Source organism: Macrotis lagotis, chromosome X (assembly GCF_037893015.1).
Source record: "Macrotis lagotis isolate mMagLag1 chromosome X, bilby.v1.9.chrom.fasta, whole genome shotgun sequence".
NCBI classification, from domain to species: domain Eukaryota; kingdom Metazoa; phylum Chordata; class Mammalia; order Peramelemorphia; family Peramelidae; genus Macrotis; species Macrotis lagotis.
The window spans coordinates 46,192,162-46,264,250 of NC_133666.1; positions in this window are offsets into that span (position 1 = coordinate 46,192,162).

Here is a 72,089-nt window from a genome sequence, read left to right on the forward strand (position 1 = left end):
AGACCCGCGGGTCAGATATTCCCCTCACCTATCTTAATACCAGGGCAAAGTAAGGTCCACAGATTGTGCCGTACTCAGGTTCAAGGTAGCAGAGTATAAAGAAAACCCAGGGCCTAGGTCTTTACTATACACAGGGTCTGCCCCAGAGCCCAGGTGATGAAGACAAGCACCCACCTCTTGATAGACAGTTTCCAGTCCTGGATGATGGCCAGTCTCTTCCCTGGCTGGACTCTGCTATGCCACAGCATAGAAAAATCTCAAAGATAGAGAGATGGTGAGAATCCACGTCCTCCACATCTGTCATAGCCTCAGGGAGGTGGTCCAGCATTAAATCTCCATTTTTACCCTAAGGATGAGGAATAAACAGTAGACCATGTTCACTTAGCAATGTGGTCATCAGTAGCTCCTGGAACTTCAGCTTCTGTGAAACATCACCCTGGGAGACAAAGGAATCTCTCAGGCATCAAGAAGAAAGTTGCTTAACATACCTCTAGAGGTGCAACCCAGAAAGAGGAATTCTTTCCCAAAAATTCATGATATCCCCAAAACGTCGGCAGTGATGTCATCTTAAGGGAGATACCATCAAAATCCTTTGAAAAAAATCATGGTCTTGACCTTAATCACATGTGCTACTCTGCTGCTGTGACCTAAGGCAAGTCACTCAACTCCTCTAGGCCTCAGTTTCCTCATCTGTAAAATTAAGAGGGTTGAACTAGATAATTATTAAAGTTCCTTCCAGGTCCCAGTCATATGAGTCTTCTTCTTTTTCATGCCAAGATATCTCTTACTTCTGACTTCACTTGCATCACCATTTGGCCTTGTCTGCCATTTTGGCAAATTTAGAATATCTCTAACTCTTTTCTCTTTCTGACCCCTCATCTCTAATCATTTACCAAAGTCCATAGATTCCCCTGTGCCATCGTTCTTACTTACATCTTCTTCCATCTTCTTCCTTCTACTCCTACTACCACTACCCATAAAGGAAGTAAGGAAAGGATAAGAGAGAAGGATTCTGAGTCCAAGAGAAGACCTAGGAGTACTCAGAGAATTCAGGTCTATGGGTCCAGGCAGACTCCAGCCCAAGGCTTCAGAAGAACATTGCTGAGCCACTGTCTGTGAAACTTTGGTCACAGAAAATGTGAGACAATGCAGGACAAGAGAAGGGCAAATATTATCCCAACTCTCAAATATTGGAGGATGGAATGTGTATACTATAGGTCAGGGAGTTTGATTTGTATTCCTGAGGAAACTTTAGAGCCTAATATTAAAAGAATAATCATGAACCTTTAGAAAGAAGAGCAGCAATCTCTAAAAGTTGATTCAGCTTCATCAAGAATAGATCCTGGCAGACAAGATAACAAGACTGGAAAATTAGGGAAATGAGACAAATAGACTGTACTCCATTTCAGCAAAACATTTCCTCAAATCTTTTGACCTCTTCTTTTCTTAAATTAATTTTTTTCAATTATAGGAAAAGGTAGTTTTCTCTATTCATCATTTGACAAATTTTTGAGTTGTACATTTTTCTACCACCCTCTCTTCTCTCCCGCCTCCCCATGACAACAAAGAATCTGATGTTTCTTGTACTATTCTTTTAGACAAGTTAGAGAGAAGTGGGCTGGGTGACTTTACAGTTAGGTTCATTTAGAACTCATAGAATGCCTTGGACTCAAAGACTAATCACTAATGGTTTGATCTGAGCTTGGAGAGAGGTCTCCAGTGTAGTGCTTCAGGGATCTGCCCTTAGACCTATGCTATTCAACATATCTGTCAGTGATTTTGCTGAAGCTATAGAAAACACACTTGTTTGCTACTTGGGGGATAGCTAGCACATTGGATGACACAGCCGGCATGTGAAAAGGACTTGGCAGGCTAGAATGCTAAAATGATGAGCCAGATCCAATAAGATGACATTTAATAATGGAACACAGACAAATAGGGCAGCATTGGAACTACTGTGTTAAATCTGAAATAAATTTTTCATATATGGTTTCATACAGTCTTCTCTTTAGGAAGAATGAAGATGAGCTGCCTTATTCCCTGAAAACAATAGGAACCAGAGACCATACTGCTCAGCACCAGGAACCAGAACCAGGAATCAGGAACCAGGAACCAGGTGCCAGGAACCAGGCCAAGACCATAGTTTCAGCCAGTCAGCAAGACTGCATTATCCCCTACCTGTGACAAAGGCAGGAGTGTGAAATGTGAGTTCTGTCTGGCTACTGAGGCCTGATCCCCTGATATATACTAACCTAGCAGTATGCCCTAATCTCTCTTCTTCAGAATCTGGTCAGAAAGTGGGATCAGTTTGTTTTCTATGTCATCCCAGAAGTCTCAAAAATGGAAGGTCCAATCAAGTGATTCTTGCCTATCCTATGAGCAACTCCCACCTTGCCTTCTCAACCTCATCAATTTAATGTCCAAAGCTGTCTAAACAAAACCTTCCATTGCCTACTAGGGCAAGATTGCACTTAACTCCTTCAAACTCACTAGAGTCAATTGTTGAATTTCTCAGTGTATTGACAAAAGCCACAAATCAGGGTTTGGCTTATTGTCTTGTTAAGAAAGTGATAGAAGAAATATTAATACAGTTAAAAGCAAAAGTATATTATTATACATACATTTTCCTCCAGAGAGGCAGTCATTAAACATTTATCATCACACCCCTGCCTACCACATGGTCATCCACTTCAGTCCTCCCCTGCTCCCTGTATTGTCTGACATATTCCATCACTAACAAATGTCCCATCTAAACCACTTTTTCTCCCATTTCTTCCATCTCTTGACCCTGATGGAACTCTGGTTCTCCACTGAAAGCACCACATCTCTAGCTACCCTCTGTGGTACCAGCTGCACCTTTCCTCATGCCCCCAACATATAGGAAGAAGCTTCTTTGCCCCCCCCCAGCTGATTCCAGACCATTTCTGGCAGCCTCTTGTCCTTTGAGATTCACTCCATGTCAAAGTTACATAAAAACCTCCAGGTTTTCCACTCACCCTATCTTAAGGAGATCAGCTCTTTGCCCAGGCTTTCTCCATCCCAACTCCTCACTGTCCTAACACTCGGGGACTTCACTTTGGATGATCATTTGAATGATGCTTTAGCCCACTCCAGTCTCCCAATTTATCAACCTCCTCAAAGACCATGATCTTTACCCTCACTCTACCTTAGCCACACACAGGAATGATTATATCCTATATCTTACTATCACCAGTAATTACCCTACCTCTGTGATTCATGACAGCAATTCTTCTATTCTTCAGCCTCACTTCAGAATTACAAAAACCACACCAACTGTGCCAGCTACAAATGCATTATAGAATTTCAACCAGTTGCTAACTGTAGCATGGCAAGCCTTTGCTCTTCCCTGGTGGATTCTCCACAACCCTGCCTACATCTTTTCTTCTGAATCTTTTCTTCTCTCCTGGAGCCCCTTCTATCATCCTCTTTCCTCTCCCTCTCAGCAAGGAGTCTCTCCTCATGTTTGACTGAGAAAACTCTTATCCCTTCTCGGTCTCAAAGCTCTTCTGCTTTATTCCCCACTTCTCCTCCTTTGTTCTAGGATTTTATGAAGAGGTGGCCCTTCTCTTTGTAAGGTCACACCTTCTAGTCAGTTAACAAGAATTTATCAGTTGATTACTATGTACTAGGTTTGGTGCTAATGCTGAGAATGCAAAGAAAGGAAAAAGTAGTGCCTGCCCTCATGGAGCTTCCATTATGCTGGAGTGTCTTTGCACTCCAATCTCATTTCCTGGTCTTTTCTAGGAGTTTGCTTCTTCAGTTATCTTCCTCCCCCTTCTCTTTAACCTACCTTATCTACTGTCTCCTTTGCTGCCTACATACATCACAGGTCTCCTTCATCCTTAAAAGAAATCCTTCCCTTGGCCTTCCATATCCTCAGGTTATTGTGTGTTATTTTTTCCTTTCCCAACTGAACTTACAAGAAAAGTCATTTAGGCACATTGCCTCAACTTCATCACCCTTCATTCCCTGTTCAACCCCTTATAATCTGGGTTCTGGCTTCAGCATTCAACTGAAATCCCTCTCTTCAAGGTTACCAGCAATCTCCATGCTAAATCCAGTCCCTCCTCAGTTCTCATCCTTCCTGACCTCTCTGCATTTTATTTGATACAATGGACCCCACCCCTCACCCTGGATAATCTCTCTCAATTTCTAGGACACTGTTATTTCTGGTTCTCTCAACTGTATGATCACTTCATTTTTAGCATCATTAACTGGATTGTTGCCTATCTACTGCTCTCAGCCCATGGAGGTTCCTCAAGATTCTGTCCTAGGTCTTCTTCACCTCTTTCTCTATATCATCTCTTGGTCATCTCCTCAGCTCCCATGGATTCAATTATCATCTGATGCATGCAGGTAATTGTGACATCCCTATATGCAGTCCCAACCTTTCTCCTGAACACCACTCCTACACCAGGAATTTCATACTTCACCTTTCCACCTGCTGACACTGTATTCAGCTCAAATTCAATATGTTCAGTTTAGAATTCATTGTCCTGCCTCTAAATATATCCTTTTTCCAGGGGCAGCTAGATGGTGCAGTGGATAGAGCACCACTAGAGTCAGGCAGACCTGAATTCAAATCCATCCTTAGTCATTTGACATTTACTACCTGTGTTAGCTTGGACAAGTCACTTAACACTGATTGTCTCATCACCAAGACCATCTCCAATTGTCCTCATTCATATCTGGTACCTGGATCCAGATGACTCTGGAGGAGAAAAGGAAACTGGTAACTTAGGACAGCACCCCCTCATTCACTACCAATTCATTTGCTTGTCATGACATCACCTCCCCGAAGTCATGGTCTTTTTCGAGAATGAAAGACCAGCAGCAGCAGCAGCAGCAGCAGCAGCATCAGCATCAACAACTTCCAAATGTTCTTGTTTCTGTTAAGGGTACCACTATCCTTCCAGTCGCCAGAGTTCTCAAGCTCATCATCATCTTCAACTGTCTCCCTTATCTTCCATATTCAGTTGATTCTATTGCTACTTTCTCAGGTTCATCCTTTTTTGACTCACATGCTCATTACTCTAGTCCTGGCCTTCATCACCTCCTCCAGGATCCTTGCACTAGCTTTCTGCTAGGGCTTCCTGCTTCTAATCTCTCCCCTCTTCAATTCATCCTCCACACAATTGCCAAAATAATCTTATTACAACACAGATCACACTTCCAGGCTCCCTGTTGTTTCTAGGCTAAAAGACAAAATCCTCAGGCTGGCATTTAAAGTCCTTCACAATCTGGCTCTAGCCTATCTTTCCAGATTTATTTCACCTTCTTTCCTTTCATGCATTCTAAATTCTAATGAAAATAAACTATTCTTATCCAAACTTGAAGGACTTTCATGTGGAAGAAAGATTAGACCCAGAAGTCAGAAAATCCGATTTAATCTAACAATGGGAGTTGTCCTAAAGTGGAATGGGCTGCTGCTCGAGGAGATGGTAAATGTCTCTTTACTAGACGTTTTTGATCACAACCAGATAGATACTGGTCACTGAGGTTATAAAAGGATTGTTTACTTCCTAATGCCCCTTCCGCCTATAAATCCATGATCCTCTGAACCTATGAAATGCCCACAAACCCTGCCAGGCAAGAAAGCAGAAGCAACTGGAAGATCCTAAGGGCTGCTCTGACCAGGTGCTGGGCCCACCATTCCACCATTTCACACACACATACACACACACACACACACACACACACACACACACACACACACCAGGGTTTGCCACAGTGACCCTCCTTCCCTACTCTGCCCATGTTCCTTACCCATCAATTACTCAGTATTCTGAATTAGTTCTGCCAAGTGGCTCTTGTGACCACTGACCCTTCTCTCCCAAGGACTTTCCTCGACACCCAAACCCCAGGATCTTTGTAGTGTTCTAGATCTCTCTAGGCAGCATCTCCATTTACTCTCTTTTCCTACCAACTATCTACCAACAAGGGGTTACAGGCCAATTGCATAGTCCAGAGGGAGTGGACAATGAAGAATGTCAGTTCATGGAAGGAGGTCACATTTACTCATTTCTCCACCCACAGATAATCTCATCCAATGAGCTTCTCTGTTGCTAATCCACTAGGAACTGAGTCACAACTATGATATCTGAATGTCTCTAATAGGTAATTCTCTAATTACTTTGTCCATATTCTTCAGACCCCACATCTTCTCATTTATAATCTTTCTATTAGCTTTCAATATTTCAACCCTCTGTGTTTCCTCTATCTTTCCTCCCACTTCCATTTCAAACTTATCTTCTTAGCCAAACACCCCTTGGGTGACCACGGATTTCATCTAGAGGCAAAGAAGGGAAGGGACAGAGCTAGGAGTATCCAAGGGCCAAAGGGTTGAATTCAGCTAAAACTTCCCATTGGGCAAAATGTCCTGGGATGAAAAGGCTGAAAGACTGAAGGAAAGGAGCTATGCTGAGCTACTGTCACATGACTTTGGTATTGTTGGGCAACTTCTCTGTCGGTGCTGTGGGCACTCAGAGCAGCTTTTTTCATTTCATCTGGAGGGACATAGAAAGACTCAAATGCATTGTAACAGTCAAAGGTCCTCTCATCTCAGGGATGGGGAGCATAGTTTCTTCAAATTTGTGAATTGGAAGAAAACTAGCACACTATCTAGTTCAAGCCCTGCATTTTACAGAAGAGGAAACTAAGGCTCAGAGAAGGGAAGAAATCTATCAAAGCTCATAAAGCAAGTAAATAACAGAGCTCGGATTTTCTGCCTCCATTTGAGTGTCCCCTATACCATATTGTCTTCCTTATACCCCAGAGGGTTTCAATGAGCTCAAGGAATACTAGTGGTAGAAGCTCTTAGTGGGACTTTTCTATAGTAGTAAAAGCTATTTAAAGTATTCTTTGACTGCACTGATAGGAATATCCTTCTAATAACCCACAAGAGCCTAGGGACACAAAAAGAGGAAGTGCACAGCAGAGAATAAAAGAAAACTAAAAGGAAGCACAGAAAAGCAGGATAGCTTTGAAAATGTTATCTAACATTTATTACATAGTTTTCCAAAAAAAAAGTAAACAGTATGAAATGGAAATTCATAGTTTTATATAGAATCCTCTTTTATGTTGTGTTGTGGACATGGAAATATTCTTTTTTGTCTTTTTGTGTTTCAGTTCAAAATGAATAAAAAATTTAAGAGCCTGTGGACAACTCATCCATTCAACAACCATTTATTAAGTGCCAGACACTGGTGATACAGAGACAAAAAATCAATGTCTCTGCCCTCCAGAAGCTTACCTACAGCTGGGAATAGGGAACAGCATAGGATCCGAACTCTAGAGTTAGAAGGGACCTCAGAGGCCATCAGACCAACCTACTAATGTGTTTTTGGAGGGTAAAAAGGAGCAGAGAAAAAGAAGTGACTCAGTCAAGATCATACAAGGAATAAACGACAGAAGTGGGATTTGCCTCGAAGTCCTCTAAACTCTCAGTTTCCTATGTACAATTCCACTCTAAAGGCTCTAGTAGTTAGGAGAAAGAGAATGATTGGGAAAGGCCTCATTTCCAAGGCAGAGTTTGTACAGGAGCTGGAATGAAACTATGACTTCTCAATATTGGCACTTCTACCAATGGCGCAGATTACAGCTCATCCATATCTCATCCCATGTGACATTCATATCCTCCCATTGAACTTCACTGAATGGAAAGGGGAGAGTCTGTGCCAGGTGTCTCTTGATAGTTCCAGTTAGCCACTCCCACTGTAGACCCAGGCCACTTCTTTTTCTGGTCTGCTATCTCTCTAATTAGTCTCTCCATGCTCCCTATCCCACACAACTCAGAATCACAAGATTGGAGATTTGAAAGGGAACCCAGTGGCCAACTTATCCCTCAAAACAATCCCCACTATAACATCTCTGAGTAGTAGCCTTCAAGTCTCTGCTTGAAGGTCTCTATGGAGGAGCACCCACCACCTTAACAGGCATCCCCTTCCACTTTGGGAATATATTTTTGCTATTATCAAGCCTTAATTTGTTCCCATGACTTCAAAGCACTGCTCTTAGCTCTACCTTCTAGGATCACAAAGAACATGTCTTCCACATGAAAGCAGTTCAAAATACTTCAGCCCTGCCCTGGCCCCCCAGTCTTCCCTTTTCCTGGCTAAAAATACTCAGTTCTTTAAACTGATCCTCATATGACAGACTGACATAGATTCAAGACTCAAGGTCCTTCACTGTGTTGATTATTGTCTTCTGGACAGCCTAGAAGTGGCCTTCTTAAACCATGGTGTTTAGACCTAAGCACAGTACTCCAGATGAGGACTGAGGGGGGCAGAGCATGGAGAGCATGGGGAGCACTATCACCTCACTAGTCCTGGAAGCCATCCCTCTTCTGATGGAGCCTGCTATAGTATTATTTTTTTGGCTTCCTATATTCCACTGATAATATTTTGAGGCTGGAGTCCATTAAAAAAAAAACTCCCAGATCCATTTCAGAATAATTACTCTCCATCCATCCCTCCCTATCTTATATTTGCTGTATTTATTTTTCCCCAAGAGCAAGATTTATCATTTATCCTTGATGAGTTTCATCTTATCAGAGTTAGTTCAATGCTGGAGCCTTTTGGATCCTGACAGAGTTAGTTATTCACAAGCCCCCCACCCCAAGTCTTGCATCATACGCAAATTTGATGAGCATAACCTCTATTGTCATTAATAAAAACATGCCAAACATCACAGGGCTAAGCATAGATCCTTTGGACACTCTCCCAAAGATTTTTTGTCACACTGACAATTAACAGCTTCTTTTATAGTTCAGCCTTCCAACTTGCTCTTGATTCATCTGACTGTGGTATTCAGACTATTCCCATATTCCCTTCTCTCTATTTCTCCCTCTTCTTCACAAGAATAGTATCAGATATTTTTTTTCAAAAGTTTTGTTAAAGTCTAGTCCCTTCAGCATCCCCCTCATCTACCTTAGTAATCCTGTCAAAAAAAAAAAGGAAATGCCATTAGTTGACATGATCTATTCTTGCTGAAGTCATACTATCTTGCTCTTGGTAATTACTACTTCCCTACTTCCCTTTCCAGATACTCACCAACCATCTCACTAATGATATTTTCTAGAATTTTCCAGAAATCAAAGTCAAGCTCGCTGACCTTATGGCTTCAAGAATGTATTCTCTTCCATTTTGGGGAAAGTCAAACTAACATTTGCCTTTCTCCAATCATTTGCTACCTCTCCCATTTTCTGTGATCTTCCCAATATTATGGAATGGCAGTTTTGCCTTCATTTTGCTATCATTTATTATATTCCTAACCACAATCTACCTTTGACAGTCTCAGCTTGTTTTGAGTTTTTGCTTTCTATGCCACTCTCCTATTCAAATTTCATTACCAGACCTTCCTTTTATATTCTGTGTATTGCTTTTAAATCTAAGTTTGTTGGTGAGTTCCATGTGCATCCACATTCTGTTTCTTCAGACAGATTCCATTGGTTGCTCCCTTTGGGTCTCCTGAGCTGATTTCTCCTGAAAGATTTTCTTCTTCATTTCTTCTTCAGAAACTAATTCTTTATTACAGAGAGTCACTTATTATGTGTCAGACCCTAGTGATAAACAGAAAGGCAAAAACATGATCCCCACCCCCAAGGAGTTGATATTCTAATGGGGAAGGCAATGTGCAAATACTGCTTATTCAAGATATACATTATATAAATGAAAGATAATCTAGGGTGGAAGGCATAAGCAGTGGAGGAAGGACAGGGAAAGGCTTCCTGGCAATTGATGGGATTTCACTTGAGTCCTTAAACAAGTCAAAAAGCAGAAGTGAGGAAGAAGAGCCAATGAAAAGTCCCAAAGCCAGTAAATGGAGTGATGTGTATGAGGAACAGCAAGGTGGCCTCCACTGATAGATTCAAGAGTGAGTGGAAGGGAATAAAATCTGAGAAGAATGGAAAATTAGGAAGGGGATAGATTGTGAAGGACTTTAAATAACAAATATAGGGATTTCTATTTGAAGGAACTAAGAAGCCAATGGGGGAGGGGTAACATAGTCATGTCTATATTTTAGGAAAATTACTTTAACAGCTAAATCGAAAATGGAATGGAGTGGAGAGAAACTTGAGGCAAGGAAACCAACTGAATTACTACTACCATAGTCCATGGGACATATCCAGGAGATGTCGTAAGATTAAAAAATAACAGGAATTGATACATTATATATCTGGGTTAGGAAGAGTCAAGAATTACAGTGAGTTTGCTGCCCAGATGACTGAGAGGATGGTGGCACCCTCAATAGTAATAGAGAAGCTGGGAAAAGGGAAGAGTTGGGGAAAAAGAAAATGAGACCAGTTTTGTACATGTTGGGTTTGAGGTGTTAATGGGACATTCAGATCAAGATATATGAAAGATGTGGTGAGACTGGAGTGCAAACAAAGATAGGGCTGGGCGCATAGATCTAAAAATCAGCCACATAGAGATAACTGAACCGAGGAAGCTGGTGAGATTGCTAAGCTACATGGTGAAGAGGGAGAAGTGAAGAGGGGAAGGGACAGAGCCTTGGTGTAGTCCAGAGTTAGTGGCACATCTGGATGAAGATACAGCAAAGGAGACCAAAGAATACTCAAACAGGTAAGAGAGAAACTAAAAGAGTTCAGTGTAATTCTGGAAACCTAGAGGAAAGAGTGTCTAGAAAATAAGGGTGATTGCTAATGTCAAAGGCTAAAGAGACATCAAGAATCAAGATTAAGAAAAGGTCATTAGATTTGTCAATGAAGAGATCATTGATAGCTCTCTTTAGAGCAGGCAGTTTCAGTTGAATTCTGAAGGCAGCAGCCAGATTTCTGGGGGTCTAGAATCAAGGGAGAGATGAGGAAGTGGGAGGGTTTATCCAAGAAGGGGAGTAAATCTCTCTCATACTAGTTAGTATCTCCTAAAGAAATGGTTGAATCAAGTGAATTTTTTTAAGTATAGGGTAGACATGGGCATGTTTGTAAGCCCTAGAGAAGCAACCAGTAGATATTGAGAGATTAAAGATTAAGGAAAGAATGGGAATGACAGGCGCAATTTCTGAAATAGAAGAAAGGGGGTGAAGTCAAGTGTGTTTTGGCGAGGTATGCCTTGGCAAAGAAAATGGCCACTTCTTCATATGGAACAAAAGTGAACAAACAATATGGGAGAAAGAAGACCCAGTGATATGAAATGAGGCAGAGGGGGAAAGAGGTAGCTCTCAATAAATGACCTCAGTTGAATAAGAAATAATTAGCTGCTCTACCTTTGGAAAAAAGAGCTCTAGCAAAACCTATATAGTCAGTCCTGACCTCTTCTGGGTACTGCATCTCCAGTTGTCTACATGATATCTCCATCGGGCTATCCCAAAAACATTCTAAACTCAACATGTACAAAACAGCGTCATTATTTCTGTCCCTATAATTGCTCATCCTTCTTACTTCACTATTTTTGCTGCTGATAGGACTATTCACATGGCCTCCAAAATTCATGACCTAGGTCATGAATTTCACCATTTCACCATTCCCTCTACTTCCTGATCTCATTTCCAATTAGTCAATCCTGTGCATTCTATCTCTGCAAGATGCATTGAGTTCATTGTCTTCTCTCTTCTCCTGCTGGCAAAATCCTAGTTTGAGCCTCCATTACCACCTGCCTCAATTATTGCAACAGTCTCCTTACAGGTCTTCCCTACTCTACTTTCTCCCCATTCCAATCCATTCCTCATATCACTTTCAGGACAATCTTTCTTGTACATAGATTTGATCAGGTCACTCTTTTCTTCAAAAACTCCCAGGTGACTCTCTATAACCTCCCAAGAAAAGTCTAAACTATGTTGCCTGATACTCAGTGTCCTCTGTAACCTGATACCATCCTACCTTTCTAGATTTATATTCTATTCCTCCTGCTCCAACCAAATTTGGTAGTTCTCTACCGTCCAGGCAAAATTATGCATGCTCATATCTTACCTGTGTAATGTCCTCCGTCTTCTTCATCTGTTGACCTTCTACCCAACCTTTAGCATGCAACTAAAACTACCTCCTCCAGAAAACTTTCCTTCATCTTCATGCCCACTGTAGACTGTAACAACATCCCCCCTCACACCTCCTAACTTATTTCGTAACTCCATGTAATGAATTATTATGTATTTATAGTCATTCAAGCTATCTAGGTCTTATCTGCTTTCTAGACAGAGAACTCCTTAAGGAAAGGGACCATGTTTTAACTGTGTCTCTCCTAGCACCCAGTTTAGCCCTTTGTACACAATAAAAACTTTAAATATTGGCTGTGTTGGGTGCTGTATTATTGTACCAGTAAAAGACTTTTGTAAAATTTAATGTTCTATATATAAAAGGGTTTTTTATTGTTGTTATTCTGTCTGGTTCTTCAGACCCCCCACTTGGGGAATTCTTGGAAAAGATACTGTAGTGGTTTTCCATTTCCTTCTCCAGCTCATTTTTACCAATGGGGAAACTGATGTAAACAGGGTTAAGTGAATTGCCCAGCTAGTAAGTGTCTGAGACCAGATTTGAATTCAGGAAGATTTCAGGCCTCGTACTCTATTCACTGCATCATCTAGCTGCCCCTGGTACTATTGGTTCCTGAGTATAAATTAGTTTGCCAGATCCTTTCCAATGGAGAGTTGGTGTCAACAATAGAGATTGTGAAAATAAAGTTTTGGAGTAAAAGCACTTACCCAGCAAGGCTAATCCTGGGAGGCAGCAAAAGGAGACTAATCACTCATGAGTGATCACACCAAAAAAAAAATAAAGTGGGCTCCACGGCTTCCTAATGGGTTGGTCTTTGGCGAGTCACAACCTCTGGAATCACAATTTTTACACCTACAAAAATGGGAAAATAATCCTTCCTTGCCTAATGTAAGGGATTGTTATGATAATCAGGGCATATTTTATTGGGGAAAAGCAGATGAGATAGAAGGAGTAATCATGTGAGGAAATGTAAGACCCAAAGAGGGGAAGCATATTTACCTGAGAGTAAATGTGGAGAGAAACAAAAGCAATGTCATGATAAATATATAAATGTATTATGTATATCTATATCTATATCTATATCTATATCTATATCTATATCTATATCTATATCTATATCTATATGTTACAGTTCACCCAGCCAGAAGGAGGAAATGGATGGTGATTTCCAAAAGCAAAACATCAGAATGGAAAAGAGCAATCACGTAATAATGATAGGATTGAGAGGAAAGACTTCAACAATCTGGATATATGCTAAAGCTTTCTGTCTCTGCCTCTGTCTCTGTCTCTCTCTGTTTCTTTCTGTCTTTCTGTGTCTCTCTCACTTTTTACTTTTCCCTCTCTCTCTCTCTCTCCCCGAAAAGTAGGACAACCAGTAGATTTTTTTTTGATGGCCTTAATAATAATTTCATTCTTCAAAAGATGGAGGAAGCAATGAGTAAAAGTGCTATTCTGGACCAGATTCAGACCTATGAGAAGGAATTGTTTGCCAAAGTAGAAATAATGGGAAGCTTGGGAGGAAGTGACAATGCCATCTTATAATTCATAAAAGTTAATGAAATTAAGAGCTATGCACAATGACACTCACTCTAGATTGGGGAGAATGGATTTCAATGGTTCAGGGAAAGGTTAGATAAGATCCTTTCACCTATAATTTTGCAAGGGAAATTGTCTTGAGGGGGGAATGGGAAGCTCTCATGATGCCAATACAAATTAATCAGTGAGGAAGAACTAGGGGAAAGTATCTAAAGAAACCAATATAGATGCATAAAGACAGCTCAGGTTTCAAAACATGCCCCAGTGGATGAAAATAGGCACTGGTTGCTGATGATGAATTTAAAAGAGAGGCAGGAATAGTTCTAAAAGAAAAGGGTAAGGATGCTAAAAAACTAAGCAATCTGAGGTTTGTGATGAAGGCTTGAAACAAGAAAAAGGGCTTTTTAAACTACTGTGGGGCAAGCAGAAGATCAGAGGAGGATCAGTACTACTGCTTGGGATGGATGGAATGAAAATGGTAGATGATGGGAAGAAGGCAGAACAATTAATTGTTCTGCTTCCTTGGGAAGTACAACAAAGCACAGTTGAAAGAGTCAAAGGACCAGGGTTCAATTACAGGTTCTGCCTCTTACTACTTTTCTGACTTTGGGCAAATCATTTAACATTTGGGAAGGGGGGAGGTTTGGGGAGAAAGGAAATGAGTTCTATTTTGGATGTATTGGGTTTGAGATGTCTCTAGAACATTCTATTTGAAATGTCCAAAAGGTAGTAGGTGATGGGACACTGGAGCTCAGGAAAGAGGTTAGGACTGGAAATGCAAGTGATAGATTAGCTAGGCCAACCCAATTTAATGGGAGCAGGTTTAGGAGGAAAGTATTTATTGAGGCTTTAACATAGTGATCAAGTGGAGATTCCTACAAGCAAACAAAAGCTTTCATCCAAACACACACTAATTATCTTTATGTAAACCCAGGAAACTGGAAGTATTGAACCACATATACTAAGACATTCAAATGGATCCTGCAATCTCACCAGCAAAAGTCCTAGGAGCATGCTCTGATTGCAACCTTGATATCTAAACTGAATTATAACCTCAAATAGAATGTTTAATGAATATCAGTTAGAGGAAGAGCTAGTAACAAGACTGCTAAGCATAAACCTGATGCAGACACTTGGCTCAGTACAGGATCTCTAAGCACTGTAAGCATGGTAGGCTTTGAGGTTGAACATAGAGGTGTATGTGTGTGTGTGTGTGTGTGTGTGTGAGAGAGTGAGGGAGAGAGTGAGAGAGAGAGAGAGAGAGAGAGAGAGAGAGAGAGAGAGAGAGAGAGAGAGAGAGAGAATTTATATGAGTGTGTCAGTGTGGGGGGTGTCAGTGTATAGGGGTTGTATGAGTGTGTGTGTGTGTGTGTGTGTGTGTGTGTGAGTGTGCCCATAAGTACTTGTAATTATAGATAAAATGGGGAAATATGTATCAGTGATGCAATTAGTCAAGTCCTACCAGGAAGCAGAGACCAAATGAAATGTTTGATGAACAATTGTCCTTCTGTCCCAGTCACATGTGAAGGTAGGGATAGCTGGGGGGGGGGGGGGCGCCTTAGGGAATTGGAAAGGCTTTGCCTGGGATTGCTGCAAGATTAAGATGGCTACAACCTGGCCAAATTAAGAGAATCAGATGGGTTTCAGAGCCAGAGGATGACCTAGGGGAGTCTTCATGGCTGAAGGGTATAATGGAAGAGGCCTCATCTGAGTTTCTTGAGCAGTTTCCTCAACCTGGGATTATCTCTGTGGCTTAGACCCCATTTGCTGAGCAAAGGATCTGCTGCATATCCTTGTCCTGGCATCTATTCTTAGTTCTGTGACCAAATTTGCTAGTTTCCCTCATGAAGGGAGGATGTGGTTTTCTGGTTAGGACTGAGTCTAAAATGATAAGATCATTTGGCCTATAGCTGTAGGCAGTCTGGCCTCTGGGTTGCTTCTACCTCCCTTTCTTTTTCTCTCATGTTACTTCTGGTATCTCATTTGTACATGCTATACATACATACATACACATAGGCATGTGTAAACACACACACACACACACACACACACAAGGACACACCTCAGAACCCCTCACTCCAGGCTTAGTGGGTTGGATCATTCTCTCCTCTCTCTACCCATCCCCAGGGAAAACCTGTTCTGACTAGCTGTTAGACATTAAGATGTGAATCACTGATAATGACTTACAATCCCCCAGTCACCAACCCCCTCCTAAGAGTAATGCATTTTAACTAAGGACCAAGCTGAAACCCAAAGAATAGCTCTGGAATGTTAACATTCTAGGCATCTGGAAGAAACCAGTGGAGACATTTGGGGTGCCAAAGGCCTTCCTGTTCCCCCTCCAATCCCATCCCTTTTCTGTTAGTCTCCTTGTCCTGTCCCTCTAAAAGTGAGTCAATTCCTCTAAGGAGCTGATGCTTGTGGCTTAGTGACTCTCTTTCTTCTTGCAGGATCAGCTCATGGACCCTCTACTTCCTGATAAACTGAAGAACAAGATTGACAGGCTTTTGAAATGAATATTCCACCTGTTTCTTTCCTCTCTTTTCATCAGTCATATCACTCCATATTTCAAAGTAAAATTGAAAGATTCCCAGGAGGCTAATACCCACAATAACAATAAAAAGTATTTCTATAGAGTTTTAAGGTCTACAAAGTGTGTTACATATGCAAATTCATTTGCTCTTTACAAAACCTCTGTGAGGAAGGCACCATAATTATCCCCATTTTGTAATGCAGGAAACTGAGTCACAGAGAGGCCCCATGTTCTATTCATTGTGCTAACTGGTTGATGGTGCAAGTCGAAAAGTCATAATGACCAAGAGAGTGTGAATAGTATGAGGAGGAATTTGGGATCTCTTTAATGATACCACCCCCTCCATGAGACTGGAAACTCCTAGAAGGAAGAAGCATGTTCTAGTGGAAAGATCACTAATCCTAAAGTCAGAGGTCCTGATTTTAAGCTTGCCATCAGTGTCTGCTTTGCCACGATCTTAATCAAGGCACTCAGATTATTTGAAATTCCATTCCCTCACTTGGAAAATGAAGGATTTGAACTAGATGGCTCATCTAGCTCTATGAGCCTAGGAAGACTATAAGGGGAGGATTGTGTCTGGTTTTAACTCTATCATCTAAAATACTTAATTCATTGCTATTGGTGTAGATAATTATGAATGTAACAGAAACAAATTCTGCGATCTTAAAGGCTGTTAAATCTTGTTCAATGGGTGGAGGGTCTTTGCTCTTGAGATGTAAATCCACTCCTATTATTTCACTGTTTAATGTAAAATGTGTATCCTGTCACCTCATTTCCAACCTCCAGTCTTCAGCCCTCTACCTGGTTCCAGTCAGGTAAAGAGGGAGGGATTTCCCTCTCATCTCACCTTCCCATAGATGCTGGTTTGACCAGATATGACATGTTGAACTTAGAGGCCACACACCTTAGGACAGGAATGATAAATTCATAGCTTGCCATTGGAAGATACCTGGCCCAAGGTGCAAGACCATTCCCCAAGGGCCACCCCTTGCCCAACCTACCATAGAAGGGCATAATATCCATTGTTCTTATTTATACCAATTGGGACTACCAAAAGACTTCTACCTAACTACGCTTCAAATATTGAAGACATGTGCTATGTTCCTCACCTTAAATCTTTTCTACTCCAAGTTAACAGGAAGCACCAGCCCTTCTGATGTCTTCCTCTTCTTTTCGATTGTACCTTCTGATCCTGTAGGGTGTCTACATCTCTGTTCCTTCCTAGGCCATGTGCTCCCACGCTAGGCCCTGGTGGTTCACCATTGGCCCCCATGCCACTGAATGGGATCTCTCTCTCTCTCTCTCTCTCTCTCTCTCTCTCTCTCTCTCTCTCTCTCTCTCTCTCCCTCTCCCTCTCCCTCTCCCTCTCCCTCTCCCTCTCCCTCTCCCTCTCTCCCTCTCTCCCTTTCTCTCTTCTCTCTCCCTCTCACTCAAACGTCACCTAGCCTATTCTTAAAGTGGTTACTGACTTTCTAGGAGTTTTAACCTGTATATTTGTAATAATTTTCTATAATAAAACCCTGAGCAGTTGTAACATCCCAGAGAGCATGTAAATTCTTTTACTTTTCAGTGGACCCCAAATTCCTATGCCAGATCCCATCAGCAACACTATGAAAGCCTATAAATACTCAAAATTACTTGCTTACTATTTGTAGTAGGGGTCCTTAACTTGAAATCTATGGACTTGATTTATTCCTCAATAATTTGATAACTGATTTTCAACAAATTTTTTCCCCTTTGGACTCTGTATTGTCCATCTTCCATGGCTCATGATGATGATGATGGCGATGATGATGATGATGATTCTAGAAATGACAGAGTTCAATTAGACTCACAAAGTATTTTCTAACCTCATTCACTCATCACAGTGGCCCTCTGAGTTTGACAGTACAGGTACCATGCTCCCATATTTTCTGATATTGAATAACATGATTTTGAGAAAGGTTCTCCACCAGGACTGCCAAAAGGGTTCAGGATACAAGAAGGCAAAGAAATTCTTATTTTCAGAATCTTCTTCTGAATCCCTTCTCTTTTCTCCTCAGAAGAGGCTTCCTGAGCTACCATGGAAGGTTAAGATCATATCATAGAAGTCAGTATATTGCAAAGCCAATAGATAAAATAGGAAGTGTGAGCAGGAGCTGGACCAGGTTACAGATCCAAGATTGGGAACACCAGTCAAAGAAACCAGAGGAAAGAAAGACCGCCATCAGGGAGGAAGCTTCCTTGGGAACCTTTCATAGACTTTAGGTCCAAAAATACTCAAAATGCTGAGAGAAGGGAGCAGAACCACAATAACAGCAACACTGTGATTGGCTATGATAGACTTAGCTACTCTCAGAAAAACAATGATCCAATACAATTCCCAAAGACTCATGGTAAAAAATGCTATTCATAGCCAGATACAGAACTATGGAGTCTGAATACAGATTAAAGCATACTACTTTCGCTTTTTTGGTTTGGGGTTTTTTCATAGTTTTCCCCTTTTGTTCTGTTTCTTTCACAACATGACCAATATACAAATGTGCTTAATATGATTGCATATGATTAAAATGTATCAGATTGCTTCCCAGTGGTGGGTAGAAGGAGGGAAGGAGAGAGAAAAATTTGGAACTCAGACTCTCATAAAATTCATTTTAAAAATTATATATGTGAATGAAAAAATAAAATGCTTTATTTACCAAAAATACCCCAAATATCTAGTCACATCATGAATTCTATATTCTTTAGCCACATCATGAATCCCATATTTAATGTCCTCAACAAGTAGTCATCCAGGGCCCAATTGAAAACTCTTAGTAATGGAGAACCTACTACCCACTAGGGAGTCAATTCCATTTTGGAGTAATGGCAGAAGGTTTTGCCTATGTTGAACAGAAATTTGTCTCTCACCTTCCTGTAATAACCATTGTTCTTATTTATACCAATCGGGACTACCAAAAGACTTTTGCCTAACTACCCTTCAAATATTGAAGACATGTGCTATGTTCCTCACCCTAAATCTTTTCTATTCCAAGTTAAACATTCTTTCATATGACATGATGACCAGTCCCCTTAGTATCCTGGTTGCCCTCCTGCCATTTGTCCTTGTTCTCCCTAGGGACTAGGGACAAAATACTTTGAGTTTTCTTCATATTTTCAGTCATTATCCCTGTGTCCGGCATACAGCAAACATTTAGTAAATCATATATATTGCTTGATTAATTGATTGAGGTGGTCTCACCAGGACAAAGTACAATATGATTGTTATTCCCCTCCTGCTGGACACTATGACATTCATGATGAATCCTAAGTTTGGAAAAACTTCTTTGGCTGCCAGGTCTCACTGCTGACTCATCTTGAGCCTGCAGTTCCCTAAAACCCACAGGTTTTTTTTTCACATGATCTACTTTCTATGTCTCCTCTACCCTGAATTTTTGAACTTGACTTTTGAACCCAAATACAAGACTTTCAAGGTATGACATCTAGTCCTTCAATATCTAGGTATGATCCCTCCTCTAAATCCTGGCTTATAGATTAACCCTTTCATGGTCAGTCAGCTTGCTTCCTTGCAAGCATTTCTTAGGGATGGAGAGTTGCTATTATTTTTTCTAAAAGACCAGAGTCATAAAAGGCATATGGAGGTGAAGACTACCAAAAAATAAATTTTGTCATGAGAGCTAAACTGAGCATAAGAAGGACGATTTGCGATTGTGATTCTGTTAAAGAGCCAGATCCCATAAAACAAACAAACAAAAATATAGATCATAGTATCAGCAACCATAGTCACTACTTTGAGGGAATTTTACAGTGGGGATGAGAGGGTGATCAACCAACCTTATGACTTCCTTGCTGGGGCCTTTTAATTATGGCTGCACAGTGTTGCTGTGGGCAGCAAAGACGACTGGCTTGCCTAAACCGCCTGGAGCTGGTATGCTGCACTACTATTTATTTAGTCGTTGATAACATGTGGGCTTTCAGAACTTGGACAGCAGTTCATGTGGCCTGGGTGGTTCAGTACCACAGACAGCGCTTGTTTACTGTCTGAGAGGAATCAGGTAGAAGTAGAGGCAGTAAGTGCTAACCTATAGCCCTCCCCTCTCCCCTCTCCCCTCTCCCCTCTCCCCCTCTCCCCTCTCCCCTCTCCCCTCTCCCCTCTCCCCTCTCCCCTCTCCCCTCTCCCCTCTCTGAACAATAACAAGCAAATAGCTTCAGTTTTCATTTAACCCTATTTATGCCCCCTCCTTTGATGTCTCATTGTCATGTACAGATGACCTTTGATTTTTAAAGACTGCCAGTGGAGCTCAAGCTCTGGCAGATTCTATCAATTGGAAAATTGTCAATGAACCTTGTATCTGTCATCCTAGAACAAGCCTAGCTAAATTTCAAGAGGCTAATCACCACAGGGATGTGAACCACAGCAACATCCATTGTGGGATGAAGGAGATACAATCTCTGTCAAAGAAAGGAGAACTTACATTAAAAAAAAAACATATTTTTTTAAATTTTTATATGTACCTCAGCAAGATACAATATGGCTCACTTAAGGAAGCCCTTGTTGGATGTCTCAAAGTAGAAAAAAGCAAGTAATGGGGAAAAGATTACAATAAATACATTTCTACTAATTTTTCTTCTTAAAACATGCAGGGGAAAACACTGAGGGGAAGAGGCTATGAGAATAAATATGGAATCATAGAGCTAATCAAAATGATCCATAGGGTCAGACTTTCCAAAAAACCCAAGCTGTGATTTTTGTTGGCTTTCTGGTTGTTTTTCATCACTAAAAAGGTCAAAGCTTTCAGAGGCTCATGTAGGAAGTAGTGTATTAGTGTGCTGGAGAGGCAAGGAGTACCAGGCAAAAGAGCTCTGGAGGTAGGAGGCATACAATAATTTACACATAGTCACAAAGAGCCATAAGACACTCATTGTATTAACTCTTTGAAATCTGGCTTCTAATCCCACCATTCCATGGACCTTGTGCTTCTAAAGTCATTGGCAAAATCTCTTTCCTTTCACATATTTTTGCATGATCCCAGACCTCTCTGGGGCATTTGCCAGTGACCACCATTTCTCCTTTGATTCCAGTGACATTACATGTTCTACTTCTATTGCTGACTTCTCTGACCCTTTTCTTTCTCAAGTGACTGTTCCTCCTCCTTCTTCCCTTTATGTTCCCAAGCTCATTCCCCAGCTCAGCTTTCACTTGCTGATCTTCTCTCTTTCTCCTCTCTCCTTTGGAGATTGAATCGTCCTACATTGCTCCCACTTTTTAATTTTTTTTATTTATTTAAGGCAATGGGGCAAGTGACTTGCCTACAGTCACACAGCTAAGCAATTATTAAGTGTCTAAGACCAGACTCCAGGTCTGATGCTCTCTCCACTGCACCACCTAGCTGCCATGCTCTCACTTTTTATATAGATGATATTAAGCTCCATATCTCCAGCTTTGATCTCTCCTCTAAAAATCAGTCCCACATTTCCAATGGCCTATTGGATACTTCCACATTAATGTTCCACTGGCATCTCAAAGTCAGCATGCCTAAATCAAGCTCATATTCTTGTCCCCCCCACTTCACTTCATTGTCCCCATTGCCTCATCCTTCTCCTTGACTCAGTCAAGCTCACTTAACCCACACCCTTGTACAGTTCCTGAATCTCTTCTACAACATCCCTGGAAAGAGAGAATCCAGGCTTTGCCTGAACTCTTCTAGTAAAAGGGAATTCATCACCTCACCAGGCAATCCATTCTAATTTTGAACACACCCTAAGCATTCCTGTCTCTGCATCTTTGCTCATGCTGTTCCCTCCACCTGAAGTGCCCTCCTCTTTTCCACAGAATTCCCATTCCCTTAACTATCTGCAACTGTAGACAAGTTAGTATGGAGCACTACTCCTTGTCTGTTCTGTGACTCTAGTTGTGGGAAGAGAGAATGAAGTATGTAGCATGAATGACTGGACATGTAAAACCAAAAAGAGTGAGGAGGCATATTTAATGGCAAGCTGGTGGTGATCTGAATGGGATTTAGGCAACCTAGATAATTAGCTGGGGCTCAGCATATAAGAGTGAGGAGATCTTATAAGACAGACTAGTGACTCTGGGAACCAAAGTCGCTCATAACTTCAGTCACCCCTTGGAAGGGTTCGAGCTGGCTCCCTGAGCCACTGCACATCAAACTCTATGAGATGCTGAGGTGGGATTGCTAAAGTTAGAAGTCTTCAAGTTACCAATTAATTCTATGCAAAAAGGTGTTGACATCAGCCTTCACTTTGGGTTTGGGCTAATTTTCACAATCTCCTGGCAGTCTAGGGCCTCCTCAAAGAGTGGTTTCTGGTCTCTAATGCTCAGAGGTGGATAGAATGGCTCACATCAAAATAATGAATAGGTGCCAATTGGTACTCCCTTTTCTTTTCTCCCTCCCCCTCTCATTCTGAGACCACATAAGGACCATATATTTTAGAATTGATAGGATAGGTACCTTGGAGAGCTCTCTCCAATCTCTCCAAGGGCTTCATTTCATAGTTGGAGAAAATGAGTCTCGGGCAATGAGTGACTTACACAAAGTCATACAGCCAGTAGCAGATTTGAACCCAGATTTCTAAATCCACTACACCATACTTGCATCTCCATGGTAGCAAAGAACTTTCTTCAGTCACTTTTCTTTGTTGCTATTTCCCCTTACTACAATGCAGGGTTGTAGTTATAGTTATTTCAGGATTCCCCCATTGTTACTGAACCCCTCTGTCCATTTTATCTACAAGCCCAGATCTTTCTTATCCTCAAATAAACATCCCTAGCTCCACCTCTTTCTTCTTCTTCACCAACAAACTTCTAAAAAATGTCTACATTCATTGATTCCATTTATTTCTCAACCCTCAACAGATTGGCTTCTGTCCCTAATACCCAACTGAACCTGTTCATTCTGAAGTCACCAGTGACTTCTTTATTGACAAATATCATAACCTTTTCTCAGTTTTCATCTTCTTTGACCTTTCTATGGTATTTGAGGATGCTGAACACTCTTCTTTTGGGATAGTACCTCCTCAGTTGGCTGCTAGAATGTCGCTGTACACTATCACACTTCTCTTTCTCTGCCTGCTACTTCATGTCTTTCCCTCATTCCTCTTCCCATTCCCAGAGTAGCAGTATTCCCCAAGGCTCTGTTGTCAGCCCCCTTTTCTTTCCTACTCTTCACTCTCTCTCCCTTGGTGATCTCATCCCCTCCCACGACTTCAATTATCACCTCTATGCAGATGAATCCCTAATCTACATCTCCAACCTCCAATTTCTCTCCCTGTGTTTCAGTATAGAATTTCCAACTGCCTTTTGGATAATCTCCACCTGAGTATCTTTCTAATACTCAACATGTCCAAAACTGAAGTCACCATCTATCCCTCCCAAACTTGCCCTTCTCTCTCAATTTCCTTTTTTGGTTGGTAGCACCACCACTGTCCTAATCACTCAGACTCAGCGTCTCAAAGTCTTGGCTCTCTCTTCTCCTCCTCCTCCCTCCCCCACATCCAATTAAGTGCCAGTTTCTTTTGATTCTATCATCTCTTAAATCTCTCTCATATCAGTTCCCTTCCTTCCCTTCCACTGATCTTTTCCTAATCCCACCTGAAGGCTCTCTTCTCTGACCTATTCTATACACTGCTGCCAAGATAATCACCCAAATGCAGAAATGTGCCATGTTACTCTCTAAATTACAAATCTTTAGTGGTGCCCATTGCCTGCAGAATAGATTCTGGCCCTCAAGGCCCTCCATCATCTAGTTCCAATTGACCTTTTGAACTGGATCTCACTTGATGAATTCTGTGCACAGCTTCCTGCCCCTATGCATGGACACTTGGATGACACTCCCTCCACATTGGTCCCTTCCTTCAAAGTCCACTTCCTCCATAAGGCTTTCCCTAACCAGCTAGTTGGTGATTCTTCCCCCTCTTGATTTTTCACCCCCTCTCAGTTTAACCTCTTTTAGACATTTATCACATTCTGACTTCAGTTATATATGGCTGTCTAACTCCTAGCATATAGCACTGGGCTCTATGAACAACAGGCTTCAAATAAATACTGAGAAAACTTACTGTTTACATCTGTGTGTCTTTATATCAATAAGACTGAATTTGGAGCCCATTCTTGGAATTCTTACTTTCTCAGGGTTTCTCTCCAAGCCTCCAAGTCCATTTTCCCCCAACTTATCATTCTTACCCACCATCCTGAGGAGTGAGTCTGCTTCCTTGTCTCCTGCCAAGCTTTTTTTTTTAGGTTTTTGCAAGGCAAATGGGGTTAAGTGGCTTGCCCAAGGCCACACAGCTAGGTAATTCTTAAGTGTCTGAGGCTGAATTTGAACCCAGGTACTCCTGACTCCAGGGCCGGTGCTTTATCCACTGCGCCACCTAGCCACCCATCCTGCCAAGCTTTTGACAGAGCATGCTCTCTAACCAGGCTTTCTGTTTGCCTGTGACTTCTCATTGGGGCCCTTTCCATATTCTGTCCAGCTGTGGCAAGGTAGAACTGGCTCCACTCTGAAGTATTTTCCAGTTTCAAACTTTTTTCTGGGTGCAGAATCTCCTAAGCACTCCTATCCATCTAGTGAGCTTCATGTTGATTTGACATCCCTCAATCCCTCTGCTATTTATTCAGGTTTCAAGGGACACAGTAGTATGGCTCATGTGCAACTCACTTGCATGATCCTCCAATCCATCCTCTTTCCACCTTCCAATCCTAGGCCATGCTAACTTTGCTTGATTCCTGCTTCTCTCTCTGCGGGTGGAGGGCTTTTTCTGCTGGGGTCCCAGATTCATCCCTCCAGATGGTGATACATACTGATGGAGGGCTTTTTCTGCTGGGGTCCCAGATTCATCCCTCCAGATGGTGATGCATACTGATAGCCTGCTCCTTCCCCCAAACAGTCAGTATGGTCCTGGTCCTCCTTTTAGGAAAGCTGATCTTCTCCTTAGCTCCCCTTTGGGGTCTGCAGATCATTTTCATCCTTTTTTGTCTGCTTTGGATTATTCCAGTAGGCATTATTTCCCTATTCTGTCCATCTAGACTCCTTTCAGCTTCTGTCATCCTCCTCTCTTCCCTTCTTCCTTTGATAGTCTCAGATTAATGCTGGTGTTCATTTTCAATGTGCTAGGTCTCCAAATTTCTCCCTCTCCTGCCCCCAGTCCTGCCCAGATGTCTGAAGGTAGATCTCGAAGCCAGGGTTTTACAATACACACTGCATCTCAAAGACAACTCCCTTAGACCTCAGTTGTTCTTTAAGTCAAAATGAAACTTTCATATTTATATTTTAGCAAGAGGACTCTTACCTCTTGGGTAACTGGTTTACCCCTCTGCTCCTGCCGGGTTTTGGGCTTGACCTCTTTTTGGTCCAAGGAAGAAAGGAAGAAAGCATTTTTGAAGTGCCTATTATGTGCCAGGCACTGTGCATCACTTTACAAATATTATCTTGCTTGATCCTTGCAATAAGTACTGCTATGTCCATTTACAAAGGAGGAAATCAAGACAAACAGAAACTGTAACTTATCCAGGATCACACAGCTAAGAAATGTCTGAAGTCACATTTAAACTCAAATCTTCTCAACTCTAAGTCCAGTGCTCTATCCACTGTGCCACCTCATTACCTCTAAACATACTTGCCAGACCTGGTTAGTCCCTAGACATAAAAAAGCACAAAAATAAACCACAGAGCATTAAATCAGGGTCCTGATCCCTGGTATTCTCTTGTTGACCCACTTAGCCTTCACTGGTATCTTCCACTTGGGGTTTCCCTAGCTTTGAGTACTAGTCCTTACTTCCTTACCCCTCCACCTCTGCTCTAGATGGCTTCCCCAATTTATGAACTTTCCATGAATCTTAGACATCTCAATCTACAATATCTGGTGTTTGCCCTCCCACACACACTCACCTGACCCAGATCTGCCTAGAACCAAAGATTTTCAAGTTGGAGCTGGTCTAGTCCAAGGGAATCCCCACAATGACAACTCTGATATGTGACCATCTAGCCTCTGCTTCTAATTTTCTACACTAAGGAAGTTTTGGCCTTCTATCAATCAAAAATCTACCTGTCACAACTTATACCCATTAGTCCCTATTCTGCCCTCTGGGACAGCTAGATAGCACAGTGGATAGAGCACTGGCCTGGGAATCAGGAGGACAGGAGTTCAAATCCAGCCTCTCACCAGCTGTATAACCTTGGGCAAGTCACTTGACCCTGACTGCCTTGCATCCATGGTCATCTCCAGTTGTCCTGATCCATATCTGGCCACTGAACCCAGATGAATCTGGAGGAGAAAGTGAGGCTGGTGACTTAGCACAGCATCACCTCACTCAAATCGAATTCATGTGTTTGTCATGGCATCACCTCCCTGATGTTGTAGTCTTCTTTGAAAATGAAGGACAAGGGACAGCTAGGTGGTGCAAGTGATAGAGCACTGGCCCTAGGGTCAGGAGGATCTGAGTTCAAATGCAGCCTCAGACACTTAATAATTACCTAGCTGTGTGACCTTGGGCAAGCCACTTAACCCCATTGCCTTGCAGAAAAAAAGAAAATGAAGGGCAAACATCATCATCATTCTGTTTTCTAAGATCAAACAGAACAATTCAAATCCCTCAAACACAATGACAACCTTTTGGAGGACTTCAGATTCAACTTTATTACCCAGACTCTGCAAATTCATGTACAGATATAGGAGACTTTGAGTATTATTGTTTATTGTCCCTTTGCTGGACATTACCTCCAGGGAAATATGGGGTTCTCCATTAGTATTCTCCTTGAGTGAGATCTGTTATTACTATCCGTTTTTACGATTATATGTGAAATTTCTGTCTCTCCAATTTTGACTTCTCCTTTCTCCTGGATCTCTTCTTGATTTTTTGTCCATTCTCTTTCTTTTCTCTCTCTCTCTCTCTCTCTCTCTCTCTCTCTCTCTCTCTCTCTCTCTCTCTCTCTCTCTCCCCTTCCCTCCCTCCCTCCCTTTCTCTCTTTCTTCCTCCCCTCTATGATATTTCCATTGCTTTAATAGTAAGATATTGACCTTTGGAAGTTGGGGGTGTATCTGTGTATATGTATTGGGTCTCATAGGACCAGTAAGGGCCAGCCCCTTCCAGCTCCACCAGAGTTGGCCTTATGGGACACTCCATCCAGGATATCTCCCTCTAAACTCATACTCACTATTGTGAGGATGGGTAGTTTTCAGGACCCTGAGATTCTCAAATAGGATCCCCTAGTCCCAATTTTCTGACTAAAGCAACTATACTTTGGAGGAAAGGGTTGGGGAGTAGAAGTCATTGAAAGACCTAAATCTGGGTTCTTGTACTGGCTTTCACTCTTCACTGTGACTTTAGACCTCAGTTTCCACCTCCGCAGAATAGGGAGTGACTTACTTCATGAGTGCGTCATAAGATTCTAAATAAATAAGTGGAGGTGAAAAAAAGGTTTTGAAAAGTTCTAAGTACTGTACAAACATGAGGGATAATTACCGTGGCCTTTCATGCTTAATTCAGGATAATTTTCTATAGAGGATGCCCAGGGATGCATTCAGAAAAGGGACCAGTCCACCACTGGAACCATAGCCCAGCCTTTGTTAGCAATGGATCAGTAGGTGTATGCTAAGTACTTGTCAAATTGAAAAGAATCAACAACCTGGCCTTTAATTGTATTTGTTGACCTCAAAGTAATCCTTTGGGTCACCTCGTCTACTCTAATCTGTACATATAATTATATGGTGGTTATTTCCTTCTTACTGTTCAACTCCCCACTTGGCCTTTGTGCTCACTTGTTTGACAATTTCCTGTATGTATTTGCATCTTATTTGTTCTGGTTGGGTATCTGCCCTAGGTCTGTCTGTTCCAGATTGGAAGAACATGGAAACTGGGCCAAAAAAGACATGATGGGGACTGTTGCCTTGGAATTTGCACTATGGGTGGCCAAGTAAGTACAGTGGACGGTGAAGAAGAAGGGCAAAATGACCTGTGGCTGGCTGGAAGCCCAACCTTGGGTGGCCAAAAATGGCACCAAACCAAGTGAAACAACATGTTTCAACTGGGCCGTGCTACTAATGGAAGTGATAATATCGTATACTGGTCTAGAGGTCAGATAACCTGGACCTGAAAGCCAACTGAGTCACTGAACTCCCAAGAAGCTCCTGACATGGAGCCAAATAGCAGGTAATGTGAGAGATTGCTAAGTATATGGCGCCCATAGTACAAAGGACCCTAAACTGAGTGTCAAGGGATCTGATTTCAGTGTCTCCCCACTTAGCCTTTGGGTCCAGTTGTTCAATAGCTCTCAGTATGTAGTCTGTATCATTTTTGCTAACTCACTGTATGACCTTAGGCAAGTCACGTTTCCTCTCTGGGCCTCAGTTTCCTTCTCCAAGGTAAAATGAGGGAGTGAGAATGGAGTAGATTGATAACAACAGAGACTGAGGGCAGAAAGATGGTGGAAAAGCATGATTGCAAAGACAAAGCATGGGAGAGACTTGTAGAGAATGAAGTACTTACCAGTTACCTAAGAGAAAACTGAAGTCAAATCATCTCATGCTATATAGGGTGGCATAGAGAATGCTGGAGCTAGAAAGGACTAGAGACCACCTAGTCCAACTCCTTTCCCATCTATGTACCCCACCTTCAGCATGTCTGACTGCTTGAATACTTTTAGAAATAAGTAACTCACTACCTCATGAAGAACCCATTCCCATATTGGGCAGCTCTAAATATCAGGAATCTTTTCCATCAATTCAGGGCATAAACCTATTAGTTTGGGCCAAAATCTTATAGAGGAAAAGCATAAAAATAGTAATAACCACCAATCAATAATCACAGCTAACATTTCTATAGGTGCTTTTAGGCATGTGAAACATTTTACATATTTTAACTCATTTGATCTACATAGATACAATGAGATCTTTCAAATGAACGGCAAATATCAAAACAACAAAATCCCAGTGAGATTCCTAGATGAGTAGGTAATACATTACAGTTGATTACATGAAAGGAGTCGTCAGACCAGTGCATCACTGTGCTGTTTTTAACTACAGTGATTGAAGGTGCCTGAGGTCTGATTACAGCAAGTGCTGGGCTTTGAGTCAAGACACGTGGATCTGAATCGTGGGGCTACTGCTTACTAGCTGAGCTGAGTTTGCTTAAACTTATCACTTAAATGTTCTGAGCCTCAGTTTCATCTTCTGTAAAATGGAGGTGCTCATCCTTGCACTACCTACTTTGTAGAGTTGGTGTGATGGGGAGAAGACTTTCTAAATCTCAAAGTCTTCTGGAAATGCTGAGCTAGGGTTTGAAACCAGAGCTTCTCTCCCTCCCCCACTGTCTATGGACTCCCTGAAAGTCACCCCAGTTTTTCAGGCAGGCTTCCAGTCAGTGTCCATTCAGAAACCACAGCTCATGAACCCCCAGCAATGTTTCCTTTACCTGACTAATTAGAGGACATAATAATTCAAAGGAAAAGACATAATAATTCAAAGCAAAAGACATTTAATTAACATCATAGTATGATAAATTGCTGAGAACCTCTCTTCTCATTTACACAGGGTACATTATTCCATAGATTCCCATACCATGGGTGTGAGGAGTAGCAAAGAATGCACCCCAGAAGCGATATGCAGATAAGAAACATATAGAGGAGGGGGAGGTATGTAGCCAGGACAACACATGTTCTGAGAGCCATGTTCCAACTGAAACTTCACTTATTAAATAAACAAGCGCAAAGAACGTTATAAATATTAATTCATTTTATCTTCATGATAATCCGGGTGGTAGATGCTATTATTATCCACATTTAACCTTAGGAAAAAACTGAGGTAGACAAAGATTAAATGACTTCCCCAGGATCACATACTATTAAGTGATCTGAACTTACATTGTTCTGACTCCAAGTCCAATACTCTATCATAGCACCACCTAGATGCCCCTCCTTGTCTCTGATATTTCCCCCATAAAGCCAGCAGTGCCATCTGCTACTCTGTTAATATCACTGCTAGCTAACTTCTTCTCCTGGCTCTCCCCAGCACTATCATTTCTACTGGGCTACTCTCTGTGAGTCCTATGCTGCCTCCTGCTGGTCATCTGTTAAACTATATTTGCTATGTATCTTCCCAGTGGTGGGCAGGAGGAAAACGCTGGGAAATATCAGCTCTTATAGCTCATAGCCCCAGGAGCTACTTCAGTTCTTTTGGGATCGAGACCCCAAGCAGACTATCTTTTGTACTGTTTAATACTGCCTCAGTTGCCTGACCCTTGAATTTAGTCTACATTTTGAGTGAGTGAGAAGATTCCTTTCAACTCCCATCATGCTCATTGTGGTCCATGCAACTCACTTTACTTTCAGACTTTGCAAGTCTAAAAAGTTCTGAGTGAAGCTGGTCATTCCCATCATCAATGATGTCATTGCCCTCCCTGTATAGTACTATCAATCATAATTTTATCAATATAACTCCTGATAATAATAATAATGATGATGATTATGAGGATGCAAACTGTCCATCACTTATTATTAAGTAATTTCCCTTTCCAAATATTGTTCTCTAGATCCTTCTACTTAAAATTTCCCCCAAGAAATTTCCACCATACTTCAAGATACAGAGGGTTAAAGAGAAGATAATGTGAGGGGATCCTCTGTGAGGGATCCAACTAGGTCCATGATGCCTTAAAATCCCTTCACTAAGTTCAGCTTTCAAGAGAAGCTGAGATCACAGAGATGGGCCAAAGACATTCTGACAGTGCTGCTCTCTATTGTCTTCCTCAGTCTCTCTAAGAGTAGATTGCCATGACTTCACCCCACTGTAATGTTTCACTGCACTCTCCTTTGACTTATACCAATGGGAACTGGACTAGATTTCCTATCCACTCATCTCCTTTCAGGACTCAAAGAGCTATGCATGGGAAGACAACTGGCTCTGAGAATCTCAGCTGTTTGGACCTATCTTCTGGTACTCACTTGTATTCTATTCCCTTCATGCATCTCTTTCCCCATTCCACCCACCCCACCCACTAAGGGTGGAAAACTTCCCATGATTGGCATAGGAAGAGTCTGGTAGTATCTGCTTTTGATCATGGCAGGATGGGCAGGCTTATTAAGAAAAGTGATGTAAAGATTTACCTGGGCTCCTGGGGAGCAGAAGGTGCTTTCCCCTACAGAACTTTGGAAAGGTGAATTCTACAGATAACTTGAACTATTTGGATTGCCTTTGATTAGCTTGTTCTACCTAAAGAAATGGTTCAACAAATTAGCCACATCTTGTTTACATATCCAAGGGTTCATTTGACAAGAAATGAAATGTTATTATATCACAAAATACACTGAATATTAAGAATTCAGAGAATCATGAAAAGACATTAACTTTTACAGAGCAGAGAGAGAGAGAGAGAGAGAGAGAGAGAGAGAGAGAGAGAGAGACTCAACACAATACAATTACAATAATACAAATTAAACAGCCCTAAAGAACAGCTGAACCCAAATGGAATAACCAAACTTGACCGATTGTTGTTAAGGAAACATACTTTCTTCTTCTTCAAGTAGAGAAGTGATACACTACAGGTACAGAAGGTACAGAGGGTTATTATATATGCTACCAGGCATGATTGTGAAGTCAATTTATTTTGCTTAACTAGTTTTCTTCAGTAAAAATTGGTAAACACGGGTTATGGTAGTATTTTTTTAAAGGGCACCACTACATGTTTTTAGAAATACAGTAGCTCCTTCCCTAAACTTGGGGGATTGGGGGAAAAGGTAATTTTTTAAGCTATGAGGAAATAACCTAGGGATAAAAAAGTTTCCCATCCTTCTTTCCAAGTCTTCCTGTGGTGATTAAAAAAAATCACATTGAACATAGGTTAGAGAGTCACACTTCAAATCAGGACAAAGATTTGGGGAGAGGGAAGATAGGATTCTTTTATGGCTTTCTATAGCCACGTTCCCTGGGATAATGCTCTTTGTCGAGTTGTAATTGTTCTAGAAGTGACAGATCTGACCAAGGTTTATATCTCAGAATTTCTTCTAAACTCTTGATAAAATTCCTCTTCCTGAGAATTTTTTTCACTGAATTCAGGTAGACTTCCCAGTTGGATCTTATAATGCACAAACTTTCTTCTCAAAGTTTCAGTTGTTTTTCATTTAAAAGGGCAAATTTTGAGATTTTCCCCTTAAAAACACTTCCTCAAATCCTTAAGAGAGAGGCTGAAGACATAATTGAGAAAAGACAGTAAATTGTACCCTCTTTGAGGGTAAGAACAAAACTTTTTGCAGAGCAGACAAAAGGATTTGAAAAAAGCTAAGTAGAATCTCACAGACTAAAATTACACAGGAACACTCTGACCAGGAGGAATGAAAAGCTCTCAAGAATGAAAGTGTGAAGACAAAGAGAAATGTTTCTAATGAGAAAGAAAAGGGGTAGTTGATTAAAAACACTTATGCACAAGGAACATATCAACCAATCTCAAAATTAGATCTGTTATTTCATCAGTAAGCGTAACCCCTTCATCAGTGCAAGTTGGAACTCATATGTACCTTCTCATCTTATGTAATTCTCATCCATCTTCTTCTCTAATTCCTCCTGAGAGGATCCCAGTCAACATTCTGGAAGCCTTCCCCTAGGTCATTTATATTTCAAGAATACCTATAGAATGCACAAGATCTCCCATCTGTTATCCTTTACTCATATCATGTGACTGCCCTACCTCCTTTGCTGATCATACATTCCTTCTACCCCCTTACTAAAATGTAATGGTTATAAATGTCTCTCCATTACATTTTGGGGAACCAGGAACTTCAATTCCTGGTCCATAGTAGATGCTTAAATGATTGCTATTGATTGATTTTTGTCCTTATGCAAACACTTTAACTTCTGTGGGTCTCAATTTCCTGATCTGAAAAATAAATAGTTGAACCAGATGGTTTCTTAGGCCCTTTCCAGCTCTAAAACTATAGTCCTACGTCAATGTGGAAGGGAGTCTCTAACAGAGGGTCTCAGAGGCCTGTGTTTGGCTCTAAGCTATTTAACATTTTTATCAATGACTTAGAGAAAGGTATTGATGATGTGGACATAAAATGTGCAGATGCTACATGCCAGAAGGGATAAATAACAGAGTCAAAACCCAAATGACCTCAGCAGAAATCTCAATATTGGGCCAAATGTAAACAGATGAAATCCACAAGGGATAAATGTTACGCCCCATTTGAGTTCAAAAAATCAACTCAAATACAAAATAGCAGGAGATATGACTAGATAGAAGTTTGAAGATAGATTTAAAAATATTTGTTGACTGATTAATTGAAAAAACTCTGGGTGGTTAAGTTAGGTGATAAACTCAAATGAGGAAACAGTGCAATGTGGCAGACCAACAAGCTACTGGAATATTGGCAAAGCACTCAGGATCAAGGAGGTGATAGCCTTGCTATACTCTGGCTTGCCCAGCCCATATCTAGAGAATTGTGTTGAGTTCAGGAGAATGATTGATAAGCTGGAGAATGTCTAAAAGAGGCCATTCAGGATAGAAAAGGGCACAAAATTCATGGCATCTGAGATCAATGGAAGGAGCTGGGGACACAGCATGGAGAAAAGAAATCTCAAGTGGAATATGCCATATGATGGAATATTTGACAAAATGTCACATGGAAGAAAGATTAGATTGTTTGGCTTGGATCTAGAAAGTAGAATGAGTTGCAAAGACTGGCAGTTACAGAATGGTGAATTTCAATTTAGCGGAAAGAAAAACTGCCTAAGAAGTCAGACTTTCCAAAAGCAGTATAGGCCAGTTCAAAGGATATTCGATTCCCTCTCATTGTCATCGAAAGTCTTCATGCAAAGGTTGGATGCTCATTTGTTGAGTATATTGTAATGGGGATTCCTTTTGAGATATGAGTTTTACTAGATGGCCTTTGAGAACTCCTTCAACTCTGAAATTCTTTAACATTGTGGTCACATCTTATTCACTTTTCTATCCCTCACAGTGCAACCATACACATAGTAGGTCCTCAGAGATGTTTGGTTCTAATGATAGAAATGACAGTAGGACAAGCTAGCTTTGGAAACAAAATGAAATTCCTGGGATTCTTAGTCTTGATCTGTTTGAATTCAGGTCCTCCCAGGCCAATCTCAGTTGTCTTGCTACCACATGGTGCAGTGGATATGGAGAAAGAAAGGAATTAAGATGAAGAACAAAATTAATAAGAGAGAGAGGACACTCTAAACATGGAAGAGAAGCAGAAAAAAAGAAATTAAAGAAAAATTAAAACATTTGAAAATGGCAAGGTACCCTAGAACTCAACCTCCTTATGTTGAAGATAGGGAAACCGAGGCAAAGAGGTGTGAAGTGACTTGCCCAAGATCATTTGTGCAGCTAGGATCTGAATCCATGTTTACAGATGCCAAATCTAGTATTCTTGCCACATTGTTTACTTGATAGGAAATAATGAAATTGGGGGGAATGAGCAGACCAGCTCGTGCTACAGGAAAAGAGAGTTTCCTGGGGGGGGGGGGGCAGAAGAACAGATCTTAGAGTGGGTCAACAACAGATTTATTGTTCTTTTCCCTTCAGATGAATTTTTTCCATCTTTCCCTTGTTGTTGGGGGGGGGCTATCTCAGTGGTGAGAAACTGAGGAATCCTAGAGAATACTGTCTGCCCTGCACACACATGGACAATTCAAAAACAGAGCTTCAAATGTGTCCTAACCCTGTCTCCAGGGGTCTGCTATCTCCATGAGGCTGTGTTCCCTGATGACTGCCAAGATGAAGGCATTCAGGAAATCAGAGAGCAGTGTAGCATCTGGGTCCTTCCCACCTCAGTGTAGACCAGGTAGGAGACTAAGCAGCACCAAAGGAGATTTGTGAGAGCAGTCAGCCAGCCCTGAGTCACCTGGGGTGGTGCGTTAGGTGACGTTGGGGGTGGGGAGAGCAGAGAGCTGAGAGAACAAATTCCAAACTAGTGGAGTCAACATAGGGACTCTAAGGGCCTGGGTCAGCTGTGTGCTGCGTCTGTCCTGTTTGGCACTGCCATTCAGCACTTTCTAAATCTATGATCCTATGATCCTAGCTAGGGAATGCCAAAGAAAGAAATCACTAACCACTCTAGGCTCTGTGTGGAGCAGACCATGAACCCATTGTGGCATCATAGTGTATTGGCAAGGATGTTAGCTTTGGAGTTAGGAAACCTAGATTCAAACCCAAAATCTACCACTCTGTCACATTTTACCTCTGTGAACCTCAGTTCCACTACCTGAAAAATGAGGAGGTTGGACCAAAAAGATCTCTCTGGCCCCTTACTGTTCTAGATCTAAAATTCTATGTGATGTGACCTTGCACAAATTACTTCATTTCCCCAGGGTCTCCATTTCCCTATCCGTAAAATGAGGGGCTTGGACTAACTGGCATCTAAGGATCCTTTCAGTTCTACTTATAGATGTATACACACACACTGGGGGGGGGGCGTATCTTGGAAAATTGGAAAGTCTACTTCTATCCTCCCCCAGTCTCAACTTGAGTGACTGTTTTGAGGGATTTTTCTGGCGTAGTGATGGTCTCTCTACCATGGACAGCTCTAAGGTGGGTTGGGGAAACTGTGCTGGGCAACAGAAGAACCTCCCAATGGCCATTGCCTGCCCCAGCAGTCTAGCAATCTCAGAGATGAGGTGGAAAGTTTTGTTTCAGAACCCCCATTTGGAAGGCTAGAGACTTGCCCCCCCCTTCCCATACTGGAGAGAGCATTTCCACTAGAAAAGCTCAGGGCAGTCTGAATTTTCCTGGGTCAGTGCATGTCAGCAATTTCTGGAGAACTGTAGCACCAGGAGTTTTTTAAGTGAAATCTCACATCAGCTAATTTAGCTCCTGCTGGCCTCATCTTCTTTTGTCCATGAATAAGGGCCCTTTCTCTTGTCACTATAGTTTCGAAGCAGCCTATCACTGGGGTTCCTCCAGTGCAGCAGGCAGGCAGCAGGGCCATTTAAGATGAAGAAAGGGAGCCCTAAATGACCCTGGCCCTCCCCCATGGAGGCCCAAGCCTCAGAGAAGGAAAGAGAACTGCAGAAACTTAGAGTTGGATGAGACCTTAGAGGTCACCACTTTGAGCCTTCTACCCAGAACAAGAGACCCTACTGCCATATCTTTGACAGGTAGTGAGCTAACCTCTGCTCGAATACATCCAATGATGAGGGAAGGCTTCAGATGGCAACCCTTTCGACTGTAGGTAACTCTGGCTGTTAAAAAAGGGTTCCAAGCAGTTAATCAAAATCTATCTTGATTCTAGTTCTGCCCACTAGAACCAAGAAAAATGAATGTAATTCCTCTTCCACAAAACCATCTTTCAGATATTTGAAGATCGTTACCATGACCTCCTTCACTCTTTTCTTCTCCAGGAAAAAAATTTTCTTTTTAGTTGACCATTATTTAGTGCATCATATACAGTCCCCTCACCATCCTGGTTGCTCTTCTCATCACTGGTTCCAGTTTTCCATGTCACTCTTTGAAATGCGATGCTCACATTGGACACAACATTCCAGATATAGTCCCACTAGCATCAGACATTGGAATGATATCATCCCTATTCAGATTATAATGTTTCTATTGCTTTGGCTTGATTTCATTAACTTTTTTCATCAGTCACTACTGGCTTATATGCAGGACATTATAGTTACCCCTATTAAATTTAATCTATAGAGTGGTGATGACTCCCTGGTTTTGAGTCTTTGTTCCAATGTTTATGTCAATACTATGTGACCTTAAGCAAGTCATGTAACTTTTCTGATGTTCAGTTTCCTCATGTAGAAAAGGGTAAATAGCATCCATACTATTTGCTTCATAAGGTCATAATGAGGCAGGTTCAAACTGTGATGCAGATTGAAGTTATCATTATGATTCATTTTAGCCATTTTTCCACCTGTCAAGATCTTTCTGGATTCTGATTGGGGCATCTAAGATATTAACTATCTTCAAAGCCCCATCTCCCACTGCCATAAAGATGACAAGTGTATTTTCTGTGTCATTAGCTAAGTCATGGGTAACAATGTTGAACAGAACTACCCGGGACTTCTTTCTGTGTTGCCATCTGTCTATTAATCAACACTCTTTGGAGAAGTTGCTCCACCAGCTAAGAATAAATCCATGTGATAGTCATTTTGCCTAATCCATATTTCTCTGCTTTATTGACAAGAACATCATTACCTTTGACAAATGTTTTTCTGCCAAAATCAAGCTCCACTGTACCAGCAGTATTCCTTTGACCTAATCTCGCAATGCTAAACAAAAAAAGGAGACAAGAAAATGAAGCTCATTTCTCATGGCTTGTTTTAAGGAGACCCATGCTGGCTCTTAGTGATCACTGCTTTCCTTTTTAAGCACTTAGAAAGCAGCTGTTTAATAACCTGTTTGAGAAATTTGCCTGACATTGATGTCAAACTCATCAGTCCATAGTTACTGGAATCCACTGTCGTCATCTCTTTGAAAATTGGGACATTTGTCTCTTAGGCACTTCTCCAACTTTCTCTGATTCCTCAGTTATTACTCAAAGTGACTCTATAGTTGCATCTGCTAGTCCTTTCATCCCTTTGGCCTTTCATTTCTCTGGGCCCAGATATTTGCATTCACTAAAGTAGCCAAGTGCTTCCTCCCTCCCCCACATGTGCTTTCTCTCTCTCTCTCTCTCTCTCTCTCTCTCTGTCTTTCTGTCTCTCTTTCTCAATTTGACTAGGATTTCAATTTCCTTTGTAAGAACATGGAAGCAGGAAATTTGGGTTTGAATCCCAGTTCTTATATTTATGAACTAGGTAATCGGAAGCAAATCCCTTCCTTTATCTGAGACTTATCCTTCTCATCTATAAAATAAGGTTAAATACTTAAAGTAATAACTGTCTCACAGGGTCATTGTGAGTAAAGTGCTATAGAAATGTGAGCTTAATGAAAACAATGTAAAAATTATCAGAGTGGGGCAGCTAGGTGGCGCAGTGGATAAAGCACCAGCCCTGGAGTCAGGAATACCTGAGTTCAAATCCGACCTCAGACACTTAATAATTACCTAGTGGTGTGGCCTTGGGCAACACTTAACCCCACTGCCTAGCAAAAACTAAAAGAAAAAATATCTGAGTGCCTTATGGGGGAGGGAGGGGGAGGAAATTGTAAAATTCAAAACCTTACAAAAAATGATAGATAGAAACCACTATTGTATATAATTGGAAAATAAAATATTTCTCTAATAAAAAAAAAGAAATGTGAGCCTATTGCCAAGTGACCTTGAGCAAACCACTTTTCCTGGATAAGCCTCAGTTTCTTCATCTACAAAATAAAAAAGGTTGTACTAGATGACCTTCCAGTTCACAGTCTATGAGCCTCTGAAATTGCTTTTCATGGTTTTGGAAATGTGATTTGGTTAATACAGAGTGGAATCCTCTGAATGAGTGTCTAGGATAAGCTGTGAATCAGTTCCTTTGGTCTTTGCTGTAAAGTCTGAAGGCAAATATATACCCATGGCTAGGGCACATCTTGGCAAGAGTCTGCAGTAAATGGAATGTGGACTTGTCATTGAGTCTGCAATGAGTTGGGGAAAAATCTGAATTTAACATGAGACCAACTCTTTGCACCCAGGGCAATTGGGAAACATGGTAGAGATTGATTTCAAGGAGACCTGTTGCATTTGGGTCCTGAGTGAGCTAAATCCCCCAAGGCCTGGAGGACAACTCTGAATAATACATAGAAAAATGGTTCGTTATTCTTTCTCAACTTCATTGATTTTCAAAATGCATCTGATGGGCAGCCCAGAAAGATGGTGGAAAGCCTTAGCCCTCAGCCCCATTGAATGACAGGGTTGTCAACACTAGTGGGGTTGTGCAGAGAGGTGCAAAGCATGTTCCAAAGAGAAAAAGTCAGTCATGGGTCTTGTAAGGAAGTTCTGCCATGCATCACTCACTGAGATTGACCCAGACTGGTGAGTGGGGTAAAGCCAGGGTAGAAGATGTCAACATTTCTGAGATGACAGGTCAAATTTCATCCAGTCCATCCACAGACCTAGAGGAGGAGAAGAAGCAGAGATCTAATGTGGTGGTTCCCCTTCATAGAAGGGCATGCAAGTGTTGGGTGGGTGATAGGAGGGGTGGTGGGCTTTTCCCTGAGAAACCTCAGAAATATTTATAGAATGCTTACTACTTCTGCTAGCTATTTTTTGTATGATCTTAGCTGAGTCCTTGTTATCTCTGTATCCTTCAGTTTCTCTCTCTGTAAAATGAGGAAATTGGTGAAAGACAAGGACAAATCTCAAGATAAACCAGAGGAGACTCATTCGAAGGAAATGAGAGAGGCAGAAAATGTACCAGAGTGTATACACAGCAGGCCTTGGAGTCAGGAGGAGTCAGGAACAAAATTCATCTCAGACACTTAGGACCTGTATGACCCTGTGCAAGTCATTTCACTTCCCAGTCTGCTTCCTCATCTGTAAATGAGAGGGTTTGACCCAATGATCTTTAAGGTACCTTCCAACTCTAAATTAATAATAATAATAATAATAATGATAAACACTTATGGAGTACTTACTATATATCAGGCACTAGATTAAATGCTTTATAATTATCTTATTTCATATTCATAACAACCCTGGGAGGTAGGTGCTGTTACTATCCTCATTTATTTTGTTACAGACGAGGAAACTGAAGCAAACAAAAGTTAAGTGACTTGTCCAGGGTACCACAGCTAGTAAGTGACTAAGGCCACATTTGAACTCAGGTCTTCCTGACTTCCAGTCTAACTTTCTATCCTCTGTGGAGCCACTGAGCTGCCTATGGGCTGCAAATGTTTATCTTGAAGAAGAGAAAGGAAAACAGGATATGAAAATTCTCTTAAAATATCTGAAGGGCCATCATGGAGAAGAAGGATAAAACTTTCTTTTCTTGAGTCCAGAGGGGTCCAAATTGCATGAAGCAGAAGCTGAGGGAAGAAAAAGCTTCATAACAAATAGGGCTTTCCCAGAAGGGCAATGTGTTGTCTCAAGAAGCAATGAGTTGCATTTCACTGAGGACCTTCAAAGGCTGAATGAGCAGAGATTCTCATTCAGGTACGGATTGGGCCAACTGGACTTGAACATCCCTCCCAATACTGCCATTCTGTCCTTCATTCCTCCTAGTCCTCTATCATTCCCTTGATTTCCCTCATCTTTTAAATGAAGGGGATTGACTGAGTAACTTCCAAGCTCCCTTCCAGCTCAAAATTCAGCTTCTATGATGTCTGAAGCCCCAATTTCATTGTGATTCTCACTTTGATGAGCAATTTAGAGAGCTGAGAATTGGTCCTTGCCTTCCAGGGATCTCAAAGACTATCTCTCAAACTTCTACATGCTATTGGAGCTCAGAGAAGAGAAAGTCCATCATGGACCAGTATTGTCAGCAAAGGCAGGGAATCTGGAAGAGGCCATGGAGATCCTTGAGTCCAACCTTTTCATTCTACAGAGGAAAGCCCCAAGGACCAGACACTTGGACATAGACATGGCAGGGATCATCGTTACACTTTGCCTATACTAGGTTGACTGACATCTTGACTATTCCATGATACAATGATCCCTGCCACCATCACCTCCTGGTAGTGCTGTACAACTTCTAATCATGGAATTCCATTTTCTCAAAAAGTTCCTATTTCAAATCATCTTAAAGGGTAACAGAAAGATGTATAGTGGGTTTAAACAGGCATGCGACCCAGCAGTGACACACATACCAATGTCATAAAAGACTCTGAGAGATGTCAGAGCAGAAAAGAAGGTGGGCTTCTGGTCCAAGGACTATTATTAGTTAAACATAACTTTTGGGACTTTGTTGGGATCTAATCATTCAGAACATTATTTCTATGAGAAAATGCATTTTGAACTCCAAACCAACTGTTAAAAACTGCTGGCACGTCGAGGGTGATCTCTCACTTGTCTTGTATCCTCTGACCATTCCCTTCAGTAATGGTCACTGAAAGTACAAGATCTCAATATATGCAAATTTAATAGAATTTTAATTTGGACTAAACCACAGTTGTATTGCATCCAGGTCCTCACAGGACAAAAACATTTTGACATTCTGATTTTTCCCTTATGGAATAAGATCTCCAATATATTAATATCCTTCTGAAAATGTGTATTCCAGCACTACATATTCCAGGACCACATATTCCAGGGCAGAGGTTGGCAGGATTGTCATCCTGCTGTTCCCGGACACCATGTCTCTCAATGCAGTCTAAGATTATATTAGCTTTTTTGGTTGCCATAGCTACAATAGCACTCTGTTGACTGACTTTGCAGTCCACTAAAACCCTCAGATTTTTTCCCACACAAATTGCTATCTAGCTACATGCCCCCCACCCCAGTCTTTTCTTGTAAAACTTAATTTTAGAGCCCATGCATAGAAGTTTACATTTCTTCTGATTAAATTTCAATTCCTTCTACTCAGATTCATGTCGCCATCCTAGATCATTGAAATCTTGCAAATTTTATTTTGCATGCAATTTCAGCCTTCATTTAAGTCACTACCAAAAATGTTGTCCTTGCACAGGTCTATGGTAAACTCCTTACACTTTTCCTGCTTGCAACAGGAATTCCTCCAAGTTAACCCTGACTAATGTCTTTCACCTCCTCTTCCCTTCACCCCTTTGCCTCTCAATACACTGAGGGCCATGTGAGACAGTAATTTAAGTCACTGATACAAGGGAGAAAGTAGACAAGACCATGACTTCTAGGATAGCATTTCAAATATGAACAAAGCACTTTCAGTGAGTGGCAGTTTGGGGGGGGGTCTCCTTACTAGCTGTAGGTGACTCCTGATAGGTCACTTCAGCAAATGTCTTTGGCCAATCTTGGTCACCTGCACATGTTCCTATTGATCCTCACAAGTGGCAGAACCTACTCCTTTGGAATCCTGAAGGAGATGAAGGTCACAGGGTAAAAGCAAGCCTAGACCATGACGTCGTTCACAAGTCACTCACAGATGCACAGCATGACACTGATGTGTAAAGAGTTCAACAAAACTCCATTTTCTGGGGATTCTGTCCTGCTTGGCTTCTAAAAATTGTTCTCATTTATATTCCTTGAAGTCATAAGCACCTGAAAATAGGGGGCTTAGAATAACAGTGCCTCTTCATCTCTAAATTTAGGATTGCTAGAATAATCCTTGACAGGTGCAACCAACAAGCCCCACCTCTGGCATTCACCCTTTTTTTGTGGTTACCCCTCTACTCCTAGAATGAAGGCAGGCTCGATGACCTGGATTTCCCTTCCAAGGGCCATGGATAAGATGTATCTTACCCTTTCCTAGAGACAATGCTTTGACTCTTTCCTAAAGAAGTTGTTAGGATGGACCTTGTTAGTAACATGGTTGATATGTAAATATTTGCAGGACTTCAAATGTACAATGGGTATCATATTGCTTGTCTTCTCAATGGGTCAGGGAAGGACTGGAAGGAGGCAGAGAAATTGTAACTCAACATTTTTAATGAACATAAAAAAGTCTTAGTAAAAGTAATATTAAAGGAGTCAAAATTACAAATCTCCACACCTCACAACCAACTGGGCTGAAAACAAAGAAGAAGGAGACACCTTTGATCCATTTCAAGGCTGATAATTATTTGAATGTAACAAAAATGGTGCTCAAAGCCAAAAACTCAACCTTAAGCAAAGAATTACTGCTCCACAGACTTCCATGAGGGCAGACTGTGACTTTCTAAACTTTGTTGACCCACCTGTACATTCACAGTCAAGATACACTATAAGAAGCACATTGGTGTGTTGGGCAGTTTCTCTATTGAGGATTCATGGGGAAAAATAGATGAGGATGAAAAAGGATAAGAAAGTTCAGAAGGCATTTCCATCTACAAGGTGGGGCAGGCAGGCGGAAGAACATCAACATCCATGACGCCATAATTCTGCCAAAGTTGCAAGGTAAACACTCCCCAGAGAGCTTTGTACATAATAGATAGCCAATAGCATCTTTTTAGGATTTTTTGCAAGGTAAATGGGGTTAAGTGGCTTGCCCAAGGCCACACAGCTAGGTAATTATTAAGTGTCTGAGGTCAGATTTGAACTCAGGTCCTCCTTACTCCAGGTCCGGTGCTCTATCCACTGTGCCACCTAGCTGCCTCCAATAGCATTTTAAACTAATCGATGAGGCTTCAAAGATCCAAGCCCCTAATTTGACAAATAAGGAAACTGAGACCCAGAAAGAAGTGACTCTCTTCTAGACAACTCAAGGGTACCATTGAGTTTGGGAAAGCAGATGTTCTAGTTCTTGAATTGAAGCTCCTCTCTCACATTCTGCTGTCCCTAAATTTCCAGAAGGGCCTTTCTATAGACCCAGGAAATGGAAAGGACTTTAGGACTAATCTAATTCCTTAATTTTATGGTGGAAGAAAATGAAGCCTAGAGATGGGCAGGAAGTGACTTGGAAAATTTCTGAGTTGGGACTTGAACCCAGGTGCTCCTCGAACAAATGTCACATTCATTTCACAGCAGCACTTTAGAACCCAAAAGAATGTCAAAACTGAAAAGGACCTTGGAGATCATCGAGTTCAATTCCTTCACATTATAAATGGATAAACTGAGGCACGGAATTAAAAACTTGGATCTAGGCTCCTAATCCAATGAACTGCAGTACCATTGAAACTCCTTCCTGTGCTTCCTTCTTGCCGTCCATAGGATGGTAATAACCAACTAGGGAGACAGTACTTTTCATTTCCCTTAGGGCCTGTCAAGAGGTTTAATGAGACACAGTTCATTAAGTCCACTGATGCTGCAAAGGACCTTGCATCTTGTGGGTGCTCAACAAACATTGCCTCATCATTCTCATTAGAAGAAACAAAAAAGACAATCTATAAATACAAATTGTCCTCAGCACGAGCCAGTGATTAGTCCAACTCCCCAAAGTACACCTGGAATCATGCAATCCCCTTTTCCTTCCTCCCACAGATACCATCTGCATTTGCTTCTCTTCATTGCAACTTCTTTTCTATTTCTGGAACATTTTTACGTCGGTCTTTTTCGCAATGAGGTTTGTTTCACTCTCCACCATTTTTTCCCAGCATGCTCAGTTTATGTCTTTCTCCAGAACCCAACTCATTCAGAACCCAGAACAAGCAATGCCCTAAAGCTACTTTAGAAGAAGACTTAGTTTCCTGTAGGGAGTGGGAAAGAAGGGATGAAAGAATGAGAAGAATGAGAGGAAAGCCAAGAGGAGCAGCTCAAGCATGGGGTAATTTCTTGATTCATCCAATGTGGCAGAGCTGGAATTCTTAAAACCTGAAACTCTTTCTTCCCAAGCCAATGTACTTTCCATTGTGCCTCATAGGTGAGTTGAGATGCTAGTAACTATAGTAATAACTCACATTTCAAAGGCATCTTGTTGAGTATTGTCATCCTCATGTAATAGGTGAAGAAAATCAGACTTAGGGAAGTGATTAAATGGTTCAGAGTCCCCTAGATAGGAAGAGTTAAAGTTGGGATTTGAACCCAATTGTTTGTGGTTGTTTTGGTTGTTTGTTTTTTAGGTTTTTGCAAGGCAATGGGGGTTAAGTGGTTTGCCCAAGGCTACACAGCTAGGTAATTATTAAGAGTCTGAGGTCGGATTTGAACTCAGGTATACTCCTGACTCCAGGGCCGGTGCTCTATCCACTGCCCCACTTAGCCGCCCCAACCCAATAGTTTTTGAATCCAAGTTCAGCACTGTTTTGAAGGCAACATGCTGTTAGGCAGCATTTTAAGCCCACTTGACTATCTGTGTCACCTTGGGTCAGTTACTGCCCCTCTCTGTGCCTAAATCTCCTTAACCTATAAAATAGAAGTGGGGGGAGTCAGGCAGTGACCTCAAAGTCCCCTTCCAGCTCTAAATCTCTATAAAAATCCCTCTGCTACTCCCACCTATCCTGGTAGAAATTCACTGGGATGGAAGTGGAGCACTCTGGTCTCTAGGACAAAGAAACTGCATCTAGAAGCCATTCCCAGCCCTCAGGGGGGGGGGGGGGGCTCTTAGGTGTCACAAATGGACCAATTAGCATATCAGGAAGCCAGAACATAGATTTTAAGGATGGAAGTTGCCTCACATCTTGTCTTGCCTACAGAAGTTTACTGGAACCGGATGAATAGGCCCTATCTAAACCAGTTTTGGAGAGCAAGTCTCTTCCACAGGTCATTTCAAGGATCCTCAAATAGTGATGAATCCCAGAGCCTACCATTGGTGGACACAGGCTAGCTGACTAGTCTTTCTGTACTCTTTGAATGTCAATTTCTTGGAGAGGTAGGAGAAAGATGGTATCTGTCAACCCTTCCTCCCTCCTCCTATGACTGGTGAGGGGAAGGGAATGTTCTATTCAATACCTCCCTTTCACCACCCCCTCCAGTGTGGTGATGGGGGCAGCAGATATCAACACAAAAAAGCCTCATAAATAAATACATCTTTCATCCTCAGATTGAGGGGCAGCATGTGGCAAGGTCAAGAGATATGAGATCAGAGACCTATCAAGCTGATAATGCCATAATTTTACAAAGGAGAAAAAACTGAAGGAAGGTGATTAGACCAAGAGTAAGTAGAAGATGACTCAGAATTAAAATAATGAGGACAATGAGATCTAAAACCATGAAGCAGTATGTGAGAATATACTCTGGACCTCATCTGTGTTCAATATAATCACAGGAAACTGGCTAATTATGGAAAAATCCTTGATAGCTTCAGACAACGCTAGAACCATTTTTGCAATCATCTGCCCTTCTCAGATCACATCTCAGAGTATTTCCTTTCAGTTCTGGGCACCACTCTTTAGGAAAGACAATAATAAGCTGGAAAGTTTCCAAAGGAAGAGAACCAAGATGAAAAGGGGAATTGAGTCCAAGTCATATGAGGACTTCTTGGTGGAAGCGAGTGTATTTAGCCTGGAAAAGAAAAGATCTCACAGAGATATGAGAGCTGTTTCCAAGCATTTCAAGAGCTAACCATGTCACTTTGCTGATCAAGGCAGTTCAGTGGCTCCCCATTTCTTCTTGGATAAAATGTAAACTTCTTAGTTTAGCTTTTAAAGTCTTCAAAGTCCAGCTCCATTATATATTACTACTCATGGACTCTGTGTTCCCGTCAAATTAGTCTATTTAAAAATCTCCAAACACAATATTCCATCTCCAGACTCTGTGGTGGCAACATCTGTGCCCCATCCCCCATGTCTGGAATTCTCTTCATCTCTGCCTCTTAGAACCCTGAGCTTCCTTGGAGACCTGGTCAAAGGGCCACGTCTTATTGTCCAAGAATCCCTTCCTGATTTCCCCATTTTTAGTGTTCTCTCACCCCCCCCCAAAAATTACTTTTTATTTCTTTGGAAGGATTACTATCAAGTATTTTGTTTACTTATCTGGATACATATTGGTTTTCTCCAATAGAATACAAGCTTCTTGAAAACAGCAACTATCTTCATCTTCAGCCTTATAGTTCCATCTCTTAATACAAAGTAAGCTCTTAAATGATTGGTGAGTGAGATGGAATAGATCTAGAATAAGACCTGTTTCACTTGGCCCAGGGGCCAAAACTAGAAGCACCAAGAAGAAGGGACAGCAGAAAGATTTTCTGCTTCGCCACAAGACAGAACTTTGCAACTATCCATGGCATGTCCTTCCATGGCATGAGCTGAGGCTTGAGGACCACCCATTAAAGGCTCTACATAGGATCCCTCCCTGGGGAGGTGGGGAGGGGGCCATTTGGACTGACTGGCCTCAGAGGTCTTTCCACCCTTGGGATACCCCAGTGATAATAAACACACTTGCTCAAGATTGTGATGATACTGTATAACCTAGATAAGATTATTTGCTGTTTCAGGGTGGAGGGAGAGAAAGGTGGAAGGGAGAATACATGACGAAATGTTGAAAATTATCTTTCCATATATTGGAAAAATAAATAAATAAAAGACTGCTATGATATTCAGACACTCAGCAAACATTTCTTAAGCACTATTGTCTACAAGGGCCCTATTCTTGGTGCTCAATGATAAGACCCCAATGGAAATATGTATATAGGTGTCTTATATATACATATATATGTGTGTAGGTGTGTATAAATATTATATATGCGTATGTATAGACAGAGATATTGATATTGCTAGAAAGATATGAAAATGTGGAACTTCCCAGACCTAATGATGAGGGCCTAGGTACCAGTCCCTTCTGATGGGCTCCTTGGGGCTGGCTGGGACCCCAGAGTTCCTTTTTCTCCCCTGGCCCTGTTCCCTTTTCTCAGCTCCCTGTTCTTCCCTTCCCCTCTCTGGGTCTTTGTCTCACTGTCTGCAGTCTTTAAGCTCTCTCCGATGCTCTTTCTCCTTAATTTGCCCTCCTTCTTACTGACTGTCTTTGTTCTCTTGTGGGCTTTGCTTTCTCTCTGCTGCCTGCCTCTGGGCACTCTATTCTTTCTCTCTCCCTCTCCCCCTCTCTCATTCTCTTTCCCTCTCTCTCCCTCTCTCTGCCACACACACACACATACACACATACACACACTGATCATCAAATCTTTAAATGTTCCCTCTGCTCAGAGCCTTGGAAGGGAGCAGTACCGCAATGCCTCCTAGCCTGTTGCTAGGCAACACAGCATCACATGGAGATTACCAATTTTTTTGTCTGCTTCTCCTTCAGAGAGGCCGTGAATCAACCTCCACCTCTAAAATTCAGCAGATCCAAGAGGCAAAAGAAGCCAAGAGATTTTTGAGCAAGAAGCAGAACGAGGTAGTATGTCTGGCACTAGTTGATCTGGGTTCAAACCCTAATTCCATCTCATGGTCGTTGTGTGGTCTGGGGAGAGGCACTTCACCTTGCTTGGTGAGCCTCAGTTCCTACATCTGTAAGATAAGAATAAGGATAATTTCCTTTCTTATCTCCCAGAGCTATTGTGAAGAAAACACTAATCTATGTTTTGAACTACAATTGGGTTGGGGTGAGGGAGAATTATTTCCAATCAACTGATCACTAGATAGAGAATCAGAAATTCTTGGACTCTATTACTTGCTCTACCATTTATTCAGTATATGATCTTGGAATTCTGTTTGAAATTTGCAGTATCTATGGCCATTATAGTCAAATACCAAAAATGTACACTGGAAGGTAACTTTGAGATCAAGTTCAAATCCCTCAGTTTATAAATGAGGAAACTGAGGCCCTAAGAGGTTAAGTGACTAACTCACTGAAGTAACCAACTAGTGGTTGTCTCAAACTCTGGTCTTCCTGATTCAGAGTCCATTGCTTTCTCCTCTACCATGTAACCTCCACTTTCTTTTTCATAAAACCGAAATCTTTACTGTCCAATCTCCAGTCCCTTCACACTTATCTCTTTTCTCAGTCTATTAACCCTGCTGCAATCTTAATGTGCTTACTTTACAGTCTTGACCCTATAGTTAACCAATTCAACTACGTACGTGACTTTGGACTTACGCTTCCTGGGCTTCACTTTCCTCCTCGGCAGTATGAGTGGCTTGTGCACTACAGACTACAAGAAAAAAAGGTTTATCCACACCCCTGTTCCATGCTTCCATATACTCATAAACCCCTTCACCAGCTTAGTTAAAGTCCTATTTCCAATGCGATTATACCCAAACTTTACCTAACCCACTCAAGATTAATAGTGACCACCCAGGAGGTAGGGAAATTATCACTGCCACATTGAAATTAGCTTAGGCTTCTCATCTTACTTCTCCAATAAGTCTCCAATGCTTTCTTATCATTCCCACTCTAACCTATTGCTTTCCGAGAATACAGCGTTCTTTTATTGCTTCCATGTCACATTGAAAAAGAATAGCAGGGGCAGCTGGGTGGCGCTGCAGTGACTAGAGCCCTGGCCCTGGAGTCCGAGCACCTCACTTAATATTTATTAGTTGTGTGACCCTGGGCAAGTCACTTCACCCTGATTGCCTCAATAGAATGAATGAATGAGTGAGTGAATGAGTGAGTGAATGAATAGCAACCGACTCAGATCCAATCAGGAGGCACTAGGAGCAGAAGTTCACCTAAGCAGATGGAGTTTGACTGGGGTTTGGCAAATATTGAAGGTCTCCTCAGGCAGAGGTTCAAGGATAGATAAGTACAAGCATTAACTGGATTTAAGTGAGTTAGTGCTGTGCTAAGTCCCCAGCCTTACTTTCTCCTCCAGAGCCATCTAAGATCCAGTGGCCAGATAGGGATCAAAACAACTGGAGATGGCCCTGGATGGGAGGCAATCAGGGTGAAGGGACTTGTACAAGGTCACACAGCTAGTAAGTGTCTGAGGCTGGATCGGAACTCTGTGCTCCTGACTCCAAGGCCGGTGCTCTATCCACTATGTCACCTAGCTTCCCCAAATGCAGCTAGATTATCTAAGGGAGCGAATAGCAAGCAGATACTGTAGGTCAAAGCAATCAAGCAGATGGGTCCTGAGTTTAGAAGTCAGTAAGAACAACACCGGTGGGAAGGTCTGAATTTTGATCTAAGCCAAAGGCTATTGGCTCTCTGCCATATTTTATACTTCTGCTATTCCTTTGAAGCCCATGGGTGTTAATCCTAGCTACAAAGCAGCCTACCAATAAACCCACCCTAAATGAAGTAGGGACAAAGATGGATGAATTCTCTACCAGGAAGCCTCTTCTTGGCTCCCAGGCTTGTTGAGATCAGTATGGTAGACGATTTAGGGTTTTTCAAGGTTGTAGGCCTATTCTATGAACTCTCAAATGGACATCTAGGACATAACTTTCTTTTTTAATGTATTTATTTTTTCCAATTACATGCAAAGATAGTTTTCAACATTAGTCCTTTTATAAGATCTTGAATTCCACATTCTTCTCCCTCCTTCCCTTCCCTCCCCCTCCCCTTAACAGCAAGTAATCTGAAGTAAGTTATACATGCATGACTATGTTAAACATATTTCCATATTAGTCATATTATAAAAGAAGAATCAGAATGAAAGGGAAAAGACCATGAGAAGGGAAAAAAACATAAAACAAATTGAAAAAATTGAAAATATTATACTTTGGTCTGTATCTACACGCCATAGTTCTTTCTCTGAATGTAGATAGCATTTTCCATCACAAGTAAGACAATCAGACACAGTTCAGTGCCATATCCTACAGGAGGCATTTCCTAGTGCCCTTCAGCTGCTAATGCCCTCCATTCTGAGGTTATCATCCATCTACTCTGTAGTATTTATCTTCTATGTCCTGATATATCCTCTCTCTCATTAGAATGTGAGCTACTTGAGGGCAAGGACTGGTTTTTGCCCTTTTTGTGTTCCCTGTACTCAACTCAGTGTCTGACACATGGTAAGTCCTTAACAAATATTTGTTGATTGGTGTGGAATCATGAATCTATAGGGAGTCACTGGAGTTTACTGAGTAGGCGAATGAGGTGATAAAATTTGCACTTTAGGAAAATCAGTTTGAGAGTGATGTGAAGAATGGATTGGGGAGGCAAGGAGACTAATTAGAAAACTCAACAATCCAGGTGAATGGTGACCTACATTAGTGTGGTAGCTGGGGGCACTGAGAAAAGGTAACATTTGAGAGATTTCATAGAGGTAGAAATGACAAGATTAGGCAACTGAATTGATGTGTGGGGTGAAGGAAAGTGAGGAGTCTAGGGCTATAAACCTGAGTGATGGAAGGATGATGGTGCCCTTGAGATAAATAAGGATATTTACAAGAGTAGTAACTGGTTTAGAGAGAGAGATGAGTTCAGTTGTAGATATGTTAGTTGAGTTTGAGATGGCTGCTGCTATTTGGTTTCAACAGGAAAACATGGTGTATCCTCTGCTGGGTTACTGCAAAATTTCCCTTGCATTCCAAGCTTACTGGAAGAGAGAGATCCTCATTCTTTGGTTATAACTAGGGATGTTCCTTAAACATTTTGCCTCTTGAGTCATCAATTCACTCACTGGAAACAAAGAGGAAAAGCATCTGATGGGAGTTCTGATCTGTATTGAGAGAGGGATGAGATGAAGAAAGTGAAACAAAAGGAATAGAAGAAGTATCACTACACATTTGGAGCTAAATAATACATAACAAGGTCTTCCTCTATGGAGGAGGGGAGAGCAAATGCACTAGGGAAGAAGAATGATGTCAATCCACAAAGGCTATTATAGATTATAGCATAGTATACCGAGTCCTGGAAGAAACTTAAAGGGCAACTAGTTCAATCCCTTTATTTTCCAGATGAGGAAACTAAACCCCCCAAAGTTTAAAAGACTTGCCCAAGATCTCAAAGGTAATCAGTAGCAGAGTCAGAATTCAAGCCCAAGTCCTTTGTCTCCAACCAAATTCAGTGTCCTTTCCACACTGTCCTCATCTTGTCCCTTCTTTTTTCTTGAGGGAAATGGAGCAGTGAGGCAAACTAATAATAACTCAAAACAACCAGACATACTGAATTTGCCACAATCTCTACTACCTGCCAAATAGATGAAATAATAAAGGTTATTACATTATGCTACTCAGTGATGGTCAAAGATAAGACACAAGTAGTTGTTGGAAATTTCTTGTTCGGGTACCAAGATAACAATTTCTTGACCTGATATGAACAATATAGATGCCTCTATTGTCAATAATGCTTTAAACTAAAATAGGAGAAAGAGGAGAGGGGAAATTTTTCACATATATCCATCATGTTAGATAACGGGAAAAAAAGGACATACAGCAGAGGAAAATAGAGAAGACTTCAACGATTCCAAGGAGATAAGATCCAGAAAGAGGGCTAGTATGGCCCAAGATGTCTAAACACACACATATTCAAAAATGTGGGTATTTTTTTAAAAAAGTTCAACTAGAGATTCTAATTCAAGGAAGAAAATTCCATTTCATAGGTTTCACTAAGACTTAGTGGTATGACACCTATGAGTAGAAGATAACTCTGGATAATTATACCTTATTCAAAGGGAAAAGAATACATTTTAAAGGGCAGTGGAGTAACAATGTATATTAAGTAGATCCACTCATGTAAAAAAAAAACCCCAATAATCAGGAAAGGGGTAGAGTAGAAACATGGTAGAAAGTATGAGTGATAATTGCATTGTATAAAAACTAGAGAAACTGATGAGGGGAACTTTTATTCTGAAACTAATGCTGACCAATAAGAAGGGACTAATAGATGAAATGAAATGCATTGAGGTAGAACCTGGAAAGGAAGTGACAAATTCATTTTGGAATTCATGATAGAGGAGAGGGAAGCCAAATAGAGTCTTACATTCACCCCAGGATTCAGGAAAGTAGATTTCAAAGAGTTAAGGGGGAAAAAAACATAAAAAGGATCATATGTCCTAAAATTACACAAGGGATGTGTGTATAAGAAGGATGGGAAGTTCTCAAGAGCAAACCTCTAGCCACAAACAAATCAGATGAAGGAAAGAAGTGGGAGCTGCCTGAAGAGACTAATGTGAGTGTATAGAGAACTCATTGGCACAAAGAAATTGTTTTGAAACATAGACTATGGAAGCAATAGTAAGGTAACCAAAGATAAATAATAAAGTCTTGAATGGCTTATGTTATCAGTATCAGAAGTGATGAATCTGACTCAGGTAAGATTAAGGACAACAGAAAAGACATCTTCGGCTATTTGGCAGAATAAGGAAAGATCAAAGAACTATAGTTCAGGATGCATAAGACAAGATTAATAGATGGCAAAGTAAATTCATGGCTATTCAAGTCTTATTTGACTTCTGATTCCCCTAAAAGAATCACTGGACTTGGAAGGATACAGTGAAAATTATCATAGAATTGAAACACAAGCCAAGCTGGGTTTTCCAAGTGGAGTTATCAGACCAGAATCAACTGCATCTCAGGTTAGTGAACCAACTGCTGGAAGTGGTTCTTAAGACACTGACAGTGATATTTGAAATGCTGTGAGTATGGGAGAAGGGTCACAAGATTAGAGAGAAACAAATGAGCTCATTTTCTGAGAGACAGACAGAGGAGAGTCAGAAAAAGACAGATAGAGAGAGAAATCTGAAGCTAGTGAGCTTGATTTTGATTCTGATTTTTAAAATTCTAAATCACAATATGGCAGTGGTTTATAAGCATTTAGAAAGGGAAGTAGTAGTCATGAAGTTCAGTATGGACTCACCTACTCATTGTGAATAAGTTTGCCATTTTAAACCCATTTCTTTTTCTGATAGAATTGGTATCACTAATGCCTTCCTCAAATACCATATCATGCAATGACTCTAGCCATCTGGAAGGTTTGACCAAGTTAAAAAGACTTCAAGGAAAGGGCCATACACACATGTGCCCATTGATTTCAGGATTAAATAGAAAATTCTATATTTGGTTTTTAAAGCCCACCATAACCTGGCCCTTTCTAGCTTCAGCCTGCATTCTACAGTTGAGTAACACTGGAAATCCTTCCATCTCCAAACTCTGGACCTTTGCACAGGCTGGGAATGCTTTCCCTCCTTAACTCCACTTCCTAACTTCCTTGTCTGCCATCAAATCCTAGTTTCTTCAAGAAAGTCTTTCCATTTCCTCTTAATGCCAGTGCCTTCCCTCTGTTGATTCTCTCTGATTCTCTCCAATTGTCTATGTCTTGTTTGTACATAGTTATTCACGTGTTGTCTCTCCTATTAGACTGTGAACTCTTTGTGGGTAGGAACTGCCTTTTGCCTTTCTTTGTACCCATTAGTACTTAGGACAGTGTATTATCACACTTCTTGGTTGACTAATTGATGTCAACACAGAGTGATGTCTCTAGTGAAATGTCCCAGGGATCTATTGGTAGCCCTTTGCTCTTCAAAATTCACCTCTATGACCTTAATTAAAAATCATAGTTTGCCTATGGCATTGTATGCTGTATACCGCTTGTATGTATGACATTAAAAAAAAGTTCAAACAATAAAGAATTGGAAAGAACAGCTAACATGTTTACCTATAATATGAGAATCTAAAAACATCTTAATGGAATAGAATCCTGGGTCAAACTGAATAAGATGAAATGGAAGAAAGTAATTCAATAAGATTTAATTACTCATTTAATGAATTTAACGATAAATGAAAATTCTTATACTTAGGTTCCAAAAATCAACTCTATAGTTTTGTGAAAAGACATGGGAAGTTTGTTGGGCAGCAAACTGAAAATGAATCACCACTGTGACATGGAGGCCACCAACATATTGTCTCCCTCCCTTGAGGAAGGAAAATACTTTGTTTTTTAGCACAACATCGTAAATGCTGAACAAATTTTTATAACAAATAGTATTTGAATCAAATTGAAATGAATCCAATGAAATTTTAGGCTGAATGTTTATATTGAGGCAGTTAGGTGATTGAGTAGATAGAGTTCTGTGTCTGTAGTATAAATCCAGCCTCAGACACTAGCTGTATGACCCTGGACAAGTCACTTACCTCTTTCTATCTAAGTTTTCACATCTATAAAATGGAGTCAATAATAGTATCTACTGCTCAGGGTTGTTGTGAAGATCAAATGAGATAAGAATTAGAAAGTGTTTAACATAATATCCAGCACTATAAAAATATTAGCTATTGTTATTATATTCATAGAGATATAATGTCCAGAACTAAGGGGCTGAGGGTCCCCTTTCCTGATGGTATGCCTTCCTGTAAATAATATGTTTAGTTCTGGACACCACATTTTGGTGTATATCTGGAGTATATCAAATGGCAGACAACCAGAAAGCTAAGATGAATGGAGATCATTACATATGAGGACCTGAACAAGTTTAGTCTGGAGAACAAAGACATGAGCAGGGAAGGATGTGATTGAAAAGACAAATATCCTAACAATTAGGACTGTTAAGTGGAAGATGATGCCTGCTAAGTAGTGAGATTCCTTTTCCCAGAAGCAATCAAGAAGAAACAAATAAGGTCTTTACTTAGAGTAATGAAAAAAAAAACCTATGGTGGGTAGAAGTGGGCTATGGCATATTATCATTGATGATTTGGACTCAATAGATGGGCATGCATTACCAGAAAAGAAGACCAGTTACTCATTTGGTGAGAGTGAAAAATAACAGATATAAAGCTTGAAGGACACGTAGGCATCCCTAAAATATTAAAGAAACAAGGAAAGGAGCTTACATTTTTTGGAAGAGAATCTGGTTGGGTAAATCCTTGAGGTAGAATTTATTGGAGGACATGGACAAGAACTCCAAAAAGATGAGAAAACAGGCATAAGTGTAAATACTCAGATCCTCTCATTTTGACCCTGACAGAGTTTATTTGTGCCTAAATATAGTTCATGTTTCAGAATGGAGTGTACACTCAAAGACTTGTGCCAAAAAATACATTCATGAAGTCCTCAACTGGGCAAATAGTGTGAGGTTATCAAAATGCAGGGCTTTATTCTGTGAGTACCACAGGACTCCTAAAATAGGATAGGCTACAGACATTTCCCATCTGAAAATCTCTTATTTTAGAAGAAAAGAAGGTCCTGTCACAAGATAAGAGAGGGAAGGTCAAGCCAGGAAAGACCAGATCTGGTTGCACCGGTGGGTTCAAACCAATAAAGATGGTCTAATCAAAAAAAGAATTCTTGACTAAGAAATCAGTTGTACATGAGTACAAGTATGTAAACAGAGGCCAGATTCTAAAGGTAAAGCACAAATAGGAGTGGTAGCAGAGATTCAAGAAGGCTGGATCAGCATAGGTAAAATCACATAAATGGTGATTTGCCTAAGCAAGGGGGTCAGAATTTTTGAGTGTTAGCACAGTAAGGAAAACAGGGCAGCTGGTGGGGGCAACAACAAAGCAAAAGTTTAAGTCAATAGCCCTAAGGATTGCACTAGGCTCCCTACAACTGTTTCCTTTAATGCCCAACTTTAATGCCCAACTTAAATACTACCTGCAGGAAACCTCCCATATTGCCCCTCTCCCACTCTACTCAATACTGATTTTTCTACCTTTGGACTTCACATAGTACTTCTCTTAAACCTTTCATAATCAGCATCTGCAAACTGAGATGCATCCACTGATCCAAAGATAAAAACATTTGCATTTTACTTACTTTTGTTTATGTCTACTGGACTGCAAGTTTCATGAATGAAGGGACTTCTTAACCAAATGTTTTATTATTTAAAGCAAAGAGAAGAGTTAATGGAGTTGGTTTTATTATCTGACCAATGACAACTGGAAACATCATGTCATAAGTGATTGGTCATCCAGTGATAAGTGTTTGCAACAACAAAAACTCTCATGAAAACGATTGTGGCTTATGCACCAACATCCATATACAAGATGAGTAAATAGGAAAAAGAACTTCATAAGACCCTCCAAATTAAATCAGAATATACTTTGTATCATGGAAGTCACCAAGTAGCAAAGGAGATTAGACATCATAGGTCAGGAAGAAGGAATTCAAGAGGCTATAAAGAATTCTAGAGTATTCAGAAATATCATATCTCTACATCAAAATCTTTAGGCACTGGATATGGCAAGCAACAAATAATATCACAAAAATGAAACTGATTCAGTTTTGACAGAGAAACTTTTGTTATTGATGTGGAAGTCTCCCTGAATCACCAACATTCCATATACCTACGTTCCCATTTCTAAAAATTCTTTGAGAGACATGTACATGGAAAAGCATTTGACTCAGTAGAATAAAATGCCACCTTAAGGGCTCTCCTCTAGCAATGTGTCAAATTATATATATAAATCACACAAGATTCCCTGAAAGATTTAATGACAGAAATAATCTTATTGAAAAATTCTCTGATCATAAGCATCAGGCAAGGCATAAAAATGAGACATCTGATCATGATATACATTCACCAGTGGCTCTCCAGCACAGAGTCCATGTTGGAGAGAGATGCACTGAGAATGACAAAGTTCTCCAGATGCTCCAGTGTGCTGATAGATCTTGTCTGTCAGTAGATATATCTGGGCCATACATTCCAAAGAGAAAGCAAACTGGGATCAGAAATGAACAGGAGAAGGAGGAGTTGCAAAGATCCTTTAATACCTTTAAGTTTCTCCCATAAACAAACGCCCCTCTTTTTTTTAGGTTTTTTTTTTTTTTTGCAAGGCAAATGGGGTTAAGTGGCTTGCCCAGGGCCACAAAGCTAGGTAATTATTAAGTGTCTGAGACCGGATTTGAACCCAGGTACTCCTGACTCCAGGACCGGTGCTTTATCCACTACGTCACCTAGCCGCCCCTACTATGCCACCTAGCCGCCCCCAAACGCCCCTCTTTTTAATATCATTATGTTCCTACTGTTGATAGATGACTTGAAGACATGGGACACCAAAGAATTGAAAGGGCACATGACACAGAGGGCAGTAAGAAGACAAGTGCTAACCAATGAGGACCCTTGAAGAATAGGAATAAAGTTTTTCCTTGGAAAAAAAATGAAAAGAAGAGAGGATGGTCATGTGTCAAGGACACAGAATTAGAGGTGGACAAAAGAACTGCTTCACTATATCCTGTGATGTTGGGGCAAAGGAAGGAAGGCCTCCAGGGTACTGGAGTGACCTTTCAGGATAATATGGGTGAGAGTTGTAGCGAATGGACAGATATGGATGGCTTGCAACCTGCACTGCTAGAGGGAATGTTCACACTGATGAGATCATAGATCACAGATCAATAGTTAAGTATGGAGTGTCTCCTCTAGTATCTAGATTAATGTGTGAACACAGGATGCACTCAGTCAATATTTGTTAAATTAGAATTTGAAACTTCAATCTGACTGCAGCTGAAACATGAATGCTGAGCGAAACAAGGTCTTCACTGTGAGTGTTTGAGCTCTAAAATATTATAGAAGAGAGGGGAGTGACAGGTGGAACTTTTGTGTAGCAAGACTGCAAATTTGGGGAAGAAGGTCCCTTTTATCTGTTCTAGTGTGTTTATTGGTGCAGTTCTCCTGTATTCTCATTGTGCTTTCTAGGGTGCCTTGGAGAGTCTTAGATGCTGGGCTATGTTACTGAAATGACTGAGGTCTGAGACTCAGAGAAAATCAAAGGGATTGGTAGTTATCACTCTGGCATTGTTATCTGTGTCCAGGCCTCACCTTCTAGGTTATGGGTGTGTCAGGGTCAGAGATTTAAGAGGTACTTTGTCAAAGAACAAGGGACTTCGGTATTGAGAGAGGAACAAGGCCTGGAAGAAATAAGAAGATAAATATAATCAGCACCTGCAAACTGAGATGCATCCACCGATCCAAGGACAAAAACTATTTTCTCTCTGGAATATGAGTACCAAGAGATGGTACCTGCATCTTTTAGCTGAGGCAAGATTGAGCTTTGCCCATCCTATCTCCAGTGGCATCTACATGGTTCTTTGGAGCCAACCTGTTGGGGTAAGTTTTTAGGGATGAAAACTTACTATGCCAGCTTCTAGGACCTATCAGATTCAGAGTCATAAATATGGAAAATAGATATTTTGGAGTTGGAGATGGTACAGTTAAGGTGGCACAGTGGATAGAGCACTGGCCCTGGAGTTGGGAAAACTTGAGTTCAAATTCGACCTCAAACACTTGAGACTTACTACCTGTGTGACCTTGAGCAAGTCACTTAACCTCATTGCCTCAAAAACTACAAAAAAAATCAGAGTTGGAAGTGACCTCAGCAACCATCTAGTACTATCTGCATCTGAACAAGAAGGCCCTCTCCAATATCGCCATCAAGCAGTCATCCAGCATCTACATCCAGCATGCTACTTCCTCTAGCAAGGAAGAATACCCAACTACCAAAAGCAGTACATTCCACTATCCTATAGTCTAATTTGTAAGGGAGTTCTCTCTGACATCATGTTGAAATCCATCCCTTTCTGTGTAACATTCTCCCATTGTCCCTTCTGGGACCAAGTAAGCCTAATTCCATCTCTCTCCCACCTGACAATCCTTTGCATACTTTAAGAAAACCATCCTAATTCCCCTGAAGTAATTGATTCTCTGGGACCAACATACCCAGGTCCTTCTGTTGAACTTCACACATATGATCTTAATGCCCTTATTATACTGGTTGTCATCCTCTGGGTACTTGATGTCCTTCCTAAAATCCCCTATAGTTTTGCTGCCTCTTGACCACAAGGTTAGGCCAGATACTTGTATTTGGAGAAGAAATTCAACATTTGCCCTGAAGCAAGATGTGCAAGAGGCTTTCTGATTGACTGCCAATGATGTAATACCTCCTGTAGACACAAAGCTGGCTGCTCTTCATACTATTTTCATATCTAATTCCTGTTTTGTGTTTGAAAGAACCCTCTCCTGAACCTAGAGAACATTGTCCACATTAACAACAGCATTATGAGTTGATCAGCTTTGATGGATGCAACTCCTCTCAGCAGTTCAGAGAGCTAGGGCAACCCCGGGAGACCTGTTTTGGACAATGTCATCCACATGAAGAAATAACAAAAAAAAAAAAAACTACAGAATCTGAATAAACACTATTTTTACTTTTTTTTAATTTTCTCTTATGTTTTTCTTTCCTATCCCATGGGGTTATTTTTCCCTTTTCCCCTTAGTCCTAATTCCTCATACAGAAAATGGCTAATATGTAAACATGTTAAATACAAATACACATAGACAATGTTCACCAGACTGTTTGACACTGAGGGCAGGTGAGTGGGAAGGCTTGGGGGGAAGAAAATTGTCTAACTTATAAATATGCAAATGGAGGAATGCTGAAAAACTTTCATAAAATATAAGTGGAAAAATAAAATAAAATAGCAATAAAAAAGAAAGAACCTGCTCCTGAAGTTGCCACCTTTCTGGGGGATTTCTATTTCTCAGTGTTGGCTCTTTGTCTCATAACACACTCGAAAACTATACTATGAAGTCTTAGACCTGTCCAGTCCTAACAGATAGCAGCCACAAGAGTTTCCCCCATTCCCTATAGCTCATTTCCTTTTTATTGTGCCCATGTAAATGGTCAAAATCTCTTCTCCTACCATTTTTTTACTTATTTTTTATTTAAGGCAATGGGGTTAAGTGGCTTGCCCAAGGTTACAAGCTAAGCAATTACTAAGTGTCTGAGGCCAGGTTTGAACTCAGGTACTCCTGACTCCAGGGCAGGTGCTCTATCCACTGCACCACCTAGCTGCCCCTCCTTCTACCATTTTTGTAGGACACAGAAGCCATTTTAGTTGAATCTAAGTCAGCTAGAGACAGCCACCAAATCACAAGGGCTCGAGCACTATGGGTAAGACAAGAATATGGCTAGCCTGGTTTGATAACTAAGAAGTCAAATAGTTGATCCGGGCAAAGAGGCTTTCTTAATCCAAAGATCCCGGGTGGTCTCCAGGGAGTTTACAAAGCAGTGATAAGTATTTAAAAGTATAAGGGTTAATTCAGCAAAGCTTTGTGGAGTAGAGGAGGCAGGGAGGAGGACTATGGCAATAGTTGCTCCAACAGCTATTTAAAGGTTTCTGATGAATCACAGAATTCTGGATGTTGAAGGAACCTTAGCAGCTACCTGTCTGACTGATATCCAGAAAGAATTCCCACCATAATCTACCCAAGTCTGCTCAAAGGACTCCAAGGAGGCTTAATTGAACATTTACTGAGCATTCATTCCACTATTGGAGCACCTTTTATGCTCAAACAGATGGGGGTCTTCTTTCTTCATCTACCTTATCTGTTTAGACCCTCTGGGGCTAATGATCTAACACCCATCTTCCATTGCAATAGTGTATAAGCACTGTCCTTTATGAAAGAATATTCGTAGGGCGGCTAGGTGGCATAGTGGATAGAGCACCGGCCTTGGAGTCAGAAGTACCTGGGTTCAAATCCGGTCTCAGACACTTAATAATTACCTAGCTGTGTGGCCTTGAGCAAGCCACTTAACCCTGTTTGCCTTGCAAAAACCTAAAAAAGAGAAAGGATATTCGTAAAAGAAGAAAATCTTATATCATCATTTTAGTTGTACCTTAAACATAAGAAAAGCCAGGTCTCATGGTTCTGCTTCCTGGGTGAACTGGGGCTATTAGAACTACCTCATGGGCTCCAATGCTGACTAATAATTGAGCATTTTTAGGGCCCTTAGAGCTTCTTAGAAGAAAGGAGCCCTGTAAATACAAATTACTCCTGTCAACAGAGGCAAGAAAGAAGGAAGAAAACTAACCACATCCCTTTCATTTTCAATTGTTACCTATTTCCCTCTTTGTGTATTTCCCTCTGGAGCCCAGGCCCCTCTCCCTCTTCTTACTTCCATCCCTGGGTCAAAGAGCCAGATGCAAGTAATGAAAGTAGAAGGAAAAAATTGCACTTCTGAGGCACCAATTTTCCCCAGAGAATAATTGAGCCTATCTGGCTACGGTAGATAGATGGAAAGTCATTCATTCGTCAAACATTTCTTGAATACTTTGTGAAGGGTTCTTCACTGAGCTATATGTGGGGGGGGGAGGTAGAAAAGATATGATCCCTTCCATCCTGGAGCTTATGGTCTGGGAGATAGAACACAGCTACAAACAGCTGCAATAAAGGCAAGTAGGATCATTGTTATATTAGATACAAAGCATCATGGGAGGACAATAGGAGAAGTCACTTCTGGCTGGGTGTGATCTGAGAAGACATAATAGAGGCAATGAATGCTCCTAGAAAGAAGAGTAGAATTTCAACAGGTGGTAATAGAGAGTATATATCATCCCAAATGTACACGTGAGTAAAGACACGGGGCAAGAAAACACCTAGGTATGTTTGGGGAATAGCATGTCAACCTGTTTGTTAAAACAACCGACACAGGTTTGGGAGCAGAGGGAGATAGGACCGGAAGAGGTTAGTACTAGATTGTGGAAATCATTGACTGCCAGGATGAGCTGTTCCGACTTTATATCACAGACAAGAGAGAGTCCCTGAAATGTATGATGCTCAGAAACATTTCCTTGAATGTCAGAAACATGTTCGAGTCCCAGAATGCTTTGTTTGGTTTTGAGGATTCTCGAACTGGGTGGTCAGTCTTTGAAAGCTCCTCTCTTCCTTTCTTTCTCATGGTCTTTTTTCCTTTCTGAGGAGAGTTGTCTGTTGACAAATTATTGATATCTTGTACTGTTCTCTCCTAAGAACCATGAAGAAACAACATAGGCTGGGAACCCAGGCCATAGACTTTCATTTGGAAAAATGGCAGGTGGAAGGAATAAGGGATAGGACTGTTGAAACCCAAAGAAGGGAAGCATAAGCTGGATTCAGTCTCAGTCACTCCACTTCCCTGCAGTCCTCAATTGGAATCAAAACAATTCAGAGAAAACAGCAAACCTTCCTAAGCATTCATTATGTAGATTGAGTAAAGCCACAGGCTGTTTATTAATATTCTGAGAGCAAGAATGCAACTGAAAACAAGAACCCCTTACAGTGAGCAACACTCCACCTGATTTCCATTCTGGAAACCCAAGTTTACATCCTTTTGTCCTAAGCCTCTAAAAGAAATATCACCTTACCAACTGAGAAAACCTATTGCAAAGGCTAGTCATCTCAAACAGTGTCCTCAAAATAGCCAAGGAGGTCAGAAGTCTAAGGGAAGTGAGTAATGTAGACTGCCTGCTTAACAGTTGGGTGTGACTCCTTGTCTTGGTGAGTGTCCACAGTTACAAATGGTCCTAGTGATCGGTTTGTAAGGCTTGTTTTTGCAGAATATTTGTAACACTCATGAGCAGTTACTGTTGGCTGGTGTCACAGTTCTACAGGTCCACCCAGAAACCTGGGCAAACATTTCCACTGGAGAGCTCAGTTGGCTGGCACCATCTCCCCATCTGCAAGCCCCAGTGGCCTTATTGGTTGGGGAGGATGCCTTATTCAAAGAAGGAAAAACCCAAAAGACACAATGTACTAGATGAACAAATGAATCCATTTTTAAAACCATTTATTAAGCCAGACATTGTGCTAGGAATTAAGGATACAAATCTAAAAGCAAGAATACTTACTTTCAAGGAGCTTACCTTCTAAAAAGGAAAGACTCCACTTATCTATCAGAAGAATGAGAGTAGTCTCAAGTCTTACGATGAGACCCACTATGTCAATTCACTTTTATCATGGCCACAGGATGAAGGACATTTTTCCCTTTCTGGGGCATGTCACATGCTATACTTCTCCTCTCTCTTTGCAATTTCATAAATATGCAAGCTTTTCTTTGAATTGTGATTTCTTTGCACTTGCTTAGGATTCCATATGCGTGTTCATTGCTCTGGTAATAAATCTAGTTTGAGTGTGATGTCGCATGGATTTGTGATATTGGTTTTGGTTAGCATGCCTCACTCCATGGTCAGATACATAATTCTCAGCTTGCTCCCTGGAGGTCTTCCCTGCTACCCTCGTACAACCTGCTGCACTTCCTCTGTCTCTATCCATTCCCACCAGCACTGAGGGTAAGTGTGGTCTTTCTTTATGAAATACCTGAGGGTCATATGAGAAGAGATGTGGAAAGCATCTTATGTCCCAAAAGTTCTAAATGGATGTAAACTTCAGTGATAAAGATGAGCAAGACCAAAAGCAAGGGGAGCCTGGCCAGTAGGCATTTGAGTTGACCAAGCAGGGACAAGGCCTTTCTGTCTTCTCTCCCACATCTCTACTAGAACTGTCTCTGTGGTCAGAGGCCAGCTGGGTAACCCATATTACTCGCATTAATCACTGGGAGGGCATTCTCTCATAGCACCGTATCCTAATGGATCTGTGACCTTGAGAGTATTTAATTCCATTCAAGCCAATAAGTATCTATTCATCATCTGCTATGTTGTAGATTGTGTGGTCCACATTCAAGATACGAGGACAAAAGTGAACATTTATCTCTACCCTCAAAAAGCTTACACTCTAATGATGCAAAAAAGCACATACCTATCCTGTGAGACCTCTTCTCCATATGCTATTAATCTACCCCCACAGAAACATAAAACATCTGAACTAAAAGGTCTTCAGTTCAACTACCTCACTTCAGGAGGCGGGGCAGAACTGAGACCCAGGACAAGGAAAGGACCTGCCTAAGATCACACAGCAAGCTAGCAGAAGAGCCAGGACAAGATCTCAGGGATTTTGTCTTCCAAGCAGGGGCCCTTCCACTTACCATATTGAACAACTTCTAGCCTTTCTGATGGCAAATTCAGGTCTCTACCCCATCTCCCACTATAAGCAATAGTGTGTTCTCAATCACCCCAAGGGCCTACTCCCAGTTCTCTGAGGACTTGGGGAGCTCAGAGCTCAACAGTCCTACTCTAAAACACTTCTTTTAATTTTTTTAGGTTTTTTTTGCAAGGCACAGGGGGTTAAGTGGCTTGCCCAAGGCCACACAGCTAGGTCATTATGAAGTGTCTGAGGTCGGATTTGAGCCCAGGTACTCCTGACTCCAAAGCCAGTGCTTTATCCACTACGTCACCTAACTGCCCCCTAAAGCACTTCTTTTAACATAACTCCTTAAGGGATCTTAGCATTTCTGGGAATGGATCTCTGAGCTGTGGTAAACCAAATATGAAATTTTCAACAGACCCTGACATGTTATGTTCAAATAAAATAATTTTGTTCCAATGTTATCAAACATCTCCAAGACTGGCTGTCTAAAGGACTCTGACCTAACTGCACTTATTTATAGTGATAGCAACTGCAGTGATTAATGACAAAAGACCAAAAAACAAAAAGGCTAGGTCTTCATGGAAAAGTCAAAGCACTTTTTCCTGGGTTCAGCACTTCTTTTCAGAACTCCTTTTGTTCTCCACAACTTCCTTTATTGTGAATCAAAGAAAAACCACATGCTGTTGTTAGGAGACATAGAGTGCTAGGTCACAAATCAATTTCATGTTCTTTATCTCATTCGATCCCTTAGATAAGTATATGAGGCAAGTGAAGATGGTGTTATTCTTATTTTACAGATGGGGAAATAAGTGATCAGAGAGGATCCAGGACAATATACGGGTCAACCAGTTTCACATCTGACATTGACTCCCCTAAGTCACTTAGACAACCAGCTCAGTGAAAAGGTAAGTTGTGATCAGAGAACCCTAGAATGCTTTATCTGGAAGGGATGTCAGAAATCATCTAGTACAACTCCCTTGTTTGTTGTTTTTGCTGCTGTTGACGATCAACTTTTAGCCATACCCCAACTCTGTGGGACCTCTTTTGGGGGGTTTCTTGGCAAAGATCCTAGGGTAGTTTGCCATTTCCTCTTCTATCTCATTTTATGGATGAGGATACCGAGACAAATGGGGTTAAGTGCCTTGCCTAGGGTTATACAGCTAGTATTTGAGATCCAATTTGAATTCAGGACTTCCTGATTCCATGCCCACAACACCATACACTGCAGCATCATTTAGCTGCCCCAACAGCTCCCTTGTATTTAACATATAAGGACCTGAGACCCAGGGAGATTTCATGTCTGGTCCATGGTCACACATATGAAAAGTAACAATGCAAAGATTAGCAATCCTCTAAACTCATTCAGTCTTCTTTCCCAGTACACTGCTCTGATTTTTTTAAGTTTCAAAAATTACTGTAATTTCCAATACAGACATGTATCTCTAAAATTGAAGAAGTGTTACTATTACTGTTCATAAGGAAAAGTGCCTCAATAAAGAAAGTGGAAGTTTATGGATTTAGAAGTCCAAGAATCCTTGATATCTGCTCCCTAGAAGTCAGATACAAGGACGAATCAATGACCATGGATTTAGGAGGTCCTGGTGAATCGAGATTATGATGAAGTCACTTAATCAGCCAAGATGTCACAACATGGTGCCCAATCTCCAGTATCTCTTCTCTAAGAATGCAAGAATATTGGAGCTCAAACTAGTATAAATTGGATATTCAATGCTAGGCTGAATCTGTGACAGACATCATCATTGTTCAAACATGCTTTTCCATGTACTATGTCCAGAATGTGGAACAATTAAGACTCAAAGACAGAGAGATGCTCGGAAAACATAGCGATGCCACATGACTCCTTCTAAAGAGTTAAATAATAAATAAGAATTTATTAAGTGCCAACTATGTGTGTGAAATATTGTGCTAGGTACTGGGCATAAGAGCTCTCAAGGAGCTGATCGTTTAACTGGAGAAGCAACAAATACATGTAAGCAGGTGGGTGATGTAGTGGATAGAGGGTTAGACTTGGAGGCAAGTAGAGATGAGTTCAAACCCTACCTCCAATATTAAAAGTTGGGCGAACCTGGGCAAGTTCACTCAACCCCTCTTACCCACAGATTCTTCATGTAATAAACGGGGAGAATAATGGTACCAGCTTTTCAAGGGGATTTGTAAGGATCCAGTGACCTATTATGGACAGTGTTTGGTAAACACTAAAGCATTATAAAAATATTAACAAATACAAATATATAAGAACATAGAAAATAGATATAAATTAGTACAAGGAAATTAAACACAAGGTAGAGGGGAAGAAGGGCAGACACACTAGTCATTTGGGTCACTAGCCACATGCCCCATACAAGACAGTGAAAAATGTAAAGAAACCATGAATCGATACAATTGACCTCCTATACAACTCCTGTAGATCTTGTCTAGTCCCCAAAACTGTACAGTGAATAACACCAAAATGACAACTATGACATTGGTATATCATTGCCATTTTGTACATAAACAAATATTCCCTCCCTTCTCCAATGCAAATATATATGACAAATAATAGATGAGTCTAGTGCACCAGTTTTTAACACATAGGCAAGGATTCTGTTGTCTGGGGCAGTTTGGAATTGTGATCCAGGAATGGGAATAAAAGAGTTTGAGGATTTTCAGAAACTTATGGAAATAGCCCTAGTCAAGGGTTTCACTGCACTTCAGGGCCATTTGCCCACCTCTACTTTGGCAAAGACTCTTGAACTTTGAGGGCCTTTGCTACTTTCATTGTGGCAATGAGCAAGTCTACAAACATCCTTGAAACTGACTTAAAAACTCACAGTATTCTGGACCACCTACAGGATTAAAAGACAGGGTCTTCATCCTCATTAAAGGGAAGGGGCCTTGGCTGCAAGAAACGTGCCACAGATTGAGAAAGAATGTATTAGACTTCATTTCTAGAAACCTTGGTTTCTAGGGAGATGAAAGTTCTTTATAAGCAGCCCATTTCTCCAAGAGCCTTGGGAGCAGGTCAGGAGTAAGTCAATATAGAATTGCCATTCCCACTCACAGCAGGCAAATGAGACACGTGAAAAAAGCTGATGTTTTATCCTGTGCCCCATCATGAATCAGTGACATATCTCAAACCTCATGTTCCTGCATCCACAGCGATAGTGAAGAACAGACTGCTGATAGAAAGGTGTAAATGGTAAATGACCAAAGCCTGGCTGCTATAGAAACTGCATTGAGAGTGTGACTAGAGAGGAGAGGGGACATATTAGTTGCACTCAGACCAATCAAATCAATAGAAGCCACTGGAAGTCTTGGAAAGTATGCAACATGAAAAACCAGACTTGGTCCCAATTACCTGAAGTTTTAGATAGAACATTCCAAAACTGGATAGTTAAGTGTCTGGTGGGGGGGGGGGGGAATGTCTTTAGACAGGGCAGGCTGGATTCCAGACTCCCATAGACAGTCTATAAAGAATAGTTCTGTGCTTCATGAATTATCATAATCAAACTAAACTAGGGGTTGGGGTGGGAAATGAAAAATTAATGAGGTGGGTTGATCGGTAGGTCCTTACTTTGGTGTCACAGATAGCTCTTCTGGACATAGCCGTGAGGTTCGTTGAGTCCAATCTCTTCATTTTTTAAAGGAGCTAAGACCCAGGAGAAGAGTATTGAGTTGCCCAAAGTCACACAGACAGAGCTGTAATTCAAACTGAGGTCCTTTGATGGTTAAAGGAGTGCATTGCTTTCTCTGCAATCAGGAAATTGAGATTTGAATTACATGCAAAGCTAAGAAGACCACCTGCCAAACTATATCCTCCCCGACCTTCTTTCCTCTTTCTTCCTATCAATCTTACACTCCTCGAGAACAACTTTAGGACTCAGCCTGGAAGCTGTTCGGGGGGTCTCTGGGGTACTCTATCCTGCCTTTCCAGAGCTAGCTGATCACAAATATAGTGATTTTTTCCCCAAGGGTAAGGGGATAACTAGTCCTTTTATCAGCTAAAGCCAGAATAGAATTCCCAGATTTAAACAAGCATTTCCACTTCTTGTAATAAGTCCAAAGTGAAGCCCTACAAGAACAGAGTATCAGACTAAAGCATTTCACTGAACAGACTCCCTTGCATTGTGCCCATTCAATAGAGTATAAAGAGAGACACTGATTCATCTGCAAAGCTCATGGCTAAGCAGTGCCTCCTGGGACACAGCAAAAATTCAGACTTACTAGCTTGAGAAACAGAATCACAGCACCATGAAATCTTGATATTAGAAGATATACCTCAGTAGCCTAGGGTGAGCTGGATTGAATAGCCCTTAAAACCACCTCCCCCCAAGAAAGCATCCAGTCTCTGCCTAAACCCCTCCAGTTATGGGGAACCAAATCTCTCCTGATAAAATCCATTCCACATTGGGGTAGCTCTCAATTGTTGGCAGCTTTTCCTTCAATGGCATCTCTATCTTTTTCCTGCACTTTTCACCCATTGAGCATAGTTATGTCTTTGGGAGTCAAACTGAACAAAACTATTCTTTCTTCGACTTTTCAATACTTGAAAACAGTTATAATGCTCCTTACCCCTAAGCCTTCCTTTCTATGAGCTAAACTTTGCTTTGGCATCATCCTGGTCATCCTCCTCTGGATTCCAATTTGTGTTTGATTTATATTTGCAAATATATTCAATCAGCAGGCATTAATTAAGTACCTTTCGTGGGCTATGGCTATAGGTTTGACCAGAACTCTTACAACCTGTGATCTTTTTTTTTTGTATCCCCCACGCTCAGTCCCACTCCCTTTGCTGGGATTTGAAGTAGAAACAAAGGTGAGTCTTGCTCCAGTTTGTTTTTGAACATTTATGTTCCACCACTAACATGGGCTCCATATGTGACAACCCCTTCTGAAAGAAAGAGCAATGAGAAGAGTTAAAGATGTAGATGCTCAGACCACTTAAAGAAACAATGCAAGATGTAGAGTTAACTGGTTTCACATCAGGCTTTTACCACCTTCTGTCTCTGTGACCATCAACCAAGTCTCTTCCTCAATCTAAACCTGTTTTCCCCTTCATAAAATGTGAAAGTTGAGGGGTTCTTTACCTTTTTGTGTCCTATCCTTCTGGAAGTCTGGTAAATCCTAGGGACATCTCAGAATTGCATTTTTTAGTGCACAAAATAAAATACATGGAATTAAAAAGGAAACCAAAAGATAGCAAAAATAAATATGGAATTTTCTCCATCCAAGGTTAAGGACCCTGTAAAATCTATCCATGTACTCTTACGGGGTTGAGGATCCATAGATCCCAAGATAGAAAATCCCAAGTCACTAGACAGATGATCTCTGAGCTCCTTTCCAGCTTTAAACCATATGATCCTGCGCACTACAAATCTTGGAGCTGTCCAGAGACCTGGGATAGCCTTTCCAGATTGAAAATGTAGAAACTCCTTCCACCAATGTAGTTCAACACCTCCTCCATAACATATAATCTTGGAGAGATAGCTGGGGAACTGAAATATTAAGCGACTTACCAGTGGTTGAAAAGAGTATATGTCAAAGGCAGGACTAAAATTTTAGTTTTCCTAACTCCACAGCTAAGCTCCTATCCACTCCTCCACATTGTTTCTCCAGTTTGTTTTATTATATAGGAACTGCGGCTGCCAAAATACTTTCTGTCCTTCCCATTAATCTGAACTCCAGCTTGTGCTATTTCTTCATCAGATTTAGGAGTCAGAGTAGAGTCAGATACTGGAGTCCAAAATAGGGATACTCCCATTCTGAAAAATGCTTTCGGTCCCTGAGAACAGGGGTGCCGACAGCACTTAGAACCTGAACAATATAGCCAAAAAAATTACCTTTAAATATAACCTAAAAAAACCAAGATGATGGAGTAAAGGCAGGGACCCACCTGAGCTCTTCCAAATTTCCCTCCAAACAACTTGAAAGTAATGCTTCAAATGGAATTCTGAAGCAGCAGAATCAATGAAAGGACAGGGTGAGACAATTTTCGAGTCTAACACAATTTAGAAGGTCAGCAGGAAGGGTCTGTTGCAGTAAGATGAGAGTGGAGCATAGTCCAACCCAGATCACACCAGGCAAGTCATTTCAAAGGATATAAATCCATGTATATACCCGTTGACTCAACAACACCACTACTAGGTTCCAAAGACTTTGAACCCAAAGAGTTCAAAAAAAGAAAAGAACATCTATGTACAAAAATATTTGTAGAAACTCTTTTTGTGGTGGCAAAGAATTGGAGATCAAGAGGATGTTCATTAATTGGGGAATGGCTGAACAAGTTAGAGCATATTACTGTGATACAATACTAATATACTATACAAAAAAACAAGCCGGATGCTTTCAGAGAAACCTGCAAGAACTTACATGAACTGATGTAAAGTAAAGTGAGCAGAACCAGGAGAACAATGTACACAGGAACAGCAATATTGTACAACGATGAACTGTGAATGGCTTACAGTTCTGAAGGACTTATAATGAAAAATGCTATCCACTCCAAAGAAAGAAGCAATGGAGTCTGAATGCAGATTGAAGCATACTTTAAAGCATTTTTTTTATTTTTCTGGGAATCCTTTTTTTGGTCTGTGTTTTCTTTTTTCTTTTTTTTTTGAGGGGGGTTTGCAAGGCAATGGGGTTAAGTGACTTGCCCAAGGTCACACAGCTAGGTAATTATTAAGTGTCTGAGGCTGGATTTGAACTCAGATTCTCCTGACTTCAGGGCCAGTGCTCTATCCCCTCACCACCTAGCCATCCCTTGGTCTGTGTTTTCATATGACTGATATGAAAATATGTTTTTCATTACTGTACATATATAACCTATATCAAATTTCTTGCCTCCTCAAATGAGGGGGGAAGTGAGAGGGGAAGTGAATTTGGAACTCAAACTTTTTTAAAATAAATCTTTAAAATTGTTTTTACATGTAATTGGAAAAATAAAATATTTAAAGTATCAAGTTGCAATTTAAAAAAAGAAAGAAAGAAAGAAAACAATTCCCCTTTTGGTTTGACATCTCCTAAACCAGTTGAGCAGCCAGCTCTGTCATCTGGTGTGGACTGCATCCATTTATGTTTCTCGTGAGACCCAGGTGACCCATGATAGTCTTACCTTATAGTGACCAAACATGATCCCTCACCTCCAATACAGCTCTTTCCCATAAGGCAGGGTTCTGAAAAATCTATCATGCTGATAGAATGGTGACAGGTTGTCACTGTCAGCCAGAACCTTCCAGTCTGAGCCATCCCTTCCACTACTTAGCTGGATGAAGTCTAGCCACTTAGGTATCAGTTATTACAACAGAGAATTTCCTTTCTGATTTGCCAGATTTTCATTCCCCTTGTCAGTCGCAATGGGACTCAATTACTGTTTTTTCAACTCTCAGTTGTGAGCGTTCTTCTTACCCCAGCCTCCCTTGGGTCAATGGACTGTAATAAAAAGAGCATGGGACTGGGAGACAGAAGAGATTTACCAAGTCACTTTTTAACCCTAAGCAAGTAGCTTTTTACTTTCTGCACCACAATTTCCCCATCCAAAAAATGAGAGAACTGAAGTCGCTCTCCAAGGTGCCTGCCTCTTGAAACATTCCATGGATTTCAGTTTATATAATAACATGGAGTTCAGTTTGAGGAAATGGAGAAAAAAAAATCTGATGGAAAAATGAGATATTTTTAAATGTAGAGAGTACTGGAGGAAAAAAACATGAGATGGTGCAAGGAATGACAGGAAAGAGTGACAGTGGATTCAGATAGTGACGTTTTATGTGGCAAAGAAACCTGGGTGGACAAACCAATTCTGCCCATAGAGATATGGGACAAAGCCCCAGTCAGCACTGAATAATTGCATACTCTGCCATCTGAGAAATGGCTTCCATTTCTCAAGGTGGGCATGCTTCATAGAAAGCTTCCTTCCTCTAAGAGGTAACACCACCCCACCCCCAATAAGGCACAGATGGTTAGAACTTTAGGCAAGGTCAATTCTAATTCAACAGTCCAACAAACTACTGTATATACAAAACCTCAGACTTTCTGACTCTGGATCTGTCCCTTGCACCGTCACTCTGTTAGCTCTGTGATTTCTTTCTCTGACTACTCCCACCCAACCCTCTGTACCTCTCCCCCAAGTAACACACAGTCCTCAGCTCT